At 36.5% G+C, this 72,089-nt stretch overlaps 3 protein-coding genes across 3 annotated transcripts; all 3 read right to left on the reverse strand.

Moving 5' to 3' along the window:
- Window positions 1–6,005: 6,005 nt before the first annotated feature.
- On the reverse strand, window positions 6,006–10,671 carry LOC110937272 (sodium/calcium exchanger NCL2). The gene is made up of 7 exons (XM_022179666.2): window positions 10,221–10,671; window positions 7,919–8,125; window positions 7,621–7,802; window positions 7,364–7,482; window positions 7,009–7,279; window positions 6,599–6,898; window positions 6,006–6,371 (listed from the first exon to the last, which is right to left on the reverse strand). The coding sequence occupies exons 1-7, from the start codon at window positions 10,516–10,518 to the stop codon at window positions 6,123–6,125; spliced, it is 1,626 nt and encodes a 541-aa protein (XP_022035358.1). The 5' UTR covers window positions 10,519–10,671; the 3' UTR covers window positions 6,006–6,122.
- Window positions 10,672–24,607: 13,936 nt separating this feature from the next.
- Window positions 24,608–31,361, reverse strand: LOC110937273 (probable pre-mRNA-splicing factor ATP-dependent RNA helicase DEAH9). Its single transcript, XM_022179667.2, has 23 exons — window positions 31,131–31,361; window positions 30,911–31,055; window positions 29,341–29,415; window positions 29,137–29,226; window positions 28,914–28,993; window positions 28,674–28,743; window positions 28,479–28,564; window positions 28,299–28,368; window positions 28,095–28,190; window positions 27,888–27,993; window positions 27,695–27,741; window positions 27,483–27,566; window positions 27,339–27,392; window positions 27,124–27,224; window positions 26,929–27,019; window positions 26,688–26,852; window positions 26,090–26,179; window positions 25,932–26,000; window positions 25,622–25,720; window positions 25,431–25,517; window positions 25,297–25,350; window positions 25,117–25,196; window positions 24,608–24,973 (listed from the first exon to the last, which is right to left on the reverse strand). The coding sequence occupies exons 1-23, from the start codon at window positions 31,229–31,231 to the stop codon at window positions 24,826–24,828; spliced, it is 2,088 nt and encodes a 695-aa protein (XP_022035359.1). The 5' UTR covers window positions 31,232–31,361; the 3' UTR covers window positions 24,608–24,825.
- Window positions 31,362–32,008: 647 nt separating this feature from the next.
- LOC110937274 (apoptosis inhibitor 5-like protein API5) lies at window positions 32,009–38,328 on the reverse strand. The gene is made up of 16 exons (XM_022179668.2): window positions 38,028–38,328; window positions 37,784–37,948; window positions 36,332–36,431; window positions 36,175–36,240; window positions 35,986–36,083; window positions 35,826–35,900; window positions 35,591–35,740; window positions 35,411–35,476; window positions 35,213–35,278; window positions 34,987–35,097; window positions 34,791–34,880; window positions 34,586–34,692; window positions 34,387–34,498; window positions 34,238–34,303; window positions 34,058–34,155; window positions 32,009–32,576 (listed from the first exon to the last, which is right to left on the reverse strand). Exons 1-16 carry the CDS (start codon window positions 38,112–38,114, stop codon window positions 32,399–32,401), a joined length of 1,635 nt encoding a protein of 544 aa, XP_022035360.1. The 5' UTR covers window positions 38,115–38,328; the 3' UTR covers window positions 32,009–32,398.
- Window positions 38,329–72,089: the final 33,761 nt, after the last annotated feature.

Genomic DNA, 72,089 nt, shown 5'->3' on the forward strand with positions numbered 1-72,089 from the left:
TGTTTACCCTTAGAAGCAGTCGGTTGTTGAGTGGTTGGAGATTTTTGATTACCAAACTGTTTTCTAATCTCAGCCTTAGGAATTGGATCACATTGTGTTACCACAATTCCCGGAAGTGTTTTTCCCAAAAATTTGTTTGTATTGTCTTCAAAGACTTTGTCAATCAAAGATTTATTTACATTTTTAATTGGAAAAACATGATCTGAGTAGATTTTATTATCTCCAACCAAAGTGTACAACACATTACTGCTTTTAACAGTAGACACACCTGTCTTATCAACTTTGACAGGATCAATCACTTGCTTCTTAACAGATGGAACCTCAGGAGTATCAGGATCACAAAGGATGTGATTCTCTCGTGGAATCTCTACTCCTTTCATCTTGCTAAGTGATTTATCCTGATCTCTTACAGCCACTTCTGATTCATCATCCGATGTCTCATAGTCCTCGATAATTGGAGGACTTTGCTTCATGGATGATGAAGTTTCTTGTTCCTTAGAGGCTGTGTTTGAAGAATTGTCCGGTTTGAACCCAAGGCCAGTAGCAAACTCCTCAACATCAAGAGGCACACTGGGTTCATACCGAGGCATTTCTTCCTCATCAGGCATCTTGGTATAATTGTTCATCAAGGGGGGCGGACATTTATTATACCCTATGCCTTTCTGATTTCCCTTTAGTTGTTGAACATCGATGATGTGATCAAGCACAAATTGGGAGTTAGAATAACTATCCAATTTCTGTTTGATCGCATCATGTTCGCATTGGGCAATGGCTAATTGCTTTTTAGTTTCTTCCACAATGTTAATATATTCATTTATACTCACTTGCTTGTGGTAAACTACTTTGTTAACCTCGGACACATTTTTCTTTAAAGTTTCTATTACAGATTTAAATTCTTTTTCATTCCGGGTTAAAGCCATGTTTGCCTCTTTGCATTTCGACAGTTCAATAACCAAATTCTGGTTATGACTATGAAGCTTTTCTGATTCAAGCTTCATCTCTGCACATGATTTACAAATACTAGGAGCAGGAGGTTCAGAAGTTACCTGACTAGTAGAGGCTGAGCCGTTTGCCATAAAGGCAGTTTGAAAAGAAAAAGCTCCATCTTCAGAGAATAGCTTTTCCATTTCCTTTGATGCAGTATCCGCCTTTCTAATCAGAATTGATTTCTGACATTTAAGCTCATCAGCTTCATTCAGAAGATCCTGAATATCTTCACCTTCTTCCTCCTTCTCATCAGGCTCTGAGTGATTATCCCCAGAAACAGAGCCTTCTTCATCCGAACTTCCAGAATAACCAGAACTGTCATCGCTTCCAGAAGATTCTTCTTTATGAACATGCTCGATGACCTTAGCATACAGAGCAGTTCCACTTCCTTGATCACCTTCACCAAACTGAACTGACCAGTCACATCCTTCATCAGCTTGAACAGCCAAAGCCCGATTGTGATTTGCAGTTCCAGGCTATCCCTGATTGTTGTTCACTGCCACCATTCTCCGTTCACGGTTTTCTTGTTGGGCATTCACATTCGTCTGGTTTCTGAAAGGGTTGTGATTGCCGTGTTTTGTTGGTCGAGTGCACTCACGTTTAAAGTGCCCTTTCTCGCCACAGTTAAAGCACGTGACGGCATTAATATCAAACCCATACTTCGTGTTTTTCTTTCCTTCCAACGAAGTTCTTCCAGTTCGTGCCATGAAATCTTTTGCCCTTCTAACCGCACTAGCAAAAGCCCATTTAATATCCATCAACTCCATTTCTTCCTTGTCGATCTGATCATAATCTTCATTGGTCATGTTGATGTTTCCAAGCTGACCTGCTACCAAACCACAGTATGCACTGACCATGGTGTTGATAATCTCCATATGTTCCTTAGCAACTTCAATGCTAAGGTGTGAAAGATTTGAGTTGTCGACTCGGATTGTGTGATGACTTTGGGGTTGAGGTTGAGAATTGCTTGTATAGTGAGCTTGCTGTTGTTGTTGTTGAGGTTGTGGTTGTGGCTGTGTTGGAACAGGAATGTAAGACCTCGGATCGAATTGAGGTTGTGGTGGAGCAGCTGTTGACTGAGGAAACGGAAAGGAACTTGAACTTGTATTGGACACAAATGCAGTCTGCAGCTTAGGTTGCTGTTGCTGAGCTGCAGCGGATCTTGCCAAAGCATCGAATCCTGGAAGATACATTTCTGTATTCTGAGGAGCTGGAGCACGCCTTGCTTTCCTAATTTCTTCATCATTTTTATGTTCCAGCTTTTGAATGAACTCGTAGATGTTGACTTGATCTAGAGTTCCAGTATGCTTCAACAGTTCAATGAAAGAACTCCACTTTGGAGGTAAGGCGTCAGCAAATCTACTCACCATGTCTTGTTGAGTAGAGACAACTCCATAAGCACACATCTCACTAATCAAATGATAGAAACGTGTGATCATATCATTCAGAGTCTCGTTTTCCAAGAACTGAAAGGATTCAAACTCTTTCTTCAACAAATCATGCCGAGATTTTCGAGCAGCTGCATTGCCTTCTCCTCTAGCAACTAAGGCATCCCACAATGCTTTCGTGGTCTTGCAATATGAGAACTGATGGTAGATGTCTTTGTTGAGTGCTTGAGTAAGTGTGGCAAAGGCCTTTTTCTCCAATTCATAAGCCTTCTTGTCATTTTCAAGCATATTGGCATAACCCTCTGAAGTTGACGCAGCAGTTTCAAGATTAGTATTGAACGCATTGATGAAACACGTCCAAAGATCAGTGCTTTGCCCTTGAACATATGTGTGAAAACGGTTTTTCCATGATGGAAAATCGTTCATATGGTTCAACTTAGGTGGACGATTGTTGCTGCCAGTTTCACTTTCACTAATCAGAAGGTTCTGAAGACTTTGACTTTGATTGGATACCAAAGCCCATTGACTTGGACTGATTGTTGTAGGCGGTAACATACTCTTTGCCCAATCTGCAGCAGTGACTAGCTCTTGATTGGATCGTGAGTCCAAACTCCAATCCCACGGACTAGTACAACTCATTTTGATCAAATATAAGTACCAAACCTACACACCACAAACTGTTAAGTGCAAAAACAGATATGAATCGAAAGATGCAACCTGTTCGAAAGATCAATATTTGTTCGAATGATCAACAAGGTTCGAAAGATCCTTGTTGAGTTTCGAACAAAGACTTCGAAGGATTGACTTCGAAAGATTGACTATACGAAGGATCCTTATCTTTCGAAAGATGATTTCGAAAGATTCTCCTTATGTTTCGAACACAGGTCTCGAAAGATGACACTTGTTCGAAGAATCAACAGTGTTCGAAGGATCACTGTTGATGGCTCGAACAATAACTTCGAAAGATAACCTTGAAAGATTCACCCAACACGAAGGATCCTTATCTTTCGTAATGAACAGTAACTCGAAGGATGTATCTATCGAAAAGATTCCTTGACTCGAAGAATAACACACTGACTTCGAAAGATGTTCGAAGGATGGTTATCTTTCGAATCTCCTTGATCGAAGGATGATCCTTCGAGCTCGAAAGTTATCTTTCGACGGTCTGACACACTGACAAAGGTACTGATGGGTTGGTGAGAAAAGTGACAGGTTGGTGTACCAACTTTCGGCAGAAAGGATATGGTCTGCCAACAACTTTTCACCAAACTTTTTGACTTTCAAAAAGTTTACTAAAAATAGACAACCTTATCCTCAACCAGTTCACCGGAATGATAATCGGAATATGACCGGAAAAATCAAAGTCACTTAAAAAACAAGTTTTCAAGTTACCCAACCCAACCTTGAACACTCCCGATGGTTTAGAGCTCGTTTTTCAGTTTTAAGATGTGAGAAAAACCACCAAAACGGGTGCTAAACCTAGTGTCCAAACACACCAAGAACTTGAACAAAACCCGGTTTTAAACAAGGTAAAGAGCCAAAGCTCTGATACCACTTGTAGGTCCCTTTCCGGAGGATGACGAACCTAAACCTTGTTATACAAACCTACTAGCGAGTGCGGAATCCAAGCTAGTAAGCAAACCGAGATGAAGCAAGTAGAGAAACAAACACACAAGAGTTCACCGATTAACACCACTGTATTAATACGTATGAAGGTTCCGGTTACAAGCACAATGTTTACAAACAGTTTGCAAACTCTCAAAGCGTGTGTGTGTGAGTTTCGGACAGAAAGCTCTCAACTCTCTAACTTTCTGTCTGTGTGCATCTCTATCTTTCACACTACACTGCATGGGTATATATATATACCCAGCCCATGATGTCTGGTCGAAGGATCCGATAGATGGTCCGAAGGATCATCTTTCGGATATAGTGCTTTCGAAGGATCAGCAAGGACCTCGAAAGATCACCTTTCGAGGTCTATCATTCGAAACATATCTTTCGATGAGATCGAAGGATCCACATTATCCTTCGATCTCCTATCCTTCGAGACAGACAATCAATCAAACATATTCCAACTGTTGGCCAAGTCAAACTAGGAGGATAGTTGACTTGGTCAACTTACAGACTAACTTAGGACATCGTTCACATACAGACCGAATACAGACAAAGTACAGACACAAGTGCACCAACAAAATGGTGTGGGAAAATCTTGATGAAGAAGACGTTGATAACGGGAAAGAAAAAAGGGCACGTCTATATTAGGATTTTAAAACTTTATGTTTATGTTTTCTTTTTGCTAATATGAATAATATGTTTTGATCATTTGGATTTATGAAATTAGTAATTTTTGCTTTAATTTGTGTATACCAAACCGGACGTAATAGTACACCGAACCGAATTGTACCGGATCGTACCGAAATGAACCTACCCCTTCCGAACCGAATTCGCACCCACTAGCAAATCGCGAACCCAAACCGCGTACCCGAACCGGAGTGAACCGCAAATTAGGTAACTATGATTTTACCATAAGGGCATGAATCATGCATGGTTGCTATATCGAAACATCTACTTTACTATCTTGTTAAAGGTGCATCAATGATTAGGTATAAAGATCACAAATGAAGAGGAAATTAACAGGGAAATATTCCTTTTTATTTCTCAATGTTGATTATATCATTAAACATGTAGCCAAAACATAAAACCTTAATCATAAACTTGAGCATAAAAGTATAGGCACTTACGTGTGGGAATGGTTATCTTTGCGGATGATGACGAAGCCATAATTCCCGTCAAGATGTTCTTGGTTCCACTTTAGAGTGTCCTCTTGGGATGGATCAAGATTTAGAGAAAAGTAAACTATGGAGAGACATAATTTGGTGTAGTTTATTCTCCTTTTCTTCTTATGTTATGGACACCCAAAGGGTAACCCTACACATTCTCCTAATGTCATTATTTCCATCAAATAATGACTTATAATTAATCTTTAGGATACTAATGTCATATGGTTGATTGTATTTAGATGATCAATAAAGGCCACAATTATATAGAAGTCTAACACTCAATTCTCATTATGTTGTGCTTTAGTTTGTTGAGGCCTAATATTGTATGTATACAAAAAATTTAAAGCCTTGGAGTTGTTTATCTACTACCCTTCTCAATATGTAGAATTCTATCTAAGTATTATTTTCTTGTTTGGATCAAGATTCTTGTATTGATTCCAAAGAAGTACTTTCAAATGCATAACAGCCGCATTTATAATAATAAACATCAATGATCAGTCTTAGGGTGCTCGGGGTGCCGTCGGTAAGTGAAATCGGGGACCGACTTTGCCGATTAGGGGGGGGGGGGGGGGGGGCTGCCATTGGTTCGGGGAGGGAAATCGGGGAACAAATTGGGTGGTTGTTCACCGCGAGCGGGGAGGAAGACAGATGGTGGGGCCCATTTTTCCAACCAATCAAACAATTTTGTTTTTTTTTTTAATAAAAAAACAAGGGTAGTTAAGAGGGGAGTGGCGCCATCAAATTGGGGTGTTAGGGGAGTTTAAGAGGGGAGTTGACGTGGCACACGAGGATTGGTTTGGCGTAAGAGAGGGGACTCACCTATTAGGTGAGCACCCCTTACACCCTTATACATGATACAAAAACAAAATTTTATAATTAAGAATATTTGTTGTAATTTGTACATGATCAAAAACTTCCTCTAAATACTGTAAAATAGGATCAAAAAATTTGAATACTGGATACTACCCTATGACCAACCCCAAACGGCGGTAAGAAGATACAACATGAGTAGCGATATAGGGTATAACAGATAGCCCGCGTACCCGGTCCAAAGTGGGAAAACTATCCTTGTACTTGTGAAAACTCCCATCACTCCACAAATAATCAAAACAACTAGAACTTCAGCGGATACGTCCCATGGCAAATCTCTTATATACACCGTTAACAGAAAGGTTGTCAAGCTACTCATATTGCTCATGAACACTCCTGAATAGATCTGCAAAACAATAAATACGTAATTTAAGGCCTAATTACTTTTCAACATTAGTCATTTTCATTTGCAAATCTCATCTATATGGTGTTGTGTCGAAAATCTGAAATACCATACTGTACACGTAATGTTTACAGTATGGTGTTCAAACTTGAAAGAAATGTGTATTAAGAGTGAGTTTAACACTAAAATTAATCTAGTCGATAGATAGATAGATGAATATATGAAAATACCTGAGAAAGAGTTAAAGATGCAGCGCGTTGAGTCTTTTGGCTTGCTGAATTAATCGTTGATAAGAGACGTGGTATGTTTATGGCACACGGTATGATAACGTATGGGATAAGGAAGGAAGGGATGTTTGCATCAGTAGCAAAACCTGAAACATTCATTATGAGTGGAAGTGCAACGAGAGCCGTCACAAGAGTCCCAAAAAGTACCAAAGCCAAAGCCTTCAAGTACTCCCAAATCAAACCCTCATCATTAAGGTTTTTATTCTTGGGTATCAAAGGTTGTTGTTGTTCTTCATCTACGCCCTATATATAAACAGAACAAATGTTAATTTACTTCCTAACAACTCGATATATGTATGAATGGCGTTTTTATTTAAACTTGTCTTTGAGTTTAAAGAATGTTGATTATTTACCTCTTGAGATTTTTTGAAGAAACTAATAAGAGGATTATAATCATTCTTAGAGAGGGATTTCCTTGCCTCCTGGAGCCATTTTGTTAAAATTCTAACGAACTCATCTTCTTGAATACATTTGTCGCCAGAGAAATCAAATTGATCGATGATTCTTTCGACAAGATCATCGCTTAGTTCTCCGTCTGCTTGCAGCTGTATTCCTAATACTAAAGTTTTCAACTCAGCATGGGTAACTTTACCATCATGATTTTTATCAAGCTTTTTGTGAAGGCTGCACATCAATATTCACTCGATCATAAGGGACCTTTTCCAATTAAAATAAAAACAAGACAGAATTTATAGGGCGGGTACTAACTCTTTAATAAGTTGCACATTTGCTTTTCCGTTTGTAGATAGTAGTTTCAATAATTTGTTCTTGACAAATTTTTGCCTAATATAATCGAATCTTCTGTTTTGAATCCATGGTTGGAACATCTGCTCGTAAACAAAAAATGATCATCTTCAATGTAATTTTAAATGTTATGATGTGTTAGAAACCAGTTGATTATTTTAATTTATACTCTTAGTATTTTTATCCTAAGTATTGTTTGGCTTGAGACATAAAAGGCTAACCTGATACACCGCGTATCCAATGAAGAAAGCCGACGTAAGAATGAGAGTGAGCAGAACTATCTCTCGAGTCACCGTAGTCACATTGATGATTTTCGGGAGTTGAAGAATGAGAAACGGGATCATTGATACGAGCATGATTCGGGCAGTGTAGCTTGTTTCGCTATCAGTTGTAACACCATATGCTAAAAAAAAGTAATAAGACAAAAGAATTAAACAAAAACCGATACTCTAATATTTGAAGTGCTTGTGATTTTTGGTTGCTTGTATTCTATGCAAGAAAACCAATATATATATATACCTGTTAATTTCTTGATAAATGATGGCTCTTCTCCTGTTATTTGTGGTAAAATGGTATCATCATCATCTTCCGCAAGATCATAGCTCCCGAAAGCTATGACAGATGGCCAAATCAATGTTAAACTCATAACTGCTGATCCAGCTAACACATTCATTCCCATTGCGGCACTAAAAGATGCACCCGTATCGTCACCTGTTAATCCATTCTCTGCAAAAATATTTTTCATTAATATAATTAATATATCTTTTTATACACTAATTATCTTATTTGTATTTATTTGTGTTGTGTGTTAGAAAGAGATAGAAGGAATTTTGAGCCAGATGTCTCTTTTTATACACTTATCTACTATATGTGAGTATGTTTGTTTATTAACATATTTTGTTATATTTGTTAATTAGTCTAAGTTTTGTACGGTGTTTAATTTATTTATTGAGTTTTATCAAAAGTCCTGTAATTTTTTAAATAAAACTAAGAATTTGTTAAGTACATAAGTGTTAGTGTGGGATTAGCTCACTTGATAGAGGCATATGTCTTTTAGAAGAGAGTTACAGAGGTTGCCATTAAAAGAAATAATATACAAGTATCGATGGGTGACTTATAGTTGACTAGTTGTATATACGTCCACTATGGATACAAGTGGGTGACGTTGTTATAGATACCTACGAACTATCATCAACTCACAATATTATACCCACCCTGCTCGTTCATTGGACTTTCGATCGAACGCCAAATTTGCCTTTGACTTTTTTAATGTTTGAAAAGTTGTGAACAAGTCTCATAGAAATATCATCATAAGTTATATACTTATATATCACCTATTTATTATCAATATTAGTATATCTAATTTTCAAAATAATGTTTGAAAAGTTGTGAACAAGTGTCTCATAGAAATATCATCATGAGTTATATATCACCTATTTATTATCAATATTAGTATATCTATTTTTCAAAATAATGTTTGAAAAGTTGTGGAGTGTATCGTAGAAATATCATCATGAGTTATATATCACCTATTTATTATCAATATTAGTATATCTAATTTTCATAATATGTGATAGTTGTCGTTCTATTGTGATTTAAAAGTATCTCGCTTTTTATATTAGTAAACTTTTTAAAAGCGTGAATAAATAATTGTGATTTAATAGTATCTAAGCTATTTATATTAGTTAATTTTTGAAAAGTTGTGAATAAATGTATGAGATAAGACTTTAGAACTAATAGGTCCTGGGTTCGATTCCTATAAGAGGGGTTCTCCTATATTTTTTGGCTTTCCTCCTGAATTGGTGTATAGGCATTATGCCTAGCGCTGGTGACACGATGATACTCCAGCAAAGCCGGCTTTAGAGGAAGCTAAATAAAGTCTTTGCTTTAGGCCACACTTCTCTAAGGGCCTCCAATTTGAGAAAAAAAAATAATATATTATTTTTTGTTATTGGTTTACCAAGATGAAAAAAGAGATATATTATTGAGCAACAAATGAGTTTCAGTCATTAAAGTTAAACGATTAATGATTTTTGGGATTCCATTTTTAAAAATGAGCTTCAGTCAGTCATTAATGATTACCGGGAAATATTTAAGCAAGCTAAAAAGTTATTTTCTTTTGTCATCATATATAATGATAAGTTATACAAGTACTCTGTATCAACAAAATCAAGGTTAGTTATTTCTTTAATCTTAACGAATATGCCTTTATGTGATAATCTTTAGTTAAATTCATATAATAGCAACCATGTTTTTTTTATAAAACATTAGTATTAAACATAAAAATACCATATATTTGATATAAAGTATCGACAGTTAAAAACTGAAAAGGGCCCTACATTTATAGTTCGCTTTAGGCCTCCAAAAACGTTGAGACGGCCCTGTACTCCAGTGGTCCGTCAGTGATCCAAATTTGCCGTTCAAAAAAAATAGAAATATCACCTATTTATTATCAATATCAGTTTATCTAAGTTTCATAATCTGTAATAATTGTCGTTCTATTATGCATAGATTCATATAATATTCAGTTAGGTATTTCCAAATTTTTCATCTGATATTCTTTCATTTATTAAAGTTGAAATAAATATTCAAGCTATATTATGACGTATATAAAAAGATTATGTTCTTAAATATTTCGGTAACTAACAAATAACTTAACCCGGATAAACTTAGTGTAATTTAGAAGTAGGGATTATGTAATCTTGTCATTCTAAAAAAATAGTATTACATGTTAACATCATATAATAATGTAGATATGTAGTATCCAAAATTAGGAATTTTTTTATGGGACAAACTGAAAATGAAAAGAAATTACACTTACCAAGAATAAGGAAGAGCATAGGGAAGTTTGCAAGAATGTGGAACAAACCGGCTCCAAAGATACCGGGTCCAACAAGGCTGAAAAATTTATCCGACCCGTTTGATATATAACCTTGACCCAAAGACATCAAATACTGATAAACCATGATCAAGAAAAGTCTTCCCCAAAGCCCACTTGTGCAGGGCAAGAATCCGTAAGGAGGTACACATGTTACTGTTGCAGCCTCTATATTTCCAAAAAAACTCATCAAAACAGCCAAGAAAATAATAAAACTACTGAATTTCCCAAATGTTTTCATCTTTCTTTGTGGTTTTTCTTTCAGCTAAAAGCTTGAGAGCCAAGGACCGATGGATGGATGATCGAGGTTTTTGGAATCTAGACGTTGAAGACGAATATAAGATTCTAAAGGTTTAAGAAAAGTTTAGGGTTTTAGAGGAAACTAGACGTGATCAGTGAGTCTTTTTGAACCACAATGACTTCAACCAATTAACGTGAGTAGGTTTGGGTCCAATATGATGAAGAAGGCTTAGAGGAGAAAACGATTGTGGAGATTATAAGGGCTTTTAGCATCTTTAAATGGGTTTGATTGAGCAAACTGTTTGGAAGGAGACAAAGCTCGTTACTTGTAGGAAGGTGACATGGTTGAAACAACTTGTGTCATTAGATTGTCAAAATTTGTAGATCCACGTGTTCATTGGCTAATAAATTAAGATTTGACTATATTAATTCATTCATCACGCAGACTCTTCTTTCCTTTTTTAAGTTACTTTTATAATTATAATATTATACATAAACTAGATTACATGATTTACACACAATACATACCTTCTTCTTACCCGTTTGTTTAAAAAAAAAAGAGTAAATTACAAGTTTTGTCCTTTATGTATGTCCCAAATTGCATGCGCTGTCCTTTGTCTTTAAAATTGATGAGTTTTGTCCTTAATGTTTGCAAATCTTGCAGGTTATGTCCTTTAGGCCAAACCCAGTTAGATTTTTTGGTTAAAACTGATCATGTGCAAGGCATGTGAGGGCATTTTTGTAATTTCGTTTTTTAGAGAAATTTGTGTAATTAACTAAAATTAATACCCCACCATCTTCAAAAGTTCAGACCCACCACTTGCCACCACCTCCCACCCTCACCTGCCGCCGACCACCACCACCTCCCACCCTCACCTGCCGCCGACCACCCACTATCTCCACCATCGCCTGACCCACCATCACACTCCACCGTCTCCATCATTACCATCAACATCCACCCCTCGATCCACCATCACCAAAAACCAAAAACATCTCTAAACAAAAAATCCCCAAATCTGAACATCTAGCCCTACGAAATCATTGAACAAAAAAATAAAAATAAAAAAAAACCCAGATCATCTGAACAAACAAAAAATCCCCAAATCTCAAATAAATAAACTCTTTTATCATCAATCTCACAAGTTTTGAAGCTGGTCCAGGATCAAGCCGACATCAGAATTAAACCTAATTTACCTTTAGTTCTCATATCTGAAACATCTGTCCAAATCTGACTGGTAGAGGCGGCGGTGGTGAAGATGGTGATACAAAGCTGCAAATCTCTAAACAAAATAATCCCAGTGGCTGTGGAAGGGGATGGCGGCGGTGGTGGGGAGTGGTGACAGCGACTGTGGAAGTGGAGGTGAAGGGGACGGCGGCAGTGGTGGTGGAGCGGTTGTAACAACATACTGGTAGAGGCGGCGGTGGTAGAGGCGGCGGTGGTGGAGATGGTAGAGGCAGCGGTGGTGGAGATGGTGATACAAAGCTGCAACATACTGGTAGAGGCGGCGGTGGTGCAACATACTGGAGGTGGAGCGGCTGTGGAAGGGGGAGCGGCTGTGGAGGTGGAGCGGCTGTGGAAGGGGGAGCGGCTGTGGAGGTGGCTGTGGCTTGTAGTGAGAGAGGATAGAGAGAGAGAGATAAGTGTCTGAATGTTGATGGTGGGTATGTATTTTATATATATTTTTTATTTTAAATATCTTTTTTATACTTACCCAATAGTCCCTAAAGATAAGTTCTTTTACACAATAGTCCCTATAATGGTGAAAAGACAAATGTACCCTCACATGCCTTGCACATGATCAGTTTTAACCAAAAAATCTAACTGGGTTTGGCCTAAAGGACATAACGTGCAAGATTTGCAAACATTAAGGACAAAACTCATCAATTTTAAAGACAAAGGACAACGCCTGCAATTTGGGACATACATAAAGGACAAAACTTGTAATTTACTCAAAAAAAAAATTATAAAACTGTCATTTATCCCGAACGTGTTCCACTTAAGAAAGTAGGTCACATGGGACTCCTAATAAAGTGGTTGGTAATTGTTAGGGTGGAGGGTATGGTCAATCACCCTATGGTGTTTAAGTGAAATCCTACCCAATAATATTATGTCATGTCAACTCACCATTCCACTTCCCATTTTGCACTCAATCAGGGGGTATGGTCAATCACTCTAGGGTGTTTGAGTAGGTTAAAAAATAAAAAAAATTATGATTGGTTAAAAGGGGTTGGGACCCACCATTTTCTCAATCACCCTCTCTCCCACATTTTCGGTAAATATTCACCGATTTCCACGCTCTCTCTCCAACTCACCGAACACTCTCCTTCACTCGGTATAGTCACCGATCGGTGACCTTGAAGTCCCCGCTACTATACCCTGTACCTTACTAATATGATTTTTTTTGTGTCAAGTGATCGGAATTTTATTGGTATTGGTTGATTTGTTAGGGTACATGTATTTGTTAGGCCCTCCGGAGTAGGGGCGGTAAACTTGTGTTTACCGATTCGGTAACCACAGCCACCCTTTTACCGCTCAAGTGTTTACCGAAAATGGAGGGAAATTCGGTGAAGGTTCACTGATTCGGTGAAGGGAGGGAAAGGGGGGAGAGAGGGTGTGTGGTGAGGTCCATTCCTTCTCAACCAATCACACATGTTTTTTAAATAGTTTACCTAAACTCCGTTAGGTAAACTACCGCCAACGTTTTTTAGCATTAGGTAAACAATTGACATAGCGCTATTTGATTGGGTTATTTGGGAGTTTACCTATTCCAAGTGTTTAACCACTCCCTTCACCCTTTTAACAATCAAAAAAAAGTGTTGATATGTTTAAGAGGAATACTGGTACCGTATCAATAATTCAATATCGATACTGATGTTGTTCATTGAGAATCGTTTGAGTTTGTCAAGGTATCAGCACCCATGTAGCATCCGATAAAAAAAATCATATTTTTAATACAACTTTGTTGTCAACAAAATTTATAATAGATTATCAAGAAAAATATTTAAACAGTGATGTGTATTTAGTTTTTAGTTAACGAACGCAAATTATTAGAAAAAAATCAATTAAATTAAAAAACAAAATGGGTTATAGTATAAGGGCAAAACTGAAATATAAAAAAATTAATATGAGTTAAAATATAATTCAAAAAAATTAATAATAATAATTTCAATTCATTTTAATAATATAATAACTAGGTTATAACCTCGTGTATTACACGGTCGAATAAATTAATTTTATATACGAAATAATAAAACAATATATCTTTAAAAACCTCTTTTATTGCACGGGTTGAATAATTATAATTAAATAATAAAACAATATATCTTTAAGAACCTCTTTTATTGCACGGGTTGAATAATTATAATTTTATATATTAAATAACAAAAAGTTATATCTATAAGAGCCATATTGTACGGTTGAACAAATATAATATTATATACCAAATAAAAAAGTTATATCTTTAAAATCACGTGTGTAACACGGGTTTAATAAATGTAATATTGTTTACCAAATAATAAAATAACACATCTTTAAAAAACATCATTTATTACACGGGTTGAATAAATGTAATTTTATATACCAAATAATAAAAAAATTTATCTTTAAAAATATGTGTATTATACAGGTTGAATAAATGTAATTTTCTATACTAAATATAAAAAATATATATCCTTAAAAACCTCGTGTATTGTACGAATTGAATAGATCTAATTTTATATATCAAATAATAACAGGTTATATATTAAAAACCTCATGTATTATACGGGTCGAATAAATGTAATTTTGTGTAGTAATAATAAAAAAAGTATATCTTTAAAAAAACCACGTGTATTACATGGGTTTAATAAATCTAATTTTATATACCAATAATAAAAAAAATCATATCTTTCAATATACTAATGGATAATACTCGATACGCGATAGTTAATATCAAGAGTAAATTACGATTTTGGCCCCTGTGGTTATATCATTTTTACCCTTTTAGCCAAAAAATGAATCTTTTAACATCTGAGTCCCCGACGTTTTTTTCTAACTCTTTTGGCCCCTAACACTAACCCCATCCATTTACTTTTAGGTGCCAAAAGGGTTAGAAAAAAAGACGTTGGGGTCCAAAAGGGTTAGAAGAAAAACGTTGAAGGCTCGGATGTTAAAAAATTCTTTTTTGAGCTAAAAGGCTAAAAGTGATATAACCATAGGGGTCAAAATCGTAATTTACTATAATATCAAATTAGATAACTAAGTTTGAATTTGAAGTAAATGCACTACAAGAACGGGGCACCTTTAGCGGCGACAGCTGTCGCCGGTATTGACTACTTTTGTCGCCGCTATTGACTATTAGCGGCGACATGTCGCCGGTAAAGGGTCGCCGGTATTGCTCGGACGCTATTGACCATTTGTCGCCGGTATTGACCGCTGTCTCCGGTATTGATCTTCCACTTTTAGCGACGACAACTGTCGCCGCTAAAAGTCAGTTTTTTTTTTAATACAACAGCTATATATATAGCTGCCTAGCCAGTTTTATGGTCGAAAAAACAGAACCTTCCTATTTTCAAACAACGCAAACATACGCCATGAACATAATCAGCATATACTAAAGGTAATATAGTTAAAAACTACGTTTAAGTCGTACATTATAATCCAACAACGTTTAACTAAATCATACATTAAAAACAACAAGTCACTCCTCGTCGGATTCCCTATCTAATAAGTCATCAGAATCGTAGATTTTTGATAAACAAACAATCATGTAATACACATTCACATCCTAAATGAGATAAAGTATTCAAAAAGCAGTCCCAAGATAAACGGGGACAACCCGAAATTAATTTCTAAATCAATTTCGGGCGGGTATTTCTAAGCTCGTTATGTTTAAAATGATTAATTAAACACGGGCACAGTTTTTTAAGCTTGTTATGTTCTTAATGATTGTTTTAAATTTTGGGCGGAACGTTATGTTTTAAATCATGATTTCAATTTCGATTGGGTGTTTTCTTAGCTCGTTATGTTTGAAATGATGAATTCAATATCAGGCACGATTTTTTAAATATGTAATGTTCTTCATGGTGGTTTAAATTTTGACGGGTATTTTCTTAGCTCCTTATGGTGATTTCAATTTTGGCGGGTATTTTCTATGTTCGTTATGTTTTAAATGATAATTTTAATTCAAGGAGGGTATTTCCTAACTAATATATATCTTTCAAAGGTAAATATAAATGTTCTCAAACCTAAACACAAACATACTAATTATCAAACTTAAACCTTTTTTTTTCAAAGCTACACATAAACAACATTCAAATTATCATCTCAATATATATTTTTTTCTCAAACCTAAACATAAACATAGAAATCATCAACTTACACATACATACTTACAAACATACATTCATAGACTTACATACACATATACATGCTTACATACACAAATACATACTAACATACATACATTCATAGACTTACATACACATATACATGCTTACATACACAAATACATAGATTTTCATATACACATTTTCCCCAAATACACCTACATTATAAATTTGACATACTAACATACACCTACATACATACATTCATAGACATGCATACACACCTACATGCTTACATACACCTACATACACAAATACATAGATTTTCATATACACATTTCCCCCAAATACACCTACATTATACATTATACATTTGACATACTAACATACACCTACATTATACATTTACATAGCTAAACAAAAAATTATTCAATATCTAAACTTTGAAAAAAAATACATATAAAACTAACCGTATTTTGAAGTTTCCAAGAGATGTAGACCGCGTAGACGAGGTGGTGACCGGAGAAGTGACGGTGGTGATCGGAGAAGTGATGGTGATGATCCGATTTCACTACCATAAACACAAAAACACACAAAAATATACAAAAACTAAAGCATATCATATGTATATAACAAAATAAAGAAGAAATCTAACAAAAACAAAGATTTAGTTACCGATTTAGTCGAAATTCGCTGAAATCCGGCGGAGCTCTCGAGTTTTGGGGGGGGAAAAGTGAAGAAAGAGGGAAAAAATGGCGCTGATATGGGTGTATTATCGTTTCACCATTAGCGGCGATGGCCTGTCGCCGGTATTGACTCTTGTCGCCGGTAAAGGTGTGACCAGAGATAAGGTTTGTGTGGCTAGGGATTAAAGTTCTGACACACACTTTTAGCGGAGACCAGCTGTCGCCGGTATTGATGTTAACCTGTCGCCGCTAATGTGTATTAATTCCCCAACCGTTAGATCATGATTTTGATCAACGGCTGGGGTTTGGTTTCAGCAGCTGTGACGCGGATCGACCAATAGCGGCGATAATTGACCTGTCGCCGCTAAAGGTGTACAATTCTTGTAGTGATGGATAAATATAGAAGTAATAATTAAAGTAAATAGTATTTAGTAGAAGGATTATCTATAATTAATTAGAAAAGATTAAACTAAAATAATAATTATCTATTAGACATGGCCTAATATGATGACAAGTGTCCCTAAAGTGGTTTCTTTTATTATATAGTTTAGATTTAGATTAGATTTAGATTAGATTAGATTTCACTTCATTTTTAATAATATAATAACTAGTGTTTTTCATAGTCGCGCGTTGCGCGATTGACACGGTAGGCATGCGTATTGGTTCTACTGTCCGTAGTCAAAAGGTGCCAATTCCGTACTAAAACGGGGTCTTTGGTAGGCATGCGTATTAGTTTTGGCTATCCATATTCAAAAGTTACCAATTGCGTACTGTATTAGCTACTGAATGTTGATAAAATATAACTAAAGAGTGAAGGATCCAATTTTGTTGTCAAACACCAACACTTTTGTGTTTATGATGATTTTTTATTAAGACCATATCATGACATCCATTTAACACTCAAGATCCTAGTTTCATGAAGAAAATTATATGTTATACCCAATATATTGATGATGGGTAGTCTACTGTTATAACATACAATTTTCACTATTTATTTTGGTAAAAAGGAAAGAAATGTGAAGATCGAAATCCACATAGTTCTAAGGTTATGACTTATAAGTAATAAAACATGTATGCAACCCTTTAAAAGTATTTTTTTTTTCTGTTGATACATGAAACACCTCACCTTCAACTGAAGAGGAAAACGCACATTTGTAAGCAGCAGACCCAGATAGGCTTTATAATCCATAAAATGTTGGTAACTCCTAAATAAGCCTGTGCTGATGGTTGTACTTTCTGCACATCTTTCATGTAGTGCTTTGTGCCCACCCTAGCAAGAGCTCCACCAAAACTTGATTTATCACATACAAACTAATCGCATTCGTTAAATCTAGCCGCGTTCTCTACAACAGATCCATAATCAACAAACAATACACAACAAAACTTTATATAATCAAAAGTTTAATTAGTTTGAGCGTTTGTGTTTATACCTCTCTGAATCCTCCGGTTCTATTGTTGAACAAATCTAACCCGTCTCGTCACCCTTGTCTGAGTTAACCAAATGAAAGAAATCCGTATAAGCCTCATAGCTTCCGGTCACCACCCATTCATTATCCAAACCACCACCCTTGACAACCATCTCAGTAACCACCATGTAACCTCCATTTGTCTACCAGCTTGTGGTGGTTCTGTCACCGGAAACATCACTTGTACTCGTCGTCAAACATCATCACACCAGCCATCATGTAAATCTCTTTTGGCCTCCATAATTCTAGCTAGCCAACCCATCAATAACAACCACCACATTAACCATCACATTTCATTTTAAATCACCGAAATCACCTTAGATGTAATCGGTTAAATAAAATTAAGCAATCGGGATCACATTTCATTCTAAATCACCGAAATCACCTTACATGTAATCGGTTAAATAAAATTAAGCAATCGGGTCTCAACTTGGCGATAACCATCACCTCAACATCAATGTCACTGTCGGAACCCTTGTCAGAAACCAAACAGCTATCGTTGCCATTAACGCCACCACCGTTATCATTATCGGACCACCGCTAAGCTACACAAACTTACCTATCGATTAAGACCAACTTTCTCAACAAAGAATTAACACCAAATTTACCAATCGATTAACACCTAATCTGTCTTCCTTATCATAAATCAACCAATTCAGCGAAAAGCATACCACATACACATATGTATCAACACATTTGCAAACACCGGAGAAACATTAAAAATAAAAGACACAATAAAAACAAATCTAAGGCTCAGAGTTTCAAAAGAAGCTGGCTGCAAGGTGGGTTGCAGTTCTAAACCTACCATCCACCACCCTTGCCGCGCCAACTTTATCAATGATTCTATATGAATTTGATACTCATCACAGCCTAACAACCGTCAGCTTCAGCACAGCCAACCATACATTCCACCAGCAGAAACCCAGTAAGAGAAATAAGGGTTTGGCGGTTAGGGTTTCAGATTTGCAAGCAGCGGCGATACCGGCGGCGATGGCGGTGGCGGCAGTGAAAGTAACCGACAGTGGTCATAGCCAACCACACAAATGAAACACTATAAACCACCACCACCACCATCATCAGCGAGGTGTGTAATCGGGGTTATGAGGCCGCCCGGAGGCCATGGCCGGCGACTCCTCATCTGCCTAGTCCTCTGATGAGAACACTGATGTCTGCTGCTTGATGTTGAACAGAGAAAGCAAAAAGGGGGGAAAAGGTAAACGAACGTGTGTCTAATTTGGTGATGAGGCTATCACCGCCAAAAGGGCCAACCAGGTCTCACCACCACCAAACGACCCAATGAATAATGGCCAGCAGATGTCAGACACTATTCATTCAACTTGCTTATTATCATATATAGATTTTGTCTTTTCTTTGAGTTTCTAAACTGTAGAATTTTAATTTTCTGTATAAATTTACATTCGTTTAAATGAGCAACTGATTTAAAACTGAAATCAGAGCATCCACGCTGTAATATTTAACGATGATGGTATTAATTAACGTTAAAATTAAAAAAAAACATCGATAATCTGTAATTATACTGAGTTAAATTAAAGTATAAGTATGAATATATATAGCAATTAAGGTATAAAAACTGTTCGAGTGTTTGATAAAATAAAATAAAAACGAGTACATTGTTCATTGTTGAATTGAATACCTTGATAACCAAAGTAGTCTACACGGCATATAGCAATATATCATCCTCTTATTCTTATTTAACGTAGACTTAATTGCATCATAAACGGAAAAGTAATACAAAGAAAAGTCTTGATTTGGGGTTTCATATCTTCTTGGATTCATTTAGAACGTCAACGTTTTCTATCATTTGACGCAACCATGTCGTAGACATTAATGACGTTTATCCATATTTTTAGGATAAATTATTAAATTATGATAATATTGCTGAATTTTTATTTATTTATTATTCGTTAAATTTATAACGTAGATCAGCAGAAGCCGGTGCTAGGTTTCTTTGAGCTGTCCATCTTTTTTGGTCAATGTAATGCAACTAATGATTGCTATGTTTACATATTTCTCGCTGGCTTCACCAGATTAACTAAAACGTTAAGAAACGTGTTTATAGCTTAGCAGCCATTGAGTTTACGAAACCGGTCAACAGATTCATCATGGAAGGTCAGAAGGCGACATTATAAATATATATATATATATATATATATATATATATATATATATATATATATATATCACCAAAAAACCCTCCAAAAAACCTAATCCGTCCCACCTTCAAAAACCTAAAAAACCCTAACCCCCACACTCTACCCACAAAAACCTTAAAAAAATAAATAAAAAAAAAAAAGAAAACTAACCCCCCCCCCCCACCCACCCACCACCACCACCACCACCACCACACACAAAAACCTAAAAAAAACTACATTTCGTCCCAAAAAAAATGTAGATATTTTTAATTAAAAAAAATATTTTGTGTGTTTTTTTTTTATTTTTTAAGCTATTTTTGGTTGTGTTCACACTAGTTCTCGTAATTCTCGCAATAAATGGTGGTTTCTAACGGCTCCTTATCCTATATATATTAACGGTAAACTCACTCCTAAATACTCTTAGGGAGGGAGGGGTGCTCGACGAAGGAATCACCACAACACGGTGTCTGATTGGAGTGACGTTGATGTTATCAATTGGTGACTATCCCAATATTGTCTCTCTCCTATCCACACACAACGCATCTCTCTCTCTCATCTCCTTGGTACATACCTGATTCATTGTACCTGGTGGAGTGGCGTCGGTGTTACAGATCGGGTAACACTGCCCAATTCATTTGAACCACCAACCGCATGGACAGAAACGAATCACCTTTACCAACACACGAAGCCCCTTGGGACGACATTATATATACACACACATAAAGCAGAGAAGTCCTCAAGGGGATATTAAGATGGTAAATGATATACTCTACAATTAAAAGATTGAGAGTTCAAATCCTGGTGAGTATCAATGTGGTATTTTTATCCTAAAAATCAGTTGTTGTCAAAAAGAATGTGTGGCGGAGAAACTAATACAAAACACTATATTATTTTGTTAGGGTAAAACGTTAAAATGGTCCCTAAGTTTAGATCACTTTTGTCACTTCAATCGAAAAATGAAACTTTTTGTATCTGGAAAAATGAAACTTTTTTTTGTATCTAGGTCCATGAGGTTTCATTTTTGTTGTTATTTCCATACAAATCACTAACTCGGTTAAAATGTATTGTTAAGGCATGGATGATTTTGGCAATTCCCAAACCTCAGGAACGGTTTTGACAATTTACCCATGTATTCTTTTATTTTTTATTTTCTTTTTAACTTTAAATAAAAACAAAAAAGATAACTATAAATATAAGATATATAGACACACACACAAATAATTATTTTTTTTAATTTTCTTTTTTACCGTTAATATAAAAAATAATAAATTAACCATAACATATATACATATACACACATTTATAAATTTATATATATACACGTTAACGAAGCTTTATTAGGGCCAGGGGTAGCCTGCCCCCATCGCTTTTTCGCTCATAGTGATAATTTTAGCGAAAATTTCTGAATTTTTTATTGTAAAATATTGGATTTTTTTACGAGTCCGGCCCACACCGATTTGGATTTTGAAAATCCGGTCCCCACTGAATTTTCGTTCAAGCTCTGATATTGTACCACCCGTCTCTCTCGTCGTACCAAACATCATTAATTTATTATTATTTTTAATTAAAGGGTGAAAAAGTTAAAAAAAAAATAAGCATGTAGATATATAAATGTGTGTGTATATATATTTATTCATAATTATTTTTATTTTCATTTTTATTCATAGGTAAATAAAAATTATAAATTTAAAAAGACAAGAATAAATGGGAAAGCGCTAAAATCGTCCTTGAGATTTGAGAATTGCCAAAATCATCTATAGGAGTTAACAATACATTTTAATTGAGTTTGACATTTCGATGGAAAATGACAACAAAAATGAAATCCTAGGAACCCAAATATAAAAAGTTTGTAGCAAAAGTAACCTAAAATCAGAGACATTTTAGCATTTTACTCTTATTGTTATGAAATAATATTATGTCTATAATATATAAACAGTAGGCAAATGAAAAGCCACAAAAAAAAAACATGGAGATGAAAATAAGGCAGAAAACCAAAAATATGCAACTATATAATGATCAATTAACTCATACACCCTTTAATCCTATTTCTAAATCTACACCTTCATATACCATAAGAGAGTCTTATTAAGACTTGAACCCTCCGGCATCAACCAATTATAAAGGGGCACATTTTCTACACATAGTACCGCTACACCACATATCCTTTTAAGGTTGCATATGAAATGATCCCCAAAACATAATTATAAACATAGGAGATGCAAGTGGCACAAATAGATGTTGATTGCAAATTGTTAACTTGGAATATCTGACTCATTTTAAGATAGGCCCATTCTATACACACCCCCCCCCCCTCCTTCCTGATTACACCCTCCTTGTGAGAGGAAAACTGTCGGTCCCACGCAGGCCCCACCTGTAAGTATGTGAGAGGAGGGAGGTGAAAAAAGTAAATAGGGGGTGTAGAAAGTAGCACCCTAAACACACAATCACACCGCTTCATTGAAATGCACCCTTTCGTTCACAATAGGCACCCGATCATTCCAACATTAAGAGGCACGGACATCCTTTACGTTCACATTGAATAAAGTATTAAAATTTATGTATATATACATATCGCTTGCCGGTAGCCGGAAACCAACATCCTTTAACAGGCACCAACATCGTTTAGGCTTTATCAACATAAGGATTCCCCACCACCGTTACCGTAACCGCTTCCGCCAAATTCTCACGCTCCTTCATTTATCTCTGTTACTAATCGCCATATTAATTCCATTCATCCCTGATTTAGTGTTGTATTTTTCTTCCATCAGATCGATTCCCGGTATGTTCCGCTCCCATCGTTTTCTGTTTCCATTGCTCATTACTCCAATTTTTTTATCATAGGTTCTTTAATTGTATGGTTTGAACGAACATGCATGTTTTCATGCTTACAGTTCGTATGTTGATTTTTGTTTTTTGTATGGTATTAAGAAGACATGCGTTTAGTGTTATCTAAAATATCCGTGGTGCGTGTTTTCATGTTTACAAATGGTACATTGATTTTCGTTTGTTGATGTTGAAAATAATAAACAAATAGATCTGTTTGTTTGTATGGAATTTATGAATTGCATTTATTAATGTTATTTGAATTCTTGGTTTGTATGGTATATTAAGAACATGCCTTTTTTGTAATTTGAAGATAACCGAAAAACGAAGACTCGAGAAAGTTTTTTACGATCAGAACAGAAAGTTTCACAATCCGAAATAAGTGAATCGCGTCACTACGAAAGAATTGAAGAATCATCAAGTGTGTCCATTCAGATCTACAATCCGTATATTATGATATTTGCCTTCTTTCCGTGTGCTTATACCATTGTTCTTTGGGTGTACTTTTTTGCCGGACGTTAAAAGTTGCAGTTTTATAAAGAATCTTATTTAATTAAGGTTGTCGTCAGATGTATTACAATGACTAACAGAGGAAATGATGTATCTTCATCTTCTAGCCCCTGAAATACTACCAAACCGTGACACTGAGTTGCAGGACAACAACTGAATTTTATCGTGTATAATCGATGAAATCATTTATCGAGCACGATTACAAGTAATACCTACTCTATACTTTCATCTTGGTACTCATCCAAGATGTCAAATTTCCAAATCTCTTGAAGAAACCATAAGTATAAAACATATTTCCAACTTGACAACTCGAATCAGTATGCAACAATTTTCCAAAAAAAAACAGAGGAAATAATATATTTATTTAACAAGGACCAGAGATTTGTTTTCAAAAGAAGCTCAGTAATCTATTATCTTAGAAATTGGCTAAATTCTTTAGACTTATGTTTCAATTATTTCCTAATTTAGGCATTAGCAAAGACATCAAGACTAAGTTATCTAGAGACTAATGTGGATTTTAACATATTCAATTCCAGTTTACACTAGAGTCATTCAATGAAAAATTACATTGTATCTCATATATGTTACTAAAGACATTTAATCACATCCACTGAAACGCGCGGGTTAGTGTCGTTTTACTTCAAATCGACACATAATCGATTTTGTTTTGTTATTAAAGACGGAGTTTAACCGTCAGAAAATTGTCCAATCCTTTAAAATCCCCAAATTTTGTTAGCACTCCTTGAAAAACATGTGATTAAAATGAATAGAAGGCTATTTAGATAAAAGTTTTTTTGGCTTTCGAAATAGAAATGGGTTTGATTTTGTTATGCTGGCGATGTGGAATAAAAGAAGATGACCAAGTGCTGGCCGGAAATCGCCGCATACTCGATTATCGTTTGCCGGTAGCCGGAAACCAATCTTATGCTCTTCATGATCTTCAAGGATTAGAAACATCATATCTCGAAGATTCAAACAGAAAAGAAATCTAAAATCATGAGAATAAGCCGCCCTTGAAAGTATAGGGTTAAGCATCAATAAGCCCTCCTACTTGGTGCTTCACCCTTCACGTTCTTTTTCTTTTACATTACATTTAATGCTTCTTGACAGTTTAGGTAACACGTTGTCTGCAAATAACATCGCTGTACTGGCATCAAATTTAGTATATCGCAAAAAGATGAGATGAATTGCAATTTACACAGGCCTTTTCGTAAATCGAAATCAAAATCGACATCAGTCACGTTCTGTTTTAAAGGTAACATTTTTAAAACATCCCACCGCAACGCGCGGTCTAGCGTCAACTCGTTTAATAACAAGAAGCAAAAATATGTATATTTCCAGCTAATTCAAGGCAACGCTTGTATTAATGGCGATTAGCATTCATTGGTTGCTGTTGGTAAAAGTGAGGTGCAGCCTCTCTCAACCAAGAAGGCTCAATGGAAATAACGTTGCGCATGTATTGACGATCTGTCGATACAAGTGAATTATATATAACCCATTTTGGGTTCACCCTGCAGTAAACAAGTTTTATATTGTATTATAATCATTAAAATTGGCAGCTGAAAATTATAACCTATATTTTACACTTAATTTACACGATAGCACGAAGGCCCAGAATTTAAAAATATATATATATTGGTATTAATGTGCTAACCTGAACAGTACAGACGATGGATGAATGTAAACTTCTTGAGAACTCCTGACAGTCTTGTACATCCCGTTATGACTGTATGGCTTCACAAATGAATAATTGAAATAAAGTGAGTGATATGTAATCTTATAAAGAAAGTTCAACAAAATATTAAATAATATATTCATTAATCTGGAAACACACCTCTAAACGACATGCATTAGCAAAAAATCCAGCAGTTACCGCCTTTCTTAGCACCTAAAACCACCGACAAGTACTATAAATAAATATTTATATGGATACATGAAGAATGTCAAAAACAATATAAAAGAAAGTACCTGCGTATCGTTTTCGCATGATTTTAAGTCTAATCCTATTCGTTGTGCTATTCTTCTTAGCTGTTCTCTGACTTCGAGTACCTTTTTCTGCAAAAAGAAAAAAAATATATATAGAAGATAAAAAAAAAAGACTGATCAAGCATTATAAGAAGACTGGACTTTAACACTTCTTAAAATCCGTTAAAACTTACCATCGCATGGTAATTAATAAAGTTTTTGTGACACCATTTTGAAGATTTATTTGACTGAAGAAATCCCTTGTATACATTCAGGAAGGTCACATGATCACCCTGCAAAATAAAAAGAAAATTGGTATATAAACAGCATTAGTGGTAGAGAAAAGATTTTAAAAAATTACAAAACAATCGGCTAAACAAAATTATCATGCAGCCTGACATCTAATGGTCATCACTAATTTGATAATGTTTTAGAAACAAAGTTAATAAACAATAACATTACTAGATAGCACATAATTGAATTAAAATCAATTATATAACACACCTCGGCTGCGGCAAATCTCAACTTGGCCTCATCCAGTTCCCTCTGCCCCTTAACGGATATCCATATTGACTGAAAAGTTATATCTTTATTTATTAGAATATGAACAATCTATAAAGATAAGAACAAGAAACAATGGGCCATGGTACAGTTTAAATCACCTGAACTGAGAGGACAGCAGAGACGGTTATTATTTCTTCAGAACATCCAAGTTGATCTGATGCTATGATCATTTTTGAGATCATGGGATCCTAAAACCAACAATTTTACGGTGCATAGCTTGTGTGAATAATGTGTTTTTCAGATAAATGTAGAAGATTAAGATTAAGATTAAAGTAAATTACAAAATCGTCCTTTATGTATGTCACTTATTGCAAATTGTGCCCTTTGTCTTCAATAATTACAAAAAACGTACTCGATGTTTGCAAACCCTTGCAAGTTATGTCCTTTAGCCCTAACTCAGTTAATTTTTGTGGTTAAATCTGACCAAATGGACCCCACATGAGGGTATTTTTGTGATTAAATCTGACCAAATGGACCCCACATGAGAGTAAAATGACCAAAATACCCTCATGTGGGGTCCATTTGGTCAGATTTAACCACAGAAAATTAACTGAGTTAGGGCTAAAGGACATAACTTGCAAGGGTTTGCAAACATCGAGTATGTTTTCCGTAATTATTGAAGATAAAGGACACAGTTTGCAATAAGTGACATACATAAAGGACGATTTTTGTAATTTACTCTTAAGATTAATATACCAATGGTAGCTCTGCAACTTGAAATCCTACTGGCGAAGTAAGTTTTGCATCATCATCGAGAACTCCAAGTGAATACAATACTTCAAGAGCTCTGACCATTGATTCGGATGATGGTGATGCGGGCCAATCAAACCCTAAGATATTATCAATACCCAATGCCTTTAACTGCAAATAATACACAGCTATCAGAATTTATAATGACGGAAAGTAATTAAGATGTCACTTGTTAGAAAGCTTATACCTGAATCACACTAGATACAAGGTTCGATCTTTGCATCTCAGGAATCCCATGTGACGACATCTCATTGGCAAAATAATCCTCTGTATATAGCCTGTTGATTGTGATATAGAAATTATAAAATATATAACAAAAGGTGAGAATAAAATTGCAAAACATATGAAAATAATTACATAGTCATTGTTCAATGTTCATCACCTGTAACATTTCCCGGGTCGTATTCTTCCAGCCCTTCCGGCCCGTTGTCTAGCAGATGCTTTGGATATCGGTGCCACTACAAGGTTTTCTATATCTGTAATCTGTGCACAACAATTTACAAGGTTTAAAAATTTATATATAAATGATTTATACATATTGAGAAACCCTAGTGTCAATAAAGAGCATAGCATGGCTAAAAAAAGTGAAAGAATTACCGGGTTGTAAAACCTTTGTTTTGAGAAACCACTATCAACAACATAGACGATACCCTGCTCAAATAAATGAAATTAAAATATTATAAGATAATTATAATATATTTTACTTTACATATATATGCAACTAAATTACTCAAAGATAACCTCTAACGTCAGGGATGTCTCTGCAATATTGGTTGAGATCACCACCTTTCGTTTCCCTCTGGGGGAAGGAGAAAACACCAAGTCCTAAAAAATATCGCAAATGTAAATCATATATTCATATTTCCTCAACAGTTATTCACAAACGCATAACAAGGTATGTACAAAAATAACCACATGAAAAAGGAAAAAAGATAAAAGTTAGCGTAAGTAACCTGATCTGCACGAGTGAGTCCAGAATACAAAGGCAAAACAATCAATCCTGACATGTTTAACAAAATTGTCATAATTAGAAACAGAACAGATTAACGATTAACAAACTACAAATTATCATGAATGCTAAATATCTACACATTTCAATGACACTAAACGGTTTAAAATTTACAACTTTTTAAGCCTATGGCATACCTAGAGAAGACTTGCCGCTATTTTGGGCTTCTTCCGTGATTAATTGAACGGCAGTATCAATATCATCTTGGCCAGTTAAAAAGACAAGAATATCCCCCATTGGCTCCTACAAGTTAAAACAATAAACGCGTAAGATAATAATAAAAATATGAACAGAATGTAAATGTTGAATATAGTTTTAAAAATCATATACAATAGTGGGGCTACCTTATCATGAATTGACATTACTGTTGAAACAGTAGCTCGAAGATAATCTGAAACAGGCTCTTCAACATAGAAAATCTGAACGTTATATCCTCTACCCTGAAATCACATCCTTTACGAGTAAGCAAACAAAACAAAGCAACGCTTAATTTCTATGTTTTTATTGGTATAAGAACATTATTAATTTCTATTTTTTTATAAATATACCTCAACAGACAAAATAGCAGGTTCCGTCTGCAGTCCACTATCTTCTCCTTCCAATCGAGGCCTCCTTTTTCTGATGAACATACAAAGTTGTAATACATTAGCCATAATCATCGATTTGAAGTAACTAACAGAGCTTAAGTGCTTAATCATTAATATTAATCATTGTTCTAATTAGAGAACCTGATTTGGAAAAATGCAGCCATTGATTTGGCTTCGATTGTGGCTGAAGCAATAATAAGGCGCAACTCGGGCCTACGGCGTTGAATCTAAGAAATCAGTAATTAGCAAAAAAAGAAAAAGAAAAAACATAAGCTGTTTTTAAAAAAATAAATAAATGTTCTTCTAGAGAGTCGTTAGAAACAGATAATTTCGTACCTTTTTCAGTAGACCCAACAATATGTCTGTTGAAAGGGATCTCTCATGAGCTTCATCTACCATAATCACACTGCGATTAAAAGCAAGCTTATTATTTTGATAGTTATCTTATCAGAGCGATTTTTAACCGTTTCATAATATGAGGCTTATTTATCCCTAATTATAAATAAGTAACAACTAACAGAGATTTTTTTTTTGCCGTTCAAAAAAAAAAAAAAAACAGAGATTTTTAACCAGCACCTGTACTTGCTAAGGAGAGGATCATCCATCATTTCTCTTAGTAATACTCCATCAGTGAGAAATTTGATCTTTGTTAAGTCCTGCACTAGCAAAAAGATAAATATAAACACTCTTGACTAGTGGACCTTCATAACATCGGAATAATATCCACTTTGCAAACATGGTCTCTTCAGTTTATTTTACTTTTCTTGTAGTTTATACATGTTAAGATTATAAGCCTTACTGAATTTGTCACATCTTCAAATCGAATAGTATAACCAACTTCCTCCCCAAGTTTGACTCCCATTTCTTCTGCCACCCTTGCAGCAACACTCTGGAAACATAATACGGATTAAAACAGCATCAAAAGATATTCTAAAAACATATTAGAAAAAAGTAATAGTGGATGACAGTGACATTCACAAACAAGAAATTTGACGGTAATTACCTGCACGGCTAAACGTCTTGGCTGAGTACAAGCAATAATATGTCCACCATCAGCCCACCCCGCTTCCTTAAGATACTGCAAATTCAAACAAAATTATTTACATTTGAACTATTAGAAGCCTTCACAATCTTACTTCAAACTTAGGGTATGTTTGGCAAAAGTAGCTGGGGCTGGAAGCTGATAGCTGGTGGCTGGAAGCTGTAGCTGGTAGCTAGTAGCTGTAGCTTTTTAGATATATTTGGTGTTTGACAAAGTAGCTGGAGCTTTTAATAAAATGTATAAAATGACCAAAATGGACATAACTAAAAATTTAAAAAGTTTGTGCATTAAAAAGTTAATTATCTTCAGAGGTTAAAATAGTCATTTTTTCCCTAAAAGCTCGTAGCTCCTTCTAAACGCTACTAGTAGGAGCGTTCAACCAAAAGCTTCAAGCTCCCAACCTAAAAACTTCAAGCTCCTTCAACCAAACAAGGTTTTTTATTTAGTAGGAGCTTTTTCTTAAAAGCTAGAAGCTCCTAAAAGCTCCATGCCAAACATACCCTTAGGGTGTTAGGGTGTTCAGTGTGGCTTTCGGTAAAGCCACTTTACCGATTCGGTAAAGTGTGGCAAACCATTGCCAACCTTTTGCCACATGAAGTGTTTGACGAAATGGGTATAAAATCGGTGAAGCTTTACCGATGCGGGAAAGGAGAAAGGAAAGAGAGAGGGGGTATGGGGTGGGGTCCATTCCAATCTCAACCAATCACATTTTTTTTCTTTTTTTTTATTTAAAAAGTTTACCAATTCACCAAATGTTTAAACCATTGCCAACACTTTTCAGCAAAGTTTAAACATTTTTGACTGATTGACATGGCGCGCTCTAATTGGTCGGTTTTTTGGTTTACCACTCCAAAGTGTTTAACCACTCCTTACACCCTTAGGAGTGGTTAAACACCTTAGAGTGGCAAACCAAAAAAACGACCAATCAGAGTGCGCCATGTCAAAGTGGTAAACTATGCTCAAAATGTTGGCAATGGTTAGACACTTGGTGAAGTGGTAAACTATTTAAAAAAAAAAGGAAAAAGGTGTGATTGGTTAAGATTGGCATGGACCCCACCCCACACCCCCCCCCCCCCTCTCTCTCCTATCCTTCCTCCCCGCATCGGCTTAGCATCACCGCACAAACCATGCAAAATCGGCAACCACCTTGCTGGCGGTGGTTTACCGCGTCGGTAAACTCGTTTGCCGAGTGTTGCCGACTCCCACTCCTAACACCCTTAGGCCTTAGACACATTACTCTAGCTGTAGTAAAATATACCCAAATTTTACTAAAAACTCTTGGAAGACCTATCTGCTTAAGTTTTAACAATCCCATCCCTTTTAACTTTTCAACACAATCACATAAACTCAACAGATATCTAGTGTTCTCATGAAATCTAACTAAGAGATCATGCAGGTCAAACAAATGATTGACCAACATTAGGCACAATAAACCCTAACTGCATTATCCTTCATAAACAAGCACAAATAAAATCATCAACGTTCAATAGCACAACTTAACATAATAATTCAAATAAAAAGGAGAATACACCTGAGGGATTTGAGTGGTTTTACCACTGCCAGTTTCTCCAACAATAATAGTGGTGGAATGAGTCTCCACCAGATACAAAATAGACGTTCTGTACTTGAACACAGGTAACCTCTGCCTCTGGTTCTCTAAGCTCGCATAGCCATATCTGCAATTGATTTCAGGTCGATATTTAATATACAACATCAATTGATTGTTCGAATTGAAAGAGGAGGAGTATTACGAGTGTGAAGAGGATGGAGTGGCGGAATAGAATAGAACGCCGCCTTCTTCGTCGTCCAGAAGCCGAGGCTTCGCGGTTCCTGGTTTCCAGAATTGCGTCATTTTCCGGTGATCGGAGGGTTGTGAATAGTGACGGAAGGGGTTTGTTAGTTGTTACTCGTGCCCTATTTGTGTTACCGACCTAAGTTTTTATTTGATATGGTGGTTTTTTTTGAATTTTTGCGGCATTGTGTTTTGACATTTTTTTTTTTTTTTTTTTGAGAAACAAGAAAGTGCTAGTGGCATTCACTAGCACTATGAGATTACCGGTGAGAATTTGGTTGGTTTATTACAGTATCGGCACTTGTTATAAAAACCAAAAAAGAAAAAAAGGTTGTGATATGCCAGAAAGGATAATACACATGTTTAATATTGATTGAAACTATAAAAATGAATATCAATGCCAGTTTCTGATAATACACATACTGATGTTGGTTTGGAATCGGTTTAGTTTATCAAGGTACAGGCACTCGTATAACATACGATACTAAAAACACTTTATTTTGCATGCAACTTCGTTGTCAACAAAACATATGCCAAAATGTCAAGAAAAGGAAAAAATTAAATGTTTTTTTTCAAGTTAAAGAACGCAAATCATCGAAGGGAAAATCAAATTAAATAAAATTAAAATAAAAAGCGAGTTAAAAGTGTATATTATATATAGTACTATAATCGGTGAAATTGAACATCACTTGACAGAAATCTAAAATAAACATGTACAAAGATATTTTTCCGGAAAGAAATCCAACAACAGAAAACTGAATTAAACCAAACTAAAACTAATGATCTGATTGAAACTAATTTCGTGTTAGAATCAAACATGGATGACAATGGACAAGGTAAAATAAATTATTTTTTTGTTTAGATAAAACACAACTCTAGTCCACATGTGTTGCATGTCTAAAGACATTACATATGAATCTTTGCAAGTTTTCCCAATACATTGGCTGATAACAGATTTTATATTTGAAGACTACAAAATCCGATTCTGAAAACCATACACGTCGACACTTTAAGACTCTAGCAAACATCTCCTATGGCTGATAATCAACGGAAATACAGATGATTAAAAAAAACTTAACTCTAAAATCAGAACATCCAAAGTGTCAAATTCAAGTGTAAATCTGGATTAGTTTCTGCATTTTCTTTTTCCGAGTCAAAGTTCACTCTATTTCCTCAACTGCAGCAGTGCGGCTCGCCATTGATCTTATCTGAGGTAGGAAGCCAAAATTAACGATAATAGCCTCTGCCCCGACCCCGCCTACCCCATCCCCTACCTTGACCTCCTCCCCTTGAACCACCTCTCCCACCATATGATTGACCTTCAACAAGCTGGTTGCCACCTCCACGGCCCCTTTTGTTTGATTGGTTGGTTGAACCATTTAAGGCGTTGGCAGGTCGTTTCCCTCTGCAAAAGCGAAAAAAATGCGCATTTGTAAGAGGAAATAAGGCCAGTTTAAAAACAATAAGTAAAACTAGTTGGATGAGGCCCCAAAAATTCAAGCGAACAGGGAAAACAGAGACCCTTTTTGTAATAAGCTTCAAGGGATGATATTCGTAAATTTTAGCATATCACATGGACAGTTTATGTAACTTACTCTAGTTTATTTAATCATTTTTAAGACACTTGACTATTTACAATAACAGGAACCGAACAAGAAGCATTTCAAGTTAACCAGGCCCAGCCCTTATTGGCGCGTACCAAAATATTACTTGTTCCCATTTTCCCAACTCTAGGAAGGGAAAGCCTAAACTTCAGAATAATAATAAATAATAATAATAATAATAATAATAATAATAATAATAATAATAATAATAATAATAATAATAATAATAATAATAACATCAACAATAATATTAACATAATAACAACAAACCAAACAGAGAAAATTTGACTTAAAAAGGACACAAAACAGCTACTATTTGCCAATGAAATTTGACACTTTAAAATCTTATACAGTTATACATATATTAAACTGACTAATTTACCTGTGTTTGCCCTGCCCACGTTTTGTCCCTTCAATGGGCCATGTTACCCGCCCATTTTTCCACCTCTATATGTCCAATGTCTGCATTGTGCAAACCTAACTTGGGGTGGGTACAGGTCAAATAGGGTTGGACTGGGTTGACCCGAAACATTTGCCCAATTTTAGAAGTTTTAATAAACTGGTGTGTTATATATGAATATAAAATATATATTGTGATAATAATAATATAACTTTTATGAATAAAATGATTTCAATGATTATAAGATTAACAAAACACTTTCAAGTGTCTTTGATTCGTTTGACCCATATGACATGTTTCCTTTCTGCCTTAACTTTTTACTTGATCCATTAAAGATGAACATAATTAAAAGGAAAAATTACAAGTTTTGTCCTTTATCTTTATACCACTTTTCAGGTGGTGTCCTTTTTAACGAATGTTGACAGACGGTGTCCTTTACTAGGTATTTTGTTGCAAGTTTAGTCCTTTACACCCAACCCAGTTAAAAAAACCATGTTAATTGTTGACAGGCGGTGTCCTTTACTAGGTATTTTGTTGCAAGTTTAGTCCTTTACCAAGGTATTTTGTTGCAAGTTTAGTCCTTTACACCCAACAATTAACAGGGTTTTTTAACTGGGTTGGGTGTAAAGGACTAAACTTGCAACAAAATACCTAGTAAAGGACACCGCCTGTCAACATTCGTTAAAAAGGACACCGCCTGAAAAGTGGTATAAAGATAAAGGACAAAACTTGTAATTTTTCCTAATTAAAATAGACCAATTCATTACGACCTCTACTTGGGACATTTGGAACTTTAACAAAACTGATAGGTTTTCATTGCCGTACAAAAGAACATGATGAGGACATGTGATGCTTAAATCATAGAGTTTTATGTACACGTACCCGGATGTGTTTGCCGGAGCTACAGTTTTCCCTGCTTCATTCCAGGATAAGTTAATCCTTTTATCTCCAATAAACGAAGGTGATTTTGAATGCAATGGCTGAATTAGGCAAAAAAAAAAAAACTCATGAGATCCTGCATGCATGTATTAGCAGTAAAAGAAAAATCATTGATCTCATTACCTGTGTCATTGCCAAAATGTTATTGCAGGTGCGCAACCCTGTTGTGGCATTCTGCTTTTGAGTTTTCTGCACATTAAAAAGCTAACAAAATGAAATGCAGCCCAACAAAAAAGAAAATAAAGGTACATTGATGCTATTAATGAACTCACAATTCTAGCTTTTTCTTCATCAGATATAGCAGTACTAGTCTTATTTTGCTGACCCAGTCCCTGTGTTAACTTCTTCATTGTAGCTTTAGTCAGGTCTTCAACACATTTTAACCTAAATACCCAGGAGTGTAAGTACACGAGCCTTTTACAACCATAGAAGGGTATTTTAGACATTTTGAGGCAACTAATAACAAATTACCTTTCCGTGAAGTCTTTGTAAAACTCAGTGAAGTCCTCGCCAAGCCTGTCTGATGGTTGACCAGTCACTATTTTATAACCGCATAAACTGTTAGTGGCATTTGGAGCCTGTTTCGTAAAAAAAAAAAAAAAAAAAAAGTCAATTCCGGAACAACTTAAATTATATGTTAAAACGCTAAATTAAAGGTATAATGCACATTACTCGCCTTGTTAGCTAAATGGTGGAATGTATACAACATACACTCAACATACGTGAAGTTCATCTCTTCTCCTGTTTTCCTTAAGGGCATGTACTTCTGAGAAGTAAAGAATACGAAAATAAAATAACTAGCCACAAGAGTAACACCGATATTTAACAACGTAAACAATTAAAAGTATTATTTAATATTTATTTCTGTATACCTTCAAGAGCTGAACAACAGAGGGAAGGATCTGCCTCGAGTCTTGAGGTGCTGCGTAAGGTGAACTCTCTGCAAGGTTTTTGAGCAAATCGACTTTCCGTTCTTCAGGAAGCTGTAACGGAAATTAATAATCAGCAAACCATGATGCAATATTAAAAGATATACAATGAATAACTTCTAAATTAATTCTCAAATAGAATAAGAAACAAAGTTGAAACCATCAATACCTTATCAAAAACAGGGAGAATGTGTTTATTTAAATAATTGAGGAACTTGCTACTTGAAGCACCCCTCTGCATATAATAATATAGGGATTCAGTTTAAACAATATAAGCCATCATCAGCTAGAACTAGCAAAAAATACAAATTACAAATATATATATATATATACACACACACACATATATACACCAAAAGAGACATACTATAAAGAACGGAAGAGCCATATACAAGCATGAAATTAATCTGTCAACATGGTCCCCATCTGAAACCTGCATTTTCATAGTCATAGTCAGTAAAGTTATACATGCATTTAACAAGTTACAACAAAGTTTAAAATTACATATTCAAAATGTTGAGCAAAAGAATAAACATCATAAACTCACATCGAATTGTGCATCAAGATCAGCTTGGCCTTCAATGATTTCAACAAGCTCTTGAACACGTCCAGTAGGAGCTTTTTCTCCAAATATGCTCAAACTTTTTAAAAAATCCATGAATATCTTGAACTCTGCTCCGGTAACGTCTTGTAAACTCTGTAAGATATAGGTAATTTAAAGCATACTTATATAACAAAACAGATGGTAAACAATAATACAATGAGAATAATGAGAAACATACTTTTTTGATTAAATCAGTTATGTGCCTTTCCATTTGCTCCTGTGGCTTCAAGAGCTCGGATTTTAAAGGGAACACCTGTAACGTTTAATTAGACACCATTTTCATTTAAAAAAAATAAAAATCACACTCATCAGCATGCATCACAAATTGGTCTTCTCACCTTGTCCCTGATAAATATCAGTGTCCTCTCACGAAGATTATCATCTGTAGCTGGTTCATCAACGCTCTCAATGTGCTTAAATAACGCCGTCAAGGATGCTGCAAGCATATATATTATTAATTTAGTAAATAAATCGGCATTTAATCTAGTACAAATCATATAAATGAGAATATAGCATTATTGATGTACCTTTCACATCCTGCCTTAATAAGGACATAAGAGCTTTATGCACTGCATCCCGCTCAACATTTTCTTCTGGAAGTATTAAAGTACTCAAGGTCATATATATAGTTATAAACTTATATATAGCAGTCCATTAGCATAGAAACATAAAACCCTAACTTACCAGCTATGAGAAGTTGTGCAAGAATGTCAACAATCTTGGAAATATGCTCTGGTGTATCCTTGCAGAAAAGAGGAAGACCACGAATTGCTTGTACACGTATCTTTTACAAAATGAGAAACCAAAAATATTAAGCAGTAAGGTCTTCAACTGGAAGCAACTCTTATGAAATCTACTGGATAAAAAAATTGAATGGTATTGAAGTACAAACCCCTCTTCAACTACCAGATACATTCTCATAATCAATCAAAGCCTTGAGGCCATCACAAGATTCCCATGATTTAAGGTTATTCTTTAGTCAGAACATCAGCTTTTACAATGAGAAGCAATGAAACATGAAGTAAAGGTATATAGTACACAAGATACTAGCTATATCAGTCATCAGAACTTCCAGTCAACTACCTATATTAGTTTTGCAAGACCCAAACATTTAAAGCCCAACTTTAGAAATAAAGAAAAAAACAGACCTATAACCGAACCGAAACTGAATTAACCGCCAATAACCGAAACCGGACGCTTATGATTTTTTATAACCGAAGTGTGCGGTTATGTATTCGGTTTCATGCAATAACCGAACCGAACCATGCTCACCCCTGAACATTGGTGTCAATTGGTGAGATTGGGATCAAGATGGATCGTTCCAAATGGGACTTTTGTGTACAGGTAGTTGAATGTACGTACTAATGTTGCCAGTCTCTTGTTGATACCAAGTCCATTGAGTGATTTAGCAAGTTTGCTAATCTAATTTCAGTCGAATTATCAATTATATATCACTGCCACTGTGCCACATGCATATTGAATTCGATTCCAAAACAAAAGTAACACATGTAGACACATGTTATGTGGAAGCATACATACGAAATTACGAATAGAAAGCGGCTAGAGTTTTAAATTCAACAAACTTCTTAATCAAAAACATAAAAAGTTCTAGTACCAATCTTCATCAAAGTTCTGGTCCCAACTTAAACACTAGCTTAAAAACCTATGAATTGGGCTATGCTTAAAACATTTGGTTCGGTTCAGTTTGGTTATTTTCGGTTTTAAAAAGGAGAATAACCATAACCGAACATAAATATAAAAAACTGACCAGTCGGTTATTTCGGTTACAGTTCGGTTAATTCAGTTTTATACTCACCCCTACTAATGTTACCCCATTTACTCACTCGATTAACTCGTCCTTGTAGCCTAGGTAGTCATCGATACATATCTAAGCATGTGAGTGAGACTGGTTATATTATATCTATCAATCAGTATGCTATAAGTTATTGTCCCTGGCATCCTTCACACTATCGTGAATTCTTATACAAACGAACACCAACTCTATGTACTGGATCACCTCTATCCATATTAGTGTTTCAATTCTGTAATTCATCAAATACACAGGTCACTCTTGTAAAGTATTGTAAATTACTAAATTGTTACTCCTAATTTAACTTTATAAAGAAAAGTACTAACCCCAAGCTCTTCTGCTTCACACAAATCCAGATGAGCATCAACTGCAGGTCCTGACAACCCAGGGAAGAACTTGAAAAACCTCGGAATCAATTGAGCGGCTAACTGCCTCGCCTTTACACTCGGACTTTTTGCAGCCTCAATGATACTATTGTAATCCTCCACATTCTACATAACAATAACAACATAAAACCCTAATTTGTCAAAACTGATTAACCAAACCCTAGAAATGCAAATCATTGCATACCTGAGACTTGTCTTTGGCTTCGCTGAGTCGTTCGCCGTAAACGTAGAGCTTTTCAATGTCGTTAGCGTCACTGGAAGCATCCGCCATTATTGCTGATAACGAAACTGGTTCAATACGAGTGAATTTTGTGGTTTGATTTGGAAAATGGAGATTCAATTAGTATGTGTGTGTGTGTGGTAATGGTAAGTAGGAATTTGTATAGAGTGATGGTGAAGAAGAGATTTGTATAGATTTGTGTTGATGGTTGCAGAGTTTGAATGCAACTTCCACTAGGGGAGTGTTTGAAATTGCAAACGATAGTGTAGGTCGGTTTATAATATTACGAGTAAATTGCAATTTGAGTCCTCCAAAATTCAACTTGAATATATATTTTGAAAAAGAGTAAATTGACAAAATGGTACTTGAGGTTTTGTCATTTTTGCCATTTTACTTCAAAACTTAAATCTTTTGAATCTAGATTCTTGTGGTTTCAACTTTGTTGTCATTTTCATCCAAAATCAAAATCTGGTCAGATTTTTCAGTTAACATCAACTTATTGTCTTTTTCCTCCCTTTTAATAAAGGACAAAATGACCAGATTTTTTTAATCTGTTATAATAAAGCGTTAAAAGACCATATTGCCTCTTCATGAAAAGGGAGGAAAAGACAGAAAACTGGATATTAACTGAAAAATCTGACCAGATTTTGATTTTTGATGAAAATGGCAATAAAATTGAAATCACAGGGACCTAGATTCAAAAGATTTGAGTTTTGGACTAAAGTGGAAAAAGTGATCAAACCTTAGGGACCATTTTGGCAGTTTACTCTTTGAAAAAAAATAGTGAAGTGCATTTTTATACCATCTGGTTATACTTGGTATTAACTTTACACCCTATTTTAAAAATTAGTCAATTTTACATTCCGTCGTTTCCCGATTGAATCATTGTTGGACCATGCTGTCTAATGACATCACATTTATGTTTGATTTAATGTGAAGAGGAGTGAAGTTGCAACACGTGTGTGTGAAATTTAGGGTGTAAAATCAAATGGGATAACAAAAGAGGGTGGGTAACTGATATGGCTAAATAAAGTAGACGAAATGACACTTGTACCCTTTGACCGTTAGTGGGTAACGGTTGACTTTGACAGGGTTTAGGTGCAGGGTCGAACATTGATTCAATTAGGAAACGACGGTGTGTAAAGTTGATTAATTTTAAAAATATGGTGTAAAGTTGATGCCGGGTTATAACCACAGAGTGTAAAACTGTAGTTTACTCTTAAAAAATGGTACTTGAGTCCCTGCAGTTTGCAATTCGTTACAATCTGAGTCCATGAAACATGTTTTCGTGAGAATATTCGGTTACGTGGGTAACGATAAACACTATAGCAGGGGCAAATCGGTCGTTTCGCATCCAACAAAACCCTAACCACGTTATATACCCCACACATTTCTCATTTTTAACACTCTACATCCTTATCCCCCCCCCCAATTCTCACCCACCTTCACGACAGGTTGATCTACCGCCCATCACTACTGTTCTACCCTCCACCACCTGCTACCACCCCGACAACCACCACTACACACCCTGACAACAACTTCGATCGAACCTAACCCTCCAGATGCATAACCAGGTCTTCTTCTCCAGTGACGCACGGCCTGATCCAGCCCCACCTCTTAATGCACAACCCGATCACCCGATCAGGTGGTATTTGAAGCTCAGATAACCTTCGATACCCAATATGTGGCAGGTAGTGAACTTGATTAGTGATTATTGTTATGTTGATGAGTGTTGTTTAGTGAACTTGGTTAACTACGCGTTGAACTGTGTAGCTATTTTGATTATATACGCATTGATTTAGTGTAGTTATTTTGGTTAATACTCGTTTAATTGTGTGGCTATTTTGGGTAACATATTCAAATAACCCTAGAATCCATTTCCACAACCTTCAACCTAAACACCATGTCAGGTATGGAAACTATCCCTAAAATTAAGTAGCTTACGTAATATGTTTTCATAATCGCTAACGGTTAACGTGATACACATTTGAAATTGGAGATAAAAAAACTCATAAAGCGGGACAGATGTTGAGAAATATTAAAAACCACAGGGACACATATTGAAATGGTGTATTTGAATTTGGTGGGTACAAAAATTGTTAAGCATATGGACGTAGAGGAAAACATGTTATAAACCATAGGGACGCAAACTGAAAGGAAATAAGGGTAATATAGTCTTTTTAGTGTCTAATACTAACGGGGAGTGCTCCAAGGACTCATAATATAACGAATTGCAAACCACATGAACACACGTATCCAACTTTTTTTAAATAGGGACTCAAGTTGATTTTTGCATGATACCACAGGGACGTTATTTGCACTTTATTCTATTATTATTATTATTAAACCGGATAAGGAACCAAGGATGAACATTTTTTTACCGAATACAAACATTGTACTATTGTACTGATGCCAATATTGTACTAAGGATGTCATATCATATTGAATTGATGCCAATTGATAAAAATCGGTACCTGTACCGTTTTTTTTCAGGGTTTTTGATTTTAGTAGTAATGAGTTTCAATATTTTTGCGCTAGTGGTACTGAACTGGTACCGTCAGTATAAAATTCTTTTATTTTTACTTGTTTTCATTTTTGGTATATTTTGATACAGTACCGGTTTAATAGGAGTACAACACTAAGGCACTGATCTCGTCTCTGAATTCATAAACAAGGAAATTCCTCTTTGGTTATTTGAATTTAGAAGAGAGACTTGAATTTTTGTAGTAAAATCTACAAGGATGTGAAAATATGCTAACTAGTTTAATTTTCAAATATGGTTATATAATTGGATTTAGTTGGGAGATGACCGGGATGCGTATAAATACACATGTTTCTATATCCAAATAAACCTAATTTTCAATGGTTTTCTTGAAAAAATATATTTGAAATAGGCTTAATTTAGTTCATCTTTTATTTTCAGGACAAATCAAGCCAAAAACAGACAACTGAAGCAATTCCGAGCAAAATTATTTGAAGATCTGCTGTGAAGTAGGCAAAGCATGCCTCGTGCCACACCCAAAAATGACAAAAAGATATCCAGAAGATTTTTGAAGATTTTGTGGGACCTACAAGAGTGGACCACACACATGTTTCAGTACCATGGGTCGTGCCTTACTTATGGTCAGATTTGGTTAAGATTTACCCCAGACACGGATCGTGCCCGGTTGCCAACTCCAGCCTATAAATGTGAAGCTTTCCCCAACCATTTTGCTTGCTCAATTCTTCTCTTTTCCTTTCCATAATATACTCTAAAGGGGTGTTTGGGATTGCTTATAAAACAACTTACTGACTTATAACTTTTTGGAAAAAGGAGTTTTTTAGAAAATGATGTTTGGGTAATGGATTGAAAAGGAGGTTTTATGGCTTTGGAAAGGATAAATGAAAAGGTCAGGAAGGAGTGACTTTTTGAAAAAGGAGAAAAGGAGGTGGAAAAAGGATTTTTAAGGATTTTTTAAGCAATCCCAAACATCCACTAATTCTACCCACTTTCTCTTGGTTCTTTAAGACTGTACGAACAACATTGGGTAATTTTAAATCTTGAGATGATTAATATAATCTTTTCAAGTTTGTTAAAGTTTCTCTCTAATCCATGAGTGGCTAAAGTTCTTGTTGTTACTTGGGGAAACAACCCCTTAATGAGGAGTTAACTAAATAAGTTATGGATTGACAAGGAGTGTGTGTGTGTGTGTGTGAATCTAATTAAGTACTAATATTACTATATTGAAAGTGAGTTTTCAAAATCCTTAAAAACAAACTAATAACCTTGTATTTGTTGAGTCAAACATTCATGTTTTGTATGCCTATGTAGTAATAACATGTTAGTTGCTTGAAAGAGGGTTAGAGGTTTTGTTTGGGACTTCGGGTTTGGTAAAGTGTTGCCTTGGCGTAGTAGTAAAATCTAAGCATCAAGGACTTGGTTTATATCATTGTCAATGCTCTTGGAGAGATATGATCAAACCAAGAGGTCCATAGTGATTGATGGTATAAACCCCTTATGTCTAATTTTTACTTAATACAAAACTCCAACGATAAATAGTTTCCCAACTGATTCAAGCCTTGCGGTTAGTTTCCCTACTGATTCTGTCCAATATGGTTGAGATGTGGTGGTAACCACTAAACACAACTATTTACTAGGTCTTAAAAGAACGACTTTGGCCGGTTGTCTCGCAGAGTACTGAGATTAACCCTCCAAAGACGTATGATGATTGTTTAAAGTAAACTATTGTAATCCATAATAGACTTAGTTAACAAGGCAAAATTGGGGAACTAAAAGCCTAAGTAATCCTTTCTTAAATCTGATTTTAAAAAAAAATCTATTTTTTATTTATTTGTTTTTATCTCTTTCTATAAAAATCTACAAAAACCGCTTCTTTTATGGCTTGACTAGACGTTGATGGCATATCCGCACTAAAAGCTCTTGTATCCTCGGATGACCTCGGTATCATACCATCACTGTATTACGCCAACGATGGGTCCATTTGCTCAAGCATGATGTTTTGAGTGATAGTATCTTATCTTGTTTTCTAAATTTAAAACTTAAACTAGTGTAAAAATCGTTTAAAAATCCTCATTATTTATATACTCTCTAACACACGTCAATAACTCTAGAGAATTTTCCAATTCAATTTGATATATTTTAACTGACTTGTTTTTTGCCAACCACTAACCAAAAATCCTAGATCCATTAGTGTATCCACTACTTATACTTTGCATGGAAACAAAAAATTTTACAGTATGAGTCCCTCTATCTGATAGGTTTCTTGTTTTTGAATAAAAATCGCAAAGCATGGTATATTTATGTGTTTATAACTTTAAAATTCTGTTAAAAATGAGTTGTGATCAATATTCTATTATTTTATTAAAACAATGCTTTACTTAGATAAAAAAAAGATAATTCGACAAAAAATAGATCACATTCTAAAGGGTAAAGTAAACCAACAATAAACATATACAAAACCAACAATAAACATATACAACTATGGCAAGCAAGCTATACTACGTAAAACCAACATATACAACTATGGCAAGCAAGCTATGTTGCGTAATACAAAAAAGAATGATTTGACAAACATGTAGATCATATTATATTATTAATACAATATAATTTGTTATTGTTGAATAATAATTCTCCTTGCCTTCTCATTGATCTCAATATCATATAAATAGTACAAAATCTCTCCACTATCTTGGGGTAGAGATATACACAATCAATTACATAATTATTTATAACATAATTATAATAATCTAATCTATTACACCCCCGTAGTCGAAGCGAGAGGAAGCCAAATGTCTGGAGCGAAAATCATCAAATAGAACCTGAGGAAGGCCTTTAGTGAAGATATCGACTATCTGGTATCGAGACGGGACATGAATAGACGAACAATACCTCGTTGAACCAAATCACGAACAAAATGAATATCCAATTCAATGTGTTTGGTACGCTGATGTTTAACTGAATTACCAGAAAGATATATAGCACTAATATTGTCACAATAAACCAAGCTTGCATTCAGGACAAGGCGGTGTAATTCTAAAAGAAGATTACGTGTCCAACAAAGTTCAGACATGACATTGGCAACACCTCGGTATTCAACCTCAACACTGGATATAAGGACAACACTATGATGTTTAGAAGACCAAGATAAGAGATTTGTACCCAAGTCGTGTTGTACTTTCCATATTTAGACACTTGTACTCTCTTTGTAATCTACTTTCGTTTCATTTGTAAATCGAGACTATTGATCATATTGAAAACAAAGCTATTTTAATCATGTTTGTGTATCCATATTAGTCTTATGTGCAACTGTTAATCAAATTCTCGTTTAAACGAAATATTATTCAAGGATTCTTGATTCTATATTTATCGACACATAATACTTGTTAAACTAGTTAAAACTCTTAAAATAATGAGATTCGGAAGCTTCGTGAAATGAATAATCGTTTAAAGATTTTTATCCTAATTTAAATTCGTTTATAAATATGGTTATTTATCTATTCTATTTTATTTAATTAATTTAATTAATTAAATTAATTAATATTACTATTTAAAAATTTTATTTTAATAATATCTAGTTAGTCTCATTAGATATTAAAGTTAGCAAACTAACCTAGTTAGTCTCTATTATGAAGTTAGTTCCTTTTTAAAATAACATAACTTGGTTAGTTAAAGTCCAGGGACTAAAGTCCAGGGAATGGTTGTGCAAATTGCTGAAAGTTCAATGTTTTAAAGCAAAAAAAAAAAAAAAGAAAGAAAGAAACAAAAGATGCAGATGATGTGCGTGTAGTTTAATATATTTTTGGTATATATTTTAAGCCCTTTTTACACTTTTTAGCCAAGTTTTAAATTTATAAAACACGATATTTACTAACACTAAACACACATATGGGCAAGTGCACCCATCGTGGACGTAGTATAGTGTTGGTAAGATACCGAGCTCGTCCAAGGACACAAGAGCTTTTAGTACCGGTTTATCCTCAACGTCTAATCAAATCAAAATGTTAGAAAAAAGATTTTTAAACTAAGAAAATAAAACTAACTAAATGCAGAAAAATAAAATAAAAATAAAAAACAGATAGACAAGATGAATCACTTGGATCCGACTCGTGTATTAGTATAACCTTTGATTATTTTCGCACTTTTGCACTTGTTTAAGAGATTATCTTAGTTATTGTAGTAGGCCCCTCTTTTGAAGGCGACGTTACCCTCAACCCAGTAGTTTGAGTCAGCAAAGATACAATCCTAAAGGGTCGGATTATTGAAAGATAATGAATTAAGTTATTAATGCAAATTATGGTAGGCCCCTCTTTTGGAGGTGATGTTACCCTCGACTAAGTAGTCTGAGTCAGCAGGGATACAGTCCTAAATAGCCGGGTTATAGTATTAATAGTAGTTAACTTATGAGGGGATCAAAGAGTTTGGACCCCCGCCATCCAATACCTTTGGGTATTGAAGGAGGTCCTACTAAATTTGACACAGGTCCCTTGCAGGACCTCTAAACGCTGAACAAGGGCAAGACCCTTACCAAACCGTTCCCTTAACCCCCGACCAGGTAGCCAACATACCTCCATATAGACCGTGGAGATATGAATGGTGAAAATCTTTTATTTTATATAGACAGTAAAATAATGCCAAGACACCACGGACAAACAATAAGGAAAAGTCACCTTCAACATAAGCAACTAGTTATTAAAGTCATTAATACAAAACCAAATAAAAAGTGCAAAAGATTAAAAATAAAAAGTATTATACTAAACACTTGTCTTCACCAAGTGATGTAAGAGACTTAGGCAAACATGGCCTTGATTGTCAAGAACTCTTACGATCAATCTTGGATCCCGAGACGACTCACACACTCTATGATGGACAATGGATGATGGTGGTGGATGATGGTGTTGTGATGGTGGTGGGTGGTGGATGAAGTGTGAGAGAGGTGGTGCCAAGGGATGAGTTGCAATGAAGCCAAGCACTCCTATTTATAGGCTGAACAGAGGCCTGGGCACGACCCCGTGTCCGCTGGGCACGGCCCCGTGCCTGTCTGACACTATCTCTCCTCATTAATTGTAATTCGCAATTACAATTAATGCGCCTGCAGTACTTTGGGCACGCCCCCGTGTTCACTGGGCACGCCCCCGTGGTGAGCAATAGAAGCTTCTACAGGTTTGTCTTTTCTGCTGCTTCTTGGGCACGGCCCCGTTTGAGCACGGGGCGTGTTCAGTCTTCTGCCTTCTCTGTTTTGCTTGGGAGGATGCTGTCGAGGGGTCGGGCAATCCACTTTTGTTCCTTTTCTTGTATTTATGTTAGATTTAACTGCCTTTTTGCTTCTTTTGTTAATTAGAGCTCATTTAATCCTGAAAATACAAAAGGAAGACAAAAACACACTTTTTCCAACATTAGTACTTAAAAAGGGTTAGTTTTATGCCTTATTTGATGTAATTTATATGTTGCATTTTACACACATCAAATACCCCCACACTTGAATTTTTTCTTGTCTTCAAGCAAAACTCTTTAATGTGGCTTACACTCCCAAATGGAATGGGTAGAAGAGAAGGTTTTCGGTTTGTCATAGAGTGTCGGGATTTTCCAAATTGTTTAGGTTTTATTTTTACTTTTTTACAATCCTATTCGTCATGATTTATTAAAAACTTTTCATAAGGTAAATTATTTATTAAGGCATAACATGCCTTTCTAAAATTCCATTTATATACAAGTTCACATACCTCACGGGAGAAATCACTCACACTCGGCCGAAGGTGTATTTTTAGTGAATCACTCGAGAGCGGCATGGAACTTATTCCTACCATAAGCTTGCAAAGCAATCAATCCTCCTCCTTTTTAACCCTATACCATTGTAAATATCAAGAGGACTTTTTTGGTGAAAGGTTAGGCTTGGGTTAAAGGTGGGTAGTTGGGTTAGTGGTTAGTAGAAAAGGGCGAAAGTCGTAAAAAGCGTCGGTTTTCGTAAAACATTTTGTTTTTGTGACTTTTTACTTTAAATGAAGTATTTAGCCAAACAAGCTTTTGTTTGAGGAGCTTTGTTTGCTTATTTCTAACTTCATTGTAATATATATATATATATATATATATATATATATTAATCACATGAAAACCGAGCTTGTTACTTAAAATAAAGGGTAAAAATAAAAAGGGTTTTTTTGGTGGGTAAAAAGGGTTTTGGGTTAAGAAATGAAAAGGTTTAGGCTCAAAGGGGTTAACTAGGGGGAATTTTTGGGTAGGTGAAAAGAAAAATAAAAATAATGGTGCTGAAAGAAAAAGGGTTAGTCCTAATGCCTCCATCATTTACTTACTTGGGTTTAAGTTGGTAAGAACCGGGAATGAATTGTCGTGGCAAGTTCTAGAGTCGTAAGAACCAAGCGGCTATTCACACAAGAAACGAAAAATGAGCATTTAGCGTAAAGATGTATATTTGTATGCTCAATAAAGGCTCAAAAACTCACTTTTGTGGGAATGGGTTTTTTTTATGTGATCGAGTATATATAATCGAATTTTAACTAAGCTTGTCATGCCGTTTCATAATTTTCTTATGTTGGTTCTTTTTATCACGACGCTATCGGTTGTAAACTTATAAAAATATAACCTTGTTAGTCTTAGAATTCCCAACTTAAACTTAGACAAGATAAAATAAAAAAAAATTTTGAAAAAATTTGGGGTGATTAGCGGTTCCAATAGAGTTTTGTGTAAGGCTTGTTATTAGGACTTGCAAGATTCAAGGTTTTAGCATCCCCCCACACTTAAATTACACATTGTCCTCAATGTGTCCCAAAAATAAATTTTTAGGTTGATTGGGTGTGTAAAATGGTGTTAAAAGTAAAAATTTATGTTACTGGGAGTCTGGACATGGCCCCGTGGGGACTGGGCACGGCCCCGTGTTCAGGTGCCAGTAACAATAATTAAATAAAAGAAACAGAAGCCTTGTAACATTTCGTATTTTCAAACTTTCCATTTTTGGAAAGTCTACTTGTACTTTCTACTTTTGTAAGTTGTACCTTTGTTGTACTTGATTCAAATTCCAAAATTGTACTCGAGACTTGAAATCATAATGAAATTGCATGATTTTATCCATATTTTGTGTTTGAATACTATGAATCATTGAAACTATGAAACTATGTTAAACACGTTGAAACTATGTTAAACACGTTGAAACTATGTTAAACACGTTGAAACTATGTTAAACACGTTGAAACTATGTTAAACACGTTGAAACTATGTTAAACACGTAAAAACAGAGGAATTCCATCTTAATTTCGACTCTTTAATTCATCGTTGCCAAGAGATTACCCTAAACCGTACAAAAATTGGGAATTTATACGCTAATTCAGTAAAAATATTGAAGTTTGGTTAAATTTGATTTTTATATTATTTTATCTATATTTTAGATAAATAAAATAACAATTTAAATTAAGTAAATAAATATTTTCTGAATTTTTATTGATTTTTAAGCATTTCCGTTAGCGAATCTAACCCCGTTGGTGGAAACCGGTTAAATAAGACTAACAAGGTTAAGTTTACTAAAGGGCAGCACTAACTGAGTTAACCCAGTTAGTCAGGCTAATTAATAACAAAAAGGTGGTTTAAATGCATCAAACCGGATTCGAACCCGCGACCCTTCACTCAACAAACGCGCACACAACCAGCTGGGCTGGGTCTTGGACTGGTGATAAGTTTGAGATCCAATTACATTTAACATGTAATTAAATGCTGAATTTGAATCAAAATAACCGCTCAAAACCGTATGTCTTCTCCGGCCTTTGGTTGTTTACCCGGAACCGGTGACCATTCATGTTCTGTTTTCCCGTAACCGATCACCTCCACTCACCTATATATATCCGGCTATCTTTTCTTCATTCGATCCCTTTCACTCGTTCATTAAAACCGAAATAAAACAGAACCGAAACACCGACTCGAAACCACTCGACTCGCCGGAACCCGTACACGCCTCACCGGAGCTCACCACCACCGGACCACCGTCATCACCGCCTCCGGCCACCACCTACCCGTCTCCGACCGGTAACCTTCCGATTCAATTATTCTTTTATTTTCGTTTATCTTTTGATTATTCAGTTATATTTTTATTAATATTATTATTATTATTATTATTATTATTATTATTATTATTATTATTATTTATTATTAATAATATAATGCAGAATTTTAATATATATAAACAGGTTATTATTATACATGTTGAGATATACTTCTGAATAATAATATAAAATCAGATATGTTATTTAGAAAACAGTTATATTAATATTATTGTTATCTAAAACAGATTTATTATTTATATTTATTATTTACTATTATAAATAAAACAGAATTATTATTTTTCTTTTTCTGAAATTTAATATCAGAAATATTATTTATTTATATCTGAAATATTATAGTAAATCAGATTTATATTTTTAAATCAGAAATTTATAACTAATCAGATTTATAATTTTCAATTTATTATTACAGATTTATTATTTCAGAATTTATATTTATTATTTCAGAATTTTTATTTCTTATTTATTTAAATCAGAATTTTTTTAATAATCAGAATTATTAGTTTACAAATTCAGATTTATTATTTTATTTAAATCAGAATTATTATCTTATAAAAACAGATTTAATATTTCAGAATTTATAATTATTATTCCAGAATTTATTATTTAAATTTTCAGATTTATTGTCTTATTTGATATAACTAGAATTTTATAAATAAGTTATTAATTATAGAATTGTTAATTAATGTTAACTTATTTATTTTAGATAATTTCATACATATTTAAATTCTTATTTGTTTAATCCAATATTTTGGAAATCTATTTGTGATATCTTGGTTAATCTTTATTTTATCTATTTATTTGTCATAAATTATTAAATATATAAGGCATATAATTTATATAAATTAGAGATATTAATTCTATTTTATTGATTGCCTAGTTAATTAATAATTCCCAAAATTCCCAAATAATTAACAAACCCTTTCAAACTTAATAGGGTAATTCTCTTGTGCACGATCTTCTTGGAAAATCCCTGATTCTATTATCTTTTTCCAATATACGCAACGCAACCTAAGGTGAGTATACTTGACCCATTTTCTTTTTACACGTTTGGGTGTAGTATGCATTTCCTTATCAAAAACACAATGATAAACACTTTCATTGCACAATCTATCCATACTATTGTGAAACTACTTGATCATTGATTATCTATGTTGTGCTGATGTTAACATCTATGGCTACATGTTCATTAACTTTGCAAGCCTCCCCTAACAATGGCAGCGCTGTAGGTTGTAACGCCCCTCCCGTATATACGGGTATTGTTAGGTTTAATCTATTAACTCTATTACCACCCTTTCGAGGGTTAGGCTATGTTAATTGCGTAACTATGGTTTGGACATGTGGATTTCATCGTTACGAGTATGACAGTTAATTGAATATCAGTTGTTCACATGGATTAGATTTGATAAACTATTAACTCTATTATGCTATATCAAACCTGTATACTCGCCAGCAATTATTTGTTGATTGTATTTTAAATGCATACTGCAGGTTGAGGATCCAAGAAAAACAAGAAAAGACTAGGATGGCTTAGAAACCCATCAACTATTTAAATTTCCAAATCTATGTTATGTATTTGAACTTTCCTATATATTGTATGAAACTTATGATTATCAATGAAATAAACTTTAATTATTGTCACAATTAGTGTTATGATGTCTTTGAACAGTTTGTACGTCTCATCTCGATGTTTCCGCCATCGGTTGGGGTGTGACAGATTGGTATCAGAGCCATAACTATAGGGAATTAGGATTGCCTTGCTTTACCTAGTCTATAGTTTAAGAGCTTTCTCATTTACTTGCTGTTAAAGACATTATCCTTTGCTTTCTTCTTTGCTTCTCTCTATTCTTTTGGACTTCTAATATACAAGCCTTTCCTAAGGCTAACACAATACACAATTGGAAGCTTTGAAGACACTCTTATAACACAATCGAAATGATTCATCAAGATAGGGGTGATTCCCACACTTGGTGATGATTTTCACTCAGCTATACTTTGATTTTGCACGAAATCTACCCTCAAGTTAGGAGTGATATCCAAATCTTGATGGGAGTTTTCCATTTCCTAATCTAGTGGACCCTCATCTTTGGATGGGTACTAACCACGTTAGGGTACGATGTTATCAAGTTAGAGGTGAAACTCGCATCTTGTTAACTAGTCCCATTCCTTGATTTTCGATCTCGCCAAAGTTTCGATTTACCCAATCGATTAAGGACGTGTAGTAACTGGAAGGACAAACATCGTTAGTCGCTCCTCGATGAGAATGTTTGTCTATTAGGCCAAAGCACGTTTCCTTAATTCGAAAAGGACTTCGATTCACTTTGGAATAGTCTATGTTACGTTCCGTGACACTCCATATTTATTGATAAAATCTCTTTTTATGCTATCTCAATTATCATGTGATTTATATTTGAGCGTTATCTTCAATTCAAATTTGGGAACACGAAGCACGTTATTATCGCAATCCAAAACAATTAATAACTACTCTCTTTCGTGAACAAACTAAATTTATATTGCTTTCATTATTCTATGTGAAACATCATTCTATGTGTAATACTATGTTAAACTATGTGAAACTATTTGGTGATCCATGTGAGAAACTATGTGCTATGTGATGCATACATGAAGTCAATTTTCCTAAACAAAAACATTATGATTAAAAGTCTCATCCATTTCTTGTTTTGAATTTCTAGATGTCATCATCTTGTCAGTACTCTCACTCTCCCAGAAAATCCAAGTTCCTTTTTATCAGATGTACACTTTATTATCTTCGATCTTTTATGATGAAACTCTTCCTTGTCAATTTTGAACCATTTTTAGGATTTCACTTTTGCGCATACATCATACGATTATACATCATTAGCATGCATAATTTCACTTAATTTTAATTACACTTTCGTAACAACGGGTGAAGACATATCATCGAGATAGGAGTGATTTCCTTACCTTGACGATTAACTTCGCTTCTTTTCTCATCTTACAACGACCTCACCAACGGATTTGGGGTGATTCCCTTACCTAGGTGATCGTTACCAATACTTTCTTTAATAGATTATATTGCGTAAACACGATCATGTTTATACCTAAATCATTTATCATGTATTTCAAAATGCTTCATTTATTTAGACGTATCTCCTATTCTATAATCTATTTTCACATCGCTCGCATACACAAAAATTTTCAATGTTACCAAAAACGCCTATTCCTCGATTTCAAAAATTTCACAAAATACTACTGTCACCCTAATCAGTTTAATAAGTCTATTGCCCACAAAATTTCGTATTCCACGTAATTACTAAAACGCACTCATCTCGCATCACTATACTAAAGAATTCTAAATTTCCAATTGAGAATCAAACCAACTTTTCATACAGAATATTACAAATATTATCCGATCAGTTATCAAAACTCTTTTCAAGATCAACAAAAACATTTTATTAAGGACACCTTTCACGATCACCAGGTTCATATACCAAAATTCCTTTTCCTAAGGTTAAACCTTTTCACTAGAATCTGTAAACTTCGAAGTTAGTAATACAAAAAAAAAAAAAAAAACTTCTTAAAACGATGCAAACTTTTTAATTCGAAGAACTTTTCAAAACCTCGCTTGATACGTTAATTAAATTCAAAACACGTGGGCAAGGAAACTTTATAAGGACGACAAATTTTCAGCTATGAATTTTTTTTTTTTAAAACCATAATAGCACTTCCATTCTTTTACAAAGTATCCTTTCGCATAATCAAAAGATGTTTTCCTTTATATTCTCTTTACAATTCACAAACTAGATTCTACATTCCTGACAACTCAATCTAATTTAACTTCACGTTTTGCACAAACAACTATATATGTATATCATTTTACACGTTTTAGTCAATATCTCACAACAATCTCACGCGTGTCACTCGTTCTCTTTTTCCTTTCATATTCAAAACTTTAAACCTTTTATGCGCATAAACTCATGTATTTTAATTTTATATTATAAACAAAATCATTAATCCCTACGTCCATACTTATACATTTTATGCTTTCACTTATGTTCACACTTACGCATTTATGTTATACTCACGATTCAAAACTCATACGTTTTACGTTTATACACACACTCACAATTATACATTTACGTGATACTTAAATTCATATTCATACACCTTCGTTTTACTTATAATCATATACACATTCATACGTATGCAATTTGCGTATACGCTTATACCGCTATGTTTATACTTGTATTTATATTCAGACACATTCTCACGTCTGTTATGATCCTCGTATTTATATACTCATAACTACCACGACACGTTTCGTGTCTATACTTTGACTCATATTTACACACGTACTCCCCACAATACGTTCGTATGCTTACACTTGTACTCATATTTATACTCATAGTCGCAACAACATACTTGTACTTGTACTTATACGATCACGTTTACACTCATATATATATATATATATATATATATATATATATATACTCATACATTCCATTCGTACTTAAACATTCATGTTTTACACTTAATTTTCACATTTACAACCATACTCATGCATCTTATGTTTATACTCATATTTATACTCGTATTCACACTCGTACTTGTGTTCATACTCTCATTTATACGATTTATGTTATACTCGTACTTTTGTTGTACTCTCATTTATACGAATTTTGTCCATACTCACGTCATTCGTTTGTGCTCAAATTGTGCTCACATTTATGCACATTTTAATACACGTTATGCTTATACTTTTGCTCACACTCCTGGCATGCGTTTTATGTTTATGCTCACGTGCGTGTTCAAATTTAAACTTATACTATGCTCATGCTTTTTACTCAAAATTTATACATTCGCACATGTACACGGGCGAAACCCGAAGGATTCGTTTACGTTAGTCTTATACTATTTGGAACGCGAACATGCTTACATGTTACATTTTTATACGCACACAATCTTATTTTCAAAATTTATGTATACCTTGATTCATACGCAAATTAGTACAAGCTATGCGGATCATGCGACGATTGGTATAATCGCGGGTGCACACGGGATTATAGTAATAAGCGCATGAGAACCATAGAGTGTACTACTGTGTATGGTAAGACATGGAACGTAACATGACACGAATAACGAAACGGACGTAACATGGTCAAAACATGGTGGATACACCGCTGGTACATCCTATATATAAGTGTTTTCACCACGTTACCAAACTTTCGTGAAACGTGCCATGAGAAATTCAGTGTTTTGCACACCTTTTTGGACCTAATGCAAACTTTAAACAACTTACAAACGCATTATGTCCGATTATCCAAGACGAAACTCCCTTCTTACTACGCAACTTTTGTATATCCAATACTTATGCCATTCTTATACTTGCATCCACTTAGAGTCAATCGTTCACTTCCATACTCCCACTATTCTCTATTATTCCATGTCTTTGATATGACTCCCATTCACAATCAAGTTTCATCTATTCTCTCTGTGGAATCCTTGGATGCCATCTTTTCAACAGTCTTCCTCTTAGATTTCGAGGACGAAATCTCCTAAAGTAGGGGAGACTGTAACATTTCGTATTTTCAAACTTTCCATTTTTGGAAAGTCTACTTGTACTTTCTACTTTTGTAAGTTGTACCTTTGTTGTACTTGATTCAAATTCCAAAATTGTACTCGAGACTTGAAATCATAATGAAATTGCATGATTTTATCCATATTTTGTGTTTGAATACTATGAATCATTGAAACTATGAAACTATGTTAAACACGTTGAAACTATGTTAAACACGTTGAAACTATGTTAAACACGTTGAAACTATGTTAAACACGTTGAAACTATGTTAAACACGTAAAAACAGAGGAATTCCATCTTAATTTCGACTCTTTAATTCATCGTTGCCAAGAGATTACCCTAAACCGTACAAAAATTGGGAATTTATACGCTAATTCAGTAAAAATATTGAAGTTTGGTTAAATTTGATTTTTATATTATTTTATCTATATTTTAGATAAATAAAATAACAATTTAAATTAAGTAAATAAATATTTTCTGAATTTTTATTGATTTTTAAGCATTTCCGTTAGCGAATCTAACCCCGTTGGTGGAAACCGGTTAAATAAGACTAACAAGGTTAAGTTTACTAAAGGGCAGCACTAACTGAGTTAACCCAGTTAGTCAGGCTAATTAATAACAAAAAGGTGGTTTAAATGCATCAAACCGGATTCGAACCCGCGACCCTTCACTCAACAAACGCGCACACAACCAGCTGGGCTGGGTCTTGGACTGGTGATAAGTTTGAGATCCAATTACATTTAACATGTAATTAAATGCTGAATTTGAATCAAAATAACCGCTCAAAACCGTATGTCTTCTCCGGCCTTTGGTTGTTTACCCGGAACCGGTGACCATTCATGTTCTGTTTTCCCGTAACCGATCACCTCCACTCACCTATATATATCCGGCTATCTTTTCTTCATTCGATCCCTTTCACTCGTTCATTAAAACCGAAATAAAACAGAACCGAAACACCGACTCGAAACCACTCGACTCGCCGGAACCCGTACACGCCTCACCGGAGCTCACCACCACCGGACCACCGTCATCACCGCCTCCGGCCACCACCTACCCGTCTCCGACCGGTAACCTTCCGATTCAATTATTCTTTTATTTTCGTTTATCTTTTGATTATTCAGTTATATTTTTATTAATATTATTATTATTATTATTATTATTATTATTATTTATTATTAATAATATAATGCAGAATTTTAATATATATAAACAGGTTATTATTATACATGTTGAGATATACTTCTGAATAATAATATAAAATCAGATATGTTATTTAGAAAACAGTTATATTAATATTATTGTTATCTAAAACAGATTTATTATTTATATTTATTATTTACTATTATAAATAAAACAGAATTATTATTTTTCTTTTTCTGAAATTTAATATCAGAAATATTATTTATTTATATCTGAAATATTATAGTAAATCAGATTTATATTTTTAAATCAGAAATTTATAACTAATCAGATTTATAATTTTCAATTTATTATTACAGATTTATTATTTCAGAATTTATATTTATTATTTCAGAATTTTTATTTCTTATTTATTTAAATCAGAATTTTTTTAATAATCAGAATTATTAGTTTACAAATTCAGATTTATTATTTTATTTAAATCAGAATTATTATCTTATAAAAACAGATTTAATATTTCAGAATTTATAATTATTATTCCAGAATTTATTATTTAAATTTTCAGATTTATTGTCTTATTTGATATAACTAGAATTTTATAAATAAGTTATTAATTATAGAATTGTTAATTAATGTTAACTTATTTATTTTAGATAATTTCATACATATTTAAATTCTTATTTGTTTAATCCAATATTTTGGAAATCTATTTGTGATATCTTGGTTAATCTTTATTTTATCTATTTATTTGTCATAAATTATTAAATATATAAGGCATATAATTTATATAAATTAGAGATATTAATTCTATTTTATTGATTGCCTAGTTAATTAATAATTCCCAAAATTCCCAAATAATTAACAAACCCTTTCAAACTTAATAGGGTAATTCTCTTGTGCACGATCTTCTTGGAAAATCCCTGATTCTATTATCTTTTTCCAATATACGCAACGCAACCTAAGGTGAGTATACTTGACCCATTTTCTTTTTACACGTTTGGGTGTAGTATGCATTTCCTTATCAAAAACACAATGATAAACACTTTCATTGCACAATCTATCCATACTATTGTGAAACTACTTGATCATTGATTATCTATGTTGTGCTGATGTTAACATCTATGGCTACATGTTCATTAACTTTGCAAGCCTCCCCTAACAATGGCAGCGCTGTAGGTTGTAACGCCCCTCCCGTATATACGGGTATTGTTAGGTTTAATCTATTAACTCTATTACCACCCTTTCGAGGGTTAGGCTATGTTAATTGCGTAACTATGGTTTGGACATGTGGATTTCATCGTTACGAGTATGACAGTTAATTGAATATCAGTTGTTCACATGGATTAGATTTGATAAACTATTAACTCTATTATGCTATATCAAACCTGTATACTCGCCAGCAATTATTTGTTGATTGTATTTTAAATGCATACTGCAGGTTGAGGATCCAAGAAAAACAAGAAAAGACTAGGATGGCTTAGAAACCCATCAACTATTTAAATTTCCAAATCTATGTTATGTATTTGAACTTTCCTATATATTGTATGAAACTTATGATTATCAATGAAATAAACTTTAATTATTGTCACAATTAGTGTTATGATGTCTTTGAACAGTTTGTACGTCTCATCTCGATGTTTCCGCCATCGGTTGGGGTGTGACAAGCCTGGACACGGGGGCGTGTTCGGTGAACACGGCCCGTGTCCAGTTACCTGAACTGGGCATTTGCCTGCAGGGTGTTCAGCACGGGGCCGTGTTGGCTGGGCACGGCCCGTGCTGAACTGACTGTAAGGGAGAAATTGTTGTCGGGTGCCTTGTTTTCGTGCATGGGTTTATGTTTCTCGTTTCCCTTGTCATCCTTGACCACCATGAGTGTGTTTTATTTATTACGACACCATCAAACCTTAAAATAATCATTCCATTAAAACCATAGAGAATTACATAGTCCTAAAATACTAGTAGTTAAGTAAACATAAGAAGTTTTAACCCAAGGAGCCTCTAGCCTACAAGTTATTTTAATTAGCAAAATTTCCGAGAAGATAGTAGTCTCGGTTGAATGTGGCTTCATAGAACTCCTTCCTCCGGTTATGGGTTCCTCATATGTCGGCGAGCCATTCCTCTATCTCCCTTGGGAGGAGAAAGGAGGGCTCATTGGCATTGGTTTGAGGAGGTGTGACTTCCACCGGGACCTCTTGTAGATCTTCAAGGGGAGGTTCTGCTGGAATATCATCCCATCCGGAAGGGTTATTGACTCCGAACGCTAGGTTCCAATCCTCTTGAGGGAGGATGGGTTCCATGGGAGGAGTCACAAGAATATTTAACCTCTGGTGCAAGAGGTTAATTTTCTTGAAAACTATTTTCCAGCCCTACCGTAAGATAATTTATACGGTCTATTAGGACCTCCTCTACCGAAGTCATTTCATCGATTGCCTCCCGTAGTGCCATGACGTAGTGTACAAGGGTAGCTTCAATGGAAGGCCTTCTTCCACTTCTACTGTTTCTTGAATGCACGGACGATGTTTCACTGTTTTCACCTGACATTCTGTGAAAATAAACCGAAAACAACTTATTTACTGAAACAGTATCTTGGACACGGCCCCGTGCTCAATGAGCACGGCCCCGTGTTCACCTTTCTGCAAAATTTTGAAACAAGGAATCTTGAAGTTTTAAGTTATTTTCTCTAACTTGTGAAGCCTTTTTGAGTAATAGTAACTTAAAACAATGTTATACAACTTGTTTTTAACAAGATTCCTTGAACAAAACCCAATATTTCTTGCCATAAAGCTTGAATTCTCAAACTTTAATGGAGGTTCTTGGAGAAAGATGAAGAAGAGGAAATGGATAAAAGAGGAAAGGACAAGAAGGTTGTTGGAAACTTCTTTTAGAACATACCTAGGATAGTTGAGAGAAGATTCCTTCAAATCTCTGTCCCTAGATGGTCCAAATGTGCAGAATTCTTGGCTTCATTTATAGAAAACGATAGCGTGCTGGACACGGCCCGTGTCGGCTGGACACGGCCCCGTGTGCAGACAGAATCACGACACAGTTTGTCCGTATTCTGACGTAAAAGTCAGAAGGGAATCTTTTGGTGGACACGGGGCGTGTTGGCTGGACACGGCCCTGTGTCTAGGGGCTGATTATGAAGTTCGTCTATTTCTAAGGAGTCTATTCGGATCGGGCGGTTCCTTACTGGATGGAACAACCCAAAGTGCCTAAGATACCTTAATTGTCCTAGACTAAGGCGAGAACGCAAGAGGTTGTCGGTGAGGGTAATTCCTATTTTTATTCTAGGTGGACAAGTCCAACCCTTTCCCGGGCTCTCGTTAAAGAAGGTATATGCCGAATCGCTCAGGTCTATGTATGCACCGAACGAAGTCGATGGGGAGTTCTTCACGGCACAATCGGCACAGGGACGACTATCGTCCAAGTCTTCGCTAGAACTGAAGGTATTTTTGGGAGCAACGAGGTTGTTGGAATGCGACCCCAACATTTCTTCATGGTCGTCGTCTTGGGATGGATTACTGAAGTCCTTCCTAAGCTCCTTTAACCAATTTAAAATTAGATTTTCTAGTTGAAATAACTCGTCAAGGAGCATTTCTCCCAGAATATCTGGCTGGGCGCATTCGAGGGAGAAATAGTGATTATTTTTACTTTCGCCCCTCTTAAGGTTATAGGGAGACGGTCGGTCTATATAGTGGGGCTTATAATTTAGAAGGTAACATTCTAATTATTTATGTTTGCCTCCACATAATTGACACCACGTACCATAAGAGTGCCGAAAGTAAAAAGAATTACCATTACTCATGTTTGTGTCAGAAATTACCAACCGCCGGGATCTAACGGTTCTGTTTTCAGTAACTGAATCTTGGGCACGGGGGCGTGTTGAGTGAGCACGGCCCCGTGTTCAGCTTACTGTCTAACTTAAAACAAGATTGCCAGTTCCAATGATTGAGTACGGGGGCGTGTTCAGCAGGCACGGCCCGTGCTGAGCTCTGCAGAAGCTGAAAAACTAAGAAAATCCTAAAAAATTAAAAAGAAAATAAAAAAAATGATTAGGCCGTTGATTCCTAACTTTCTTAAAATCCTTGTGTCCCCGGCAACGGCGCCAAAAACTTGATGTGCGTGTAGTGTAATATATTTTTTGTTTATATTTTAAGCCCTTTTTACACTTTTTAGCCAAGTTTTAAATTTATAAAACACGATATTTACTAACACTAAACACACATATGGGCAAGTGCACCCATCGTGGACGTAGTATAGTGTTGGTAAGATACCGAGCTCGTCCAAGGACACAAGAGCTTTTAGTACCGGTTTATCCTCAACGCCTAATCAAATCAAAATGTTAGAAAAAAGATTTTTAAACTAAGAAAATAAAACTAACTAAATGCTGAAAAATAAAATAAAAATAAAAAACAGATAGACAAGATGAATCACTTGGATCCGACTCGTGTATTAGTATAACCTTTGATTATTTTCGCACTTTTGCACTTGTTTAAGAGATTATCTTAGTTATTGTAGTAGGCCCCTCTTTTGAAGGCGACGTTACCCTCAACCCAGTAGTTTGAGTCAGGAAGGATACCATCCTAAAAGGTCGGATTATTGAAAGATAATGAATTAAGTTATTAATGCAAATTATGGTAGGCCCCTCTTTTGGAGGTGACGTTACCCTCGACTAAGTAGTCTGAGTCAGCAGGGATACAGTCCTAAATAGCCGGTTATAGTATTAATAGTAGTTAACTTATGAGGGGATCAAAGAGTTTGGACCCCCGCCATCCAATACCTTTGGGTATTGAAGGAGGTCCTACTAAATTTGACCCAGGTCCCTTGCAGGACCTCTAAACGCTGAACAAGGGCAAGACCCTTACCAAACCGTTCCCTTAACCCCCGACCAGGTAGCCAACATACCTCCATATAGACCGTGGAGATATGAATGGTGAAAATCTTTTATTTTATATAGACAGTAAAATAATGCCAAGACACCACGGACAAACGATAAAGAAAAGTCACCTTCAACATAAGCAACTAGTTATTAAAGTCATTAATACAAAACCAAATAAAAAGTGCAAAAGATTAAAAATAAAAAGTATTATACTAAACACTTGTCTTCACCAAGTGATGTAAGAGACTTAGGCAAACATGGCCTTGATTGTCAAGAACTCTTACGATCAATCTTGGATCCCGAGACGACTCACACACTCTATGATGGACAATGGATGATGGTGGTGGATGATGGTGTTGTGATGGTGGTGGGTGGTGGATGAAGTGTGGGAGAGGTGGTACCAAGGGATGAGTTGCAATGAAGCCAAGCACTCCTATTTATAGGCTGAACAGAGGCCTGGGCACGGCCCCGTGTCCGCTGGGCACGGCCCCGTGCCTGTCTGACACTATCTCTCCTCATTAATTGTAATTCGCAATTACAATTAATGCGCCTGCAGTACTTTGGGCACGCCCCCGTGTTCACTGGGCACGCCCCCGTGGTGAGCAATAGAAGCTTCTACAGGTTTGTCTTTTCTGCTGCTTCCTGGGCACGGCCCCGTGCTCGCTGAGCACGGGGCGTGTTCAGTCTTCTGCCTTCTCTGTTTTGCTTGGGAGGATGCTGTCGAGGGGTCGGGCAATCCACTTTTGTTCCTTTTCTTGTATTTATGTTAGATTTAGCTGCCTTTTTGCTTCTTTTGTTAATTAGAGCTCATTTAATCCTGAAAATACAAAAGGAAGACAAAAACACACTTTTTCCAACATTAGTACTTAAAAAGGGTTAGTTTTATGCCTTATTTGATGTAATTTATATGTTGCATTTACACACATCACAGACCACGGGACTCGAACCCGGGTCGACACCCCCACAGACACGCGCACAAACCAGCTGAGCTGGGTCTTGATATCGAATATAACCCGAGCCTTAAATCATTTAACAACTCGCTCTTTTCATCTCTGGCGGCCCACAGCAGATCAACCCTCATTTCGTCGCGGCCCGCGATGGCCCATAACAGCAGCCGCGACCAGTAACCTTCCAACTCGTGTTTTGGCACAATTTTTTGTGTTTATTTGATTTTTAAACGAATTTTGGACATTAATTACTTCACTAAAACCTAACTTAATCATGCCCTATAAAAACCCATCATTCTCCAAGCATTTGACACTTTCTAAATCACTCTAATCACTCTCAAGATCCCTCTAATCAGCTGCTAAGTTGAAGATTCGAGCAGAAACACCAACCTTCACAAAAGTATGCATAACTCTCTCATTTCTTAACGGTTTTCATCCATTCTTTTTCCCACTTGCTTGGAACAACCTTAGGAACATTTCCAGAGGTTTTCCATGGAAAACCAAGCCCTGGAATGTTGCCAAAAGGCTCCAAAGGGGACTGTTTGTTTTTTATTTCGTTTAAACTTGTTAATCTTAGTCGAACTTGAGTCCAACTCATCTCAAACCTATGTCCTAATGCTTATAACCTCATGTGACAACCCTCACTAAACCAGGTATCCGTACGACTTAATTAACTATTAATTGCTGCTCAATTACTGTGCTTGACTAAGATTACTGATAAACTGCTACTTGACTGTTGATACATGTACATATCTGCATCATATCTTGATTTCCGTCACTACATTATTTACTTACTGAACTCTAGTGACAAACATGATACACTTAAAGCACAGTAGCATTTGAACGGATAACCTATTGAACATGCTGATATAGCCAGCATCAGGCAGACACTGCCTCTAAAGGCCTATATGAGCCAGAAATATTTTACTACACCCATAGTGTGTGTAGGGGTACAAGGGTTGTATAACTGCGTCTCTAGGAATAAGATGTAATGATTGGATGTGCCTAAAACGTACTCTAAGCACGAAACACAGCACTTTTATCAACATACTAGCTTCTAGCTAACTAATAAAGTGCCAAAACATGAGGAATTATTCCCGACACTTTGCAGAATAAATTGTGTCGCTACAAATATTATTTACGACGCTTAAAAGATTACTTAAGCACTTTAACGGATTACTATCCAACCGAACAACCGGACTATACCCGGAACATAAAAATATTGCCAAAAGTATTATTAGTCTTTTTCTGAGCCAGTTAGGGTCCCTGATTACCCTAACACCCGCGATATAACACATCATGCAACTAACGGGGTTAATCCCTAAAGTTAACCTACTTAACGTAACTAAACACTAACTAATCAATTGAAATCGAACCAAGTGACCCCCCCTTGGGCCGGTTTGGTCCTCATGTAACTAGAAAGTACAAAGTTGATTTTTTAATTGAGTTATGTTGGATATCTAGGGGACACGAGATCCGTTGGACGATGATCCTATTTTTGCCTATAAATACAAGAGCTTAACCAAGAGATTAAGCATCCACTTTTCACCAACACCACTCTCTCCCTTGCCCCTCCCAACTCTCGGCCGAGAGCACCCCACATCCATCCATCCATTTCGATTTCCATCTTGCAAGTTCCAAGTATCTACAAGGCTTTCGGGTCACGTATTAGGAAGCTTGAAGCAAGCGGAAGTGGAAGGACCTCGTTTCTTAGCTTTTATCCACCGCATTTTCGACTAGATTCTTCCCTAGCCCCGAGCTAGAGGTATAATGTTTAAAACTCACTCTCGATCGTATTTAAAGTGGTTAATATGATTTTTAACGGTTAAAAGTCGGAATCATGCGTTTTGAATCTCTAAAGTCTACTAAAACTTGAATTTTGTTGGTTAAAAGCTCATAACATGTGTAAAAGTTGTAGTATTTGAATATGTTGATTATTGAGGCCCGATCTACGTTGTGGTGGCTCTTATCATCGTTTAACCCGACTTTGTTAAGATCATAGATCTTGACATAAGCTTGTTTCTGTCGGTACGAGGGTTAAAAGGTGAAACTCCACCACACGAGAAACATGAACTTGTGTAAAAGTATTATTACTAGTAAAATGGTGTTTAAAACTAGCGGATCTACGTATGTACAAGTGGTATTTTCGTAGAACCAAGTGTCGAGAAAATCATGTTTTATAAAAGTCGGGTGACATACTAACAAAGGTGATTTTACAAACCACTAGTGTATAAACACTTGTGAAATAAGAAGTTTCGACAAAATAACAATCTTTGAGAAAGATGACGGGAAGTTGTAAAGGATGATTTGTTCTAAAAACGGGGTTTTTACAAGACTAAACTATTTTATACATAGATCCACTAAATATAACGAGATCTACACTTTAGTTTTCGGAAAAACTACAAGTTCATGTAATAATGCGATTTACATACTAGTCGGCAAGTTTGATGTGTTGAAATTAGTTTAATGTGTCGGAAATTGTTTGATTGAATCAAGAAATTGTTGAAGTGATTTTGTAAAAGAAAATGATACGCTTGAAAGCGTGGCCACCTCCAGTTACAGGGGAAACTCTGGTGAAATTTTTCTAAAATCTAACACTTAGAATTATTTACAAGTGTTAGACTATTTTTGATATATTTTCAAATATATTTCGCCATGACTTTATTTATTAAATAATCGGAGGTGGGATTTTTCACAAAACTAAACGTGGTAAATATTTATTCGATAAATATATTTTTCACCGCACTGTTTACGATTATTTTGTGAAAATATATAAATATTATTTTTAGAGTAAAAATAATATTTACAAATGTAGACGAACCCAAAATAATACAAACGCTTACACGACAAACGTATAAGTTACAACGGTAATTACTATTACCGCTTAATCGTTAAAACGTAACTTACGCATTATGCGGAAATATTCATAAACGCGCACTTTGTCAACATGTTATTTTGGAAAGTAACATGAGAAGAGAAAATATAATATTTTTGAGAAAAATATTTATATTTTGGAATGAGAAGTAAAAATATATTAAGTGGGACTTAATGAGATGATACGAATACACATGTATTAAATCCCCCATCCTTGGGAAGGAAATTAAATTACCAAGTATATACAAGGAACTGTTGTCTAACTGTTTCCCCGAAAATGTAAACTATAAAGCTAAGGCACGGCCATCCGTCTAATAGAATTAGCACATGTAGGTCGTTGCACAGCTGTTGGACATTTGGAGTACTTGGTATAGCGACGCACTGACTGTGAGTTCATATCCCCTTTTCTCTTAACTCTTTTCAGTTTTATAAACTGCGGGGGTGAAATACATGTTACTATGATTATGAATACTTGATACATGGTATGGTTAGCGTAAGGAGGATTATTACTTAGATCATGTGAGTGGGTAGGCGGGAACTGGAGGCCATTAATCCTCATGGTAGGACCGAGGGACGTAAGCGGTAGATCTATCTGGGTGTAGCGAGCCCAACTCCAGGTCCAGCATAACGGACCTCGGGGTGACTTTGTGCCCGACGCAAAATCCGCTAGGTTTGAGTCTTCCTACTTGCACTTCACACATATCAATGGACTTGCAACCCATTGGTGATCTCTTTTTCCTTATTTGCTACATACCAGGATTTTTGATAAATACAAAGGTTTATTTACTCACTTTTGCATGAACTCGCTCAACATTATTGTTGATTTTTCAACTTACATGTATTTCAGGGAATTAAAGATCTGGCACGGTATGGCATGTTTTCCGCTGCATAAGTCACCAGGGTCATCCAGGGTTCGGGGAATGTGACTCTTTCCTGGACAAGTCACAGTCCTTGAATCATGTTTATGTTATGTTTGGGTTTGTAATGTTTGGGCAAGTTTATGGTTGTTGGGTGTTAACTCGTTAAGACAATGTTTTGATTTTATTTTAATGGATGATCTTGCATATTTTTAATTCATATAGCTTGTTATGATTAAGCTATGGTATTAAGAAGTCACACCAAATTAACCACGCTTCCGCAAAGCCAGGGTGTGACAGCTTGGTATCAGAGCTCTGATCATAGCGAACTAGGATTCCTTCTTGAGTCTAGACTATGATCACTAGGGCTCTCACGAAAACATTTTTACTGCATACCACTTAAAGTCCAGATCCAAAACGTTTTTATAAACAAATGTTGAGCGCATTTTATTTATTATTTTTAGGCTCAGTCTGGGAGGCTGAGGCTCGGTCTGAGAGGCTGAGGCTCGGTCTAGGAGGCCGAGGCTCGATCTAATGGATCGAGGTAGTTGTCTAGTGGGACTAGGGAGTCAGTCTGGGAGGCTGGGAGAATTGACTAGTGGGACTAGGGAGTCAGTCTGGGAGGCTGGGAGAATTTGCTAGTGGGACTAGGGAGTCAGTCTGGGAGGCTGGGAGAATTGGCTAGTGGGACTAGGAAGGACAGTCTGGGAGGCTGGGAGGCTAGTGGGACTAGGAGGATTATGTGATTATTATTTGGTAGCTTATGTGATTACCTGATTTACTGATTATTTGCGCATATTTGTGTTTATGTTATTGACATCATGAGTCACCCGTGCCATGCGACATGTTTATGCGTATGTGATTCGGATACCACCGGACCTTTACCCATAGTATCTGACGACATTATATCCTCAGAGCACGAGGTGCATACCTCCGATTACACGAGCACTGATGACGATGACTTCCAGCCCTTCGCTCTGCCCGACGGCGCTGATGAGCCTATTGATGACCCTCCTGCTGAGTACTTACCCTTAGTTGTGATACCAGCTCCTATTCCTTTAGCTGTCTATCCTGCATATGACTTGCTACTCGACGCCGAGGCTGACGGCGATATCGATTTGTTTGAGGACGAGCCTTTTGAGGATGAGATTCCGGATGCAGCTCTTCTTCCCGCTGGCGATCTTCTGATGATCGCTGACGCCCCTGCTGAGGACTCGCCCGCACATTCACCGGTCCCAGACTCCTTTGAGTCTGTGGCATCCGCACCTTCTCACGAGGTGAGCGCACAGCATTTCGCACACGACTCGGATCCTGACCAGGCTTCCTCTGCTGCACCTATTCCGAGCTTCGCATTTGAGCATGACGATATAGAGGATTCGGATCCCATTTTCCCTCCGGGATTCGACCCGGATCACGACATTGAGTTTATCCCGATGGACCAGCTCGTGGAGGACCCCGCTGATCCAGTTGACCCTATTGATCCTGAGTTCGACTTCGATATGGCTCTTGATGACCATGAGCCTGCCTTGGCTCCTGAGCAGGCAGCTGCTCTAGATCCTATGCATGAGCATGACTTGGTACATGCTGACATTCCTGTTTAGCCCATTATAGCTGACCCGCCTGTTGGCGATCTTCCTGTTGATGATGTTCCTTTGTTAGTTGGTGATCTTGTTGTTGCTATCGATCCTGTTGTTGATCCACCTTTAGTTGCTGATATATCGGTCGACCATCCTATTGCACCAGTTGACCCTGTCGTTGCTCCTCCATTTGATCCCATTCCGCTCGAGCCTGAGCACGCACTGTTTGCAGAGCATATGGATCCACCCGATGAGGACGCTCAGCACGGTTGGATACCTGCTGACGAGGACGTCCCACCTTTGCCCCCTCAGATCCCTGTTACACGATCTGTTGATTTCACTTTTCAGGTTCCACAGTTTGTACCTCCAGCGAGGCCTGGAGAGGGCTCTTCAGCCCACCCTTTTGGTCACGTACCGATGCCTATGCCTTTCATGCCTCAGATGTCATCTGTTCCACCCTCTACTTCACCATTTCATGTGGCACCATTTGACCCCACCAGTGAGCCTTTGCTTTGGCCGACGCCATCAGCCATGCCACCTACTGATCCATATCATTCGTTTCACGTTGGACACACTATAGAGGACGTTTTGATGTCCTTCGTTCATCAGCATGAGTCGCACACGCAGCGTCTCCAGGAGCTCGAGAGAGCTCAGCTGCCACCATGTTCATGCCATGGTCAGATACACTCCCCTCTTCAGCCAGGTCGATCGTTACCCCCAGATTTTGCTGCTCGTCTCTTTACCCTAGAGCAGCAGGTTGCCTCTGTTATTCGCACTCAGCAGGCTATGGAGGAGGATTGGCTTCTGTTACGCCGTTTGCTTTACCCTCACTTTCCCCCTCCTCCCCCACCATCCGCTTAGAGCTCATCAGTGCTATATAGGTAGACGTTGGTGAGACGACCGCGATTGTGACTGCACAGCATTTTGGAGACCAGCTGATGATACTGACTTTTGTTGACACTTATTTGATGTACTTGATGTATTTGACACTGACACGATATAATTTTTGGACAGGGGTGATGTAGCCCCTAATTGATTGATGATTGTATGACACAGTGATGCACTGATACACTTACTACATTGTGGTCTCAATATATATGGCAATCGCAGTATTCTCACCATATCTGATTCACTTGATTGCTTATTTATATTTTGTGACATGGGATGTTGGGACATGGGATGTTGTGTATATAATATTTGTGACATGGGATGTTGTGTATATAATACTTATGACATGGGATGTTGGGACATGGGATGTTGTGTGTATAATAATCGTAACATGGGATGTTGTGTGTGATATATTGATAACATGAGATGTTATGTGCTATTACTATTACTATATACGTACGCTTTATTATGGCCTGACCGACGTATACATCTTTAGAAGATGCCGCCAAGACGTCAACCTCAGCCAATGCCTACGACCCAGGACGAGCTACAGCAAGTCATTGCTGCCGCTATTGCTCAATATGCTGCCTCGCAAGGAGGAATGAGTGGAAGCAACTCCGGCAACACGGGCAACAACAACAATCCACCGCATGGGTGCACTTACAAACAATTCTTGGACTGCAAGCCCGTAAACTTCGATGGCACAGGTGGTGCTGTTGCTTTCGTCCGCTGGGCTGAGAAAACCGAGTCCGTACTTCGCATGAGCAAATGCGCGCTGGATCAACAAGTCACTTACATCTCAGGGCTATTTTTAGATGGAGCCCTATCATGGTGGAATCTACAAGTCCAAACACTTGGCGAAGCTGCTGCTTACGCACTGACGTGGACTGAGCTGAAAGAACTCATGCGCAAGAAGTACTGTTCTCGCGCTGAAATTCAGAGATTGGAGACCGAGTTTTGGCATCTAAAAATGGAAGGTTCTAAGATAGCTGAGTATGTTCAGAGGTTCCACGACTTGTCGCATGTGGTACCATAGATGGTTACGCCTGAGTTCAAGAGGATTGAACGCTTCATTTGGGGATTGGCTCCTCAAATAATCAGCATGGTGACTTCCTCCAAACCTGCAACTATCACAGAAGCCATTGATTTGAGCGTGGCTCTCACCGAAGAGGCAATTCGGTTGAACAAGTTTGATGAAACTGAGCCCAAGAAAAAGGAGACTCATGTGGAGTCATCTGGTGGCAACAAGCGAAAGTTTTCGAATTTCAAGCAGGGCACCGAGATGGTGGTTAAGAAAGGGGAATCGAATGCGCCAGCTCAGGATTCAGCTGGTGGTAGGAAGAAAGGTAAGGGATATATGGGTGCGCAACCCAAGTGCAACACATGCCAACGCCATCACTCTGGCCGATGCGGGCCAAAAGTTTGTGAATCATGTGGAAAGACTGGTCATTCAAAGGATTCTTGTTGGGCTAATGCTGGCCGGGGAGGCCAAGGAGGATATGGGAATAGGAACAGCCGTGGTGGTGCTGGAAACCGCCCACAAGGAAACCAGGGAGGTGATGGAAACCGTGCTAATCATGCTAACCAAGCAGGCACCGTGAATCGAAATCAGGGAAACAACCAAGCGGGAAACAATGGTGGGAACGGGCAGAGGCCCGGATGTTTTAACTGTGGTGATGTTGGGCATTACAAAAGGAATTGCCCGGAATTAAACCAAGCACGCGGAAGAGTTTTCAACATAGAAGCAAGGGAAGCGCGCCAGGATCCCAATGTTGTCACTGGTACGTTCCTTGTAAACCAACGCTATGCATCCGTTTTGTTTGATACTGGTGCCGATTACAGCTTCGTATCGCTAGAATTTAAGAATATGCTTGGTTTAGCCGCTAGTAAATTAGATATTCCATACTCGATCGAATTAGCGAATGGGAAGTTAGTAGAAGCCAACGAGGTGATTCGAGGTTGCGTAATCGAGCTGGGAGAGCGTGAGTTCGCTCTGGATCTACTACCAGTCCAGTTGGGAAGCTTCGACGTGGTAGTAGGGATGGATTGGTTATCGAGTAACAAGGCAGAGATAGTTTGTCACGAGAAGATTATTCGTATCCCGACCAATGATGGTGAGACCATTGTTGTTCATGGGGAGAAGCGTGAGACGCCGTTAAGGATGATTAGCTGCCTGAAAGCAAGGAAGTGTTTGCAGAAAGGATGTGTTGCCTTTCTGGCACACATTGTGGATAAGAAGGCTGCTGAGCCAAAGATCGAAGACATTCCTGTCGTGAGGGAATATCCAGAAGTCTTTCCTGAAGACTTGCCTGGATTGCCGCCTCGAAGGCAAGTAGAGTTCCACATTGACTTAATTCCAGGCGCCGCGCCTGTGGCTAAGGCACCTTATAGACTTGCTCCGTCTGAGATGCAAGAACTGTCGACACAACTCCAAGAGTTGTTAGACAAGGGATTTATCAGACCAAGCTTCTCGCCTTGGGGAGCTCCAGTTTTGTTTGTGAAGAAGAAGGACGGTAGTTTCCGTATGTGCATTGATTACAGAGAGTTGAACAAGCTGACGATCAAGAATAGGTATCCCCTGCCAAGAATCGATGATCTATTCGACCAGCTTCAAGGTTCAAGCTTCTATTCAAAGATCGATCTTCGATCTGGGTACCATCAGCTACGGATACAGGAGGAAAGTATCCCGAAGACAGCCTTCAGAACTCGATATGGACACTACGAGTTTCTCGTTATGCCTTTTGGTCTGACAAACGCACCTGCAGTGTTCATGGATTTGATGAATCGGGTTTGTAAACCGTACTTGGATAAGTTCGTGATTGTGTTCATCGATGATATTTTGATTTATTCAAAGACGAAGGCTGAGCACGAGCAGCATTTAAGAGCCATTCTGGAGCTGCTGAAGAAAGAACAGCTATACGCCAAATTCTCTAAGTGCGAGTTTTGGCTAAGGGAAGTGCAATTCCTTGGGCACGTGGTGAACGGAGATGGAATCCACGTGGATCCCACCAAGATCGAGGCGATCAAAGATTGGGAAACGCCAAAGACGCCAACCGAGATTCGGCAATTCTTGGGTTTGGCTGGCTATTATCGAAGGTTCATCGAGAACTTTTCAAAGATCGCCCAACCATTGACACTCCTCACGCAGAAGGAAAAGAAGTTTGATTGGGGAATCAAACAGGATGAAGCATTTCAGATATTGAAAGATAAGCTTTGTAACGCGCCGATCTTAGCTCTACCGGAAGGTACAGATGATTTCGTGGTATACTGCGACGCTTCACGTCAAGGATTGGGTTGCGTGTTGATGCAACGCCAGAAGGTTATTGCTTACGCGTCACGCCAACTGAAAGTGCACGAAAAGAACTATACCACGCACGATTTGGAGCTTGGCGCAGTGGTTTTCGCTTTGAAGATCTGGAGACACTACCTTTATGGTACGAAGTGCACAATCTTCACCGATCACAAGAGCCTCCAGCATATATTCAACCAGAAGGAGTTGAACATGAGGCAAAGACGATGGGTCGAGTTGCTGAACGACTACGACTGCGAGATTAAGTATCACCCAGGGAAGGCGAATGTGGTCGCCGATGCCCTAAGTCGTAAGGAGAGGATCAAGCCCATAAGGGTTAGAGCTTTGGAGATGATCATTCAGACCGATCTTTCCTCGCGCGTTCGTGCAGCGCAACAAGAAGCTCTCAAGGAAAGAAACCTTGCAGAAGAGTATCTCCGTGGGATGGAGAAGTTGTTGGTACCAAACAGGGAAGGAACGTTATGTTTTGAGAAAAGGATTTGGGTTCCTCTGTTTGGTGGGTTAAGGAAGGTTATTTGCGATGAAGCTCACAAATCGCGGTACTCTATCCACCCTGGAGCGGATAAGATGTACCAGGATCTTAAAGATTACTATTGGTGGCCTAGGATGAAAGGCGATGTTGCTGTTTATGTGAGCAAGTGTTTAACATGCGCCAAGGTTAAGGCAGAATACCAGAAGCCTTCAGGACTTCTGCAACAACCAGAGATTCCCAAGTGGAAGTGGGAACAAATCTCCATGGATTTTGTTACAAAATTGCCAAGAACGCCAAGAGGCCATGACACTATCTGGGTGATAGTGGATCGATTGACGAAGTCAGCACACTTCTTGCCTATCCGCGAGAAGGATCATACGAGTAAATTGGCTGAGATTTACATGAGAGAGATTGTTACATGCCATGGAGTACCTCTCTCGATTATCTCTGATAGAGACGGAAGGTTCGTGTCAAGGATATGGCAATCCTTCCAGGAAGCTTTTGGCTCCAAGTTGAATATGAGCACAGCTTTTCACCTGCAGACCGACGGACAAAGCGAGCGGACGATTCAGACGTTAGAAGACATGCTGAGAGCATGTGTGATGGATTTGGGTGGTAGCTGGGATAAGCATTTACCCCTGGTTGAGTTCTCATACAACAACAGCTACCACACCAGTATTGGTGCCGCGCCGTTTGAAGCTTTATATGGGCGCAAGTGCAGATTGCCGCTTTGTTAGGCTGACGCAGGTGATAGACAATTGGTTGGTCCTGAAATGGTACAGGAAACCACAGATAAGACCGCACAGATACGGGACCGCATCAGCGCGGCTCGTGACAGGCAGAAAGCCTACGCAGATCGAAGCAGGAAACCTCTAGAGTTTGAGGTTGGTGAGATGATTTTGTTGAAGGTATCACCCTGGAAGGGTGTGGCACGATTTGGGAAACGTGGAAAGTTG

The sequence above is a fragment of the Helianthus annuus genome, chromosome 4 (genome assembly GCF_002127325.2).
Source record: "Helianthus annuus cultivar XRQ/B chromosome 4, HanXRQr2.0-SUNRISE, whole genome shotgun sequence".
In the NCBI taxonomy this organism is placed as follows: Eukaryota; Viridiplantae; Streptophyta; class Magnoliopsida; order Asterales; family Asteraceae; genus Helianthus; species Helianthus annuus.

Coding starts and splice junctions, on each gene's coding strand:
- LOC110937274 (XM_022179668.2), bottom strand. CDS start 38,114: ATGGCGGATGCTTCCAGTGACGCTAACGACATTGAAAAGCTCTACGTT. Junction 35,741..35,825: donor TAACTGATTTAATCAAAAAA/GTATGTTTCTCA, acceptor TATATCTTACAG/AGTTTACAAGACGTTACCGG. Junction 34,693..34,790: donor TCCACCATTTAGCTAACAAG/GCGAGTAATGTG, acceptor TTTACGAAACAG/GCTCCAAATGCCACTAACAG.
- LOC110937273 (XM_022179667.2), bottom strand. CDS start 31,231: ATGACGCAATTCTGGAAACCAGGAACCGCGAAGCCTCGGCTTCTGGAC. Junction 28,994..29,136: donor TTGAAGATGTGACAAATTCA/GTAAGGCTTATA, acceptor TTGCTAGTGCAG/GACTTAACAAAGATCAAATT. Junction 26,001..26,089: donor CTGCTGTCCTCTCAGTTCAG/GTGATTTAAACT, acceptor ATAACTTTTCAG/TCAATATGGATATCCGTTAA.
- LOC110937272 (XM_022179666.2), bottom strand. CDS start 10,518: ATGAAAACATTTGGGAAATTCAGTAGTTTTATTATTTTCTTGGCTGTT. Junction 7,483..7,620: donor TTGGATACGCGGTGTATCAG/GTTAGCCTTTTA, acceptor GTTTACGAGCAG/ATGTTCCAACCATGGATTCA. Junction 7,280..7,363: donor AATGTGCAACTTATTAAAGA/GTTAGTACCCGC, acceptor ATTGATGTGCAG/CCTTCACAAAAAGCTTGATA.